This window comes from Chiloscyllium punctatum, chromosome 25 (genome assembly GCF_047496795.1).
Source record: "Chiloscyllium punctatum isolate Juve2018m chromosome 25, sChiPun1.3, whole genome shotgun sequence".
Classification (NCBI taxonomy): domain Eukaryota; kingdom Metazoa; phylum Chordata; class Chondrichthyes; order Orectolobiformes; family Hemiscylliidae; genus Chiloscyllium; species Chiloscyllium punctatum.
In genome coordinates this window covers 15,475,713-15,547,801 of record NC_092763.1, presented here as the reverse complement: position 1 = coordinate 15,547,801, position 72,089 = coordinate 15,475,713, and the positions used below count along the sequence as shown (strand labels likewise).

General features: G+C 42.1%; 1 protein-coding gene across 3 annotated transcripts; it reads right to left on the bottom strand.

Moving 5' to 3' along the window:
- Nucleotides 1-32,971: 32,971 nt before the first annotated feature.
- On the bottom strand, nt 32,972-61,747 carry LOC140495713 (probable G-protein coupled receptor 174). Of its 3 annotated transcripts, none has more exons than XM_072594733.1 (3): nt 61,453-61,747; nt 42,849-42,967; nt 32,972-35,136 (listed from the first exon to the last, which is right to left on the bottom strand). In XM_072594733.1, exon 3 carries the CDS (start codon nt 34,493-34,495, stop codon nt 33,536-33,538), a length of 960 nt encoding a protein of 319 aa, XP_072450834.1. In that variant the 5' UTR covers nt 34,496-35,136; nt 42,849-42,967; nt 61,453-61,747; the 3' UTR covers nt 32,972-33,535. The 3 variants fall into 3 exon arrangements, with proteins under 3 accessions (XP_072450834.1, XP_072450835.1, XP_072450836.1); XM_072594734.1 differs by lacking the exon at nt 61,453-61,747 and adding an exon at nt 60,834-61,056; XM_072594735.1 differs by lacking the exon at nt 61,453-61,747 and adding an exon at nt 60,838-61,056.
- Between the last annotated feature and the right edge of the window lie 10,342 nt (nt 61,748-72,089).

Genomic DNA, 72,089 nt, shown 5'->3' with positions numbered 1-72,089 from the left:
AACAGAACCAGTCCCTGAAACCTTTGATAGAAATTTGTTTGGTATTTAGCCAATCTGCGCAATTTAACATCATATGACAATGATGTGTTCCACCACGGGTAAAAGGGTACTGCTACCTTTGTCTGCTTCTCAAATCGTGCTTCCTGCAGTCTATATGTGCAATAATTTACATGAAGTTGTCATCCCAGAGCATTGCTGTACAAATATAATAGAAGCAAAAGGAAGATAATTGTCCTTTCATCATGAGATGGGATGACATTTGGCTGCTTTGATACTGTTAAGGGCCCTAAGTAAAATACTTTTTGACAATTCCAAAGGACTGTAGACCATAAGAGAAATGCAAGTTTTGTGTAATTCATGCATTTAACTGCTGCCAATATCAAAAACAGGGTGAAGAATAGAGGTCAGAAACATAAATATAAAAAGCACATTCCTGATGTTGACTCCTGCTGGATATTTAGATCTCTATTAGAGCAGATGAGTGAAACAATGTCTTCAAAAATTGTGAGGTTTCTTAAAATCTGACCTTATGTACAAGGGGGAAAACATTCTAACCATGTTACAATAATCTTCAAATTAAAGACACCACATTTGAAAGCCTAACTTTTGACAAGTCAGGTATTGTGTGTGCACTGCAAGGTACAAACGGCAAAAGCTGATAGAAATATGTTACATATATCAACTACTGCTTGATTAGGAAAGTTATGCCACCAATCCACATTCTGCTCTTTTAAAAGTAAGGATTAAACAAGTTAGACATTCCTTGATGTGACACTGTAATGAAACAGAAATCAAAGACTTCATGGAAATCTTCTTTTCCATTGGGTCTCAGAGCCAATTTGGTTAACAGTGGTAAAAGATTAATCACTCTTATACATTAGAGTCATGGAATCACAGACACAGAAACAGTTCGGCCCAACTCATCATATCCTAAATAAGTCTAGTCCCATTTGCCAGTATTTGGTCCATATCCCTCTAAACCCTTCCTGGTCATATAGTCAGCCGGATGCCTTTTGAAATGTTGTAATTGTACCAGCCTCCACCACTTCTTCTGGAAGTTCATTCTATACATACACCAGCCTCTGTGTGAAGAGGTTGTGCCTTAGGTCCCTTTTAATTTTTCCTCTCTCATTCTATGCCCTCTAGTTTTGGATTCCCTACCCCAAGGAAAGGACTTTGTCAATTTGCCATGCCCCTCATGATTTTATACCTCTATAAGGTCACCTCTCAGCGTCAAGGGAACACAGCCCAGGCCCATTCAGCCCTCCAGCACCTGGCATCATCCTTGTAAATCTTTTCTGAACCCTTTCAATTTTCACCACATTCTTCCAATAAGAGGGAGACCAGAATTGCACACAGTATTCCAAAAGTGGCCTAGCCAATGTCCCGTATAGCCACAACATGACCTCCCAACTCCTGTGCTCAATGCACTGACCAATAACGGCAAACATACCAAAAACCTTCTTCAATGTCCTATCTACCTATGACTACATTTTCAAGGAACAATGAACTTTCACTCCAAAATCTCTTTATTCAGCTGCACTCCCCAGGATCTTACCATGGAGTGTATAAATCCTGCTCTGATTTGCCTTTCCAAAATGCAGCACCTCACATTTATCTAAATTAAGCTCCATCTGCCACTCCATGGCTCTTTGGCCCATCAAATCAAGATTCTGTTGTACTTCTTTGCTGTCCACAACACCTTCAATTTAGGTGTCATCTGCAAACTTACTAAGTAAAGGCACTTGTTTAACAAGCTGAAGTTTTTGTATCGTAGCAATAGGCATAGGTTACATTGGCTTATTAGGTAAAATAATTAAGACTATCAGCAGATAATAATGGCACATCTTTCTCCATCAGAATCCCAAGTTAGGTGCTTCTTTTTCCTCACTAAGACAGCAATAACATCATCAGATTGAGTGGAGCTTAATGCAGGCTCAGAACCAACATGGACTCTGTCAGAAATATTACCTTATATAACATCTCCCCAAGCATTTCACCAAAGGTTAACATTTGTATATTCAGATTTGCATTTATCACAAGCCTCTGATTCACAATTTCAAACAGTCTGGCGGTCTCATTACTCTTCCAGATAGCGTTCACTTTGGACTTGGAAAATTATTAGGTCTTTAACTTGTGGACTGTTGATTGTGATTTTGATCTTGACCTTGATTGGTCTGTAAAGCATTTCTCCACCAGATGATCTTTTATTTCTTGGATTTCCTTTGCAGAGGGTGCTGTGCCTTCTAAACCTAATAGTTGCTCCATTATCCTACCTAGAGAGAATGAATCTCTGGTCTGATCATCCATGGAAATAAGGACTTCATCTTTTGTAGTATCCCGGATATCTGATCTGGGCAATTTCTTCTTAAGTAATAGCAAAATGCTGTGGATACTAAAAACCTGTACTAAAGATAGGATATGCTGGAGAAACTCAACAGATCTAGCAGCATGTGTAGAGAGAGAAAAGAAGCTAACTTTGCAAATCTCAGCAGAAGCCATATCAAGCTCAAAATGTTAACTCAATTTCTTCTTAACCATGTTCTGAATCTGTTGATCTTGGTCTCATTTCCATGGAATAATATATAGCTCATCTTGCAGCTTCCAGGTTAATATTCTTATGGTGATGGCCACATGGCCATCATCCACATTATTTTGCTACTTCATACCAAGGATAATGTTAATACTTTTCAGAAACTATTCTTCTTTGTGAGTTTTTAAAGGTTTTCTAATTTCAGATAAATAATGTGTCCCATTATGTTGGTAATGGTAAATATTGCATATTACCAAACACCACAGAAGACAGAATGTACATGTATTTAGAAAGGCAAGGACTAATTAGGGATAGTCAACATGGCTTTGTGCGTGGGAAATCATTTCTCACAAATTTGCTTGAGTTTTTTGAGGAAGTAACAAAGAGGATTGATGAGGGCAAAGCGGTGGATGTGATCTATATGGACTTCAGTAAGGTGTTCAACAAGGTTCCCCATGGGAGACTGGTTAGCAAGGTTAGATCTCACGGAATACAGGGAGAACTAGCCATTTGGAGACAGAACTGGCTCAAAGGTAGAAGACAGAGGGTGGTGGTAGAGGGTTGTTTTACAGACTGGAGGCCTGTGACCAGTGGAGTGCCACAAGGATCGGTGCTGGGCCCTCTACTTTTTGTAATTTACATAAATGATTTGGATGCGAGCATAAGAGGTACAGTTAATAAGTTTGCAGATGACACCAAAATTAGAGGTATAGTGAGCAGCGTAGTGGACAGCGAAGAGGGTTACCTCAGATTCCAACAGGGCCAATGGGCTGAGAAGTGGCAGATGGAGTTTAATTCAGATAAATACGAGGTGCTGCATTTTGGAAAAGCAAATCTTAGCAGGACTTATACACTTAATGGTAAGGTCCTAGGGAGTGTTGCTAAACAAAGAGACCTTGGAGTGCAGGTTCATATCTCCTTGAAAGGGGAGTTGCAGGTAGATAGGATAGTGAAGAAGGCGTTTGGTATGCTTTCCTTTATTGGTCAGAGTATTGAGTACAGGAGTTGGGAGGTCATGTTGCGGCTGTACAGGACATTGGTTAGGCCAGTGTTCGAATATTGCATGCAATTCTGGTCTCCTCCCTATCGGAAAGCTGTTGTGAAACTTGAAAAGGTTCAGAAAAGATTTCCAAGGATGTTGCCAGGGTTGGAGGATTTGTGCTATAGGGAGAGTCTGATCAGGCTGGGGCTGTTTTCCCTGGAGCGTCGGAGGTTGAGGTGTGACCTTATAGAGGTTTACAAAATTATGAGGGGCTTGGATAGGGTAAATAGGTAAAGTCTTTTCCCTGGGGCTGGGGAGTCCAGAACTAGAGGGCATAGGTTTAGGGTGAGAGGGGAAAGATATAAAAGAGACCTAAGGGGCAACTTTTTCAAACCGAGGGTGGTACGTGTATAGAATGAGCTGCCAGAGGATGTGGTGGAGGCTGGTACAATTGCAGCATTTAAGAGGCATTTGGATGTATATATGAATAGGAAGGGTTTGGATGCATGTGGGTCGGGTGCTGGCAGGTGGGAGTAGATTGGGTTGGGATATCCAGTCAGCATGGACGGGTTGGACTGAAGGGTCTATTTTCATCTGTACATCTCTATGACTCTATGACTCTATGCCTTTCTCATGACAAATGTGGGCTAGCATTTTACATTACACACCACTCATAAAAAATGAGTGCTAGTTCCTGAATGTAGACAGGAGCACTTCCTGATCAAGTTCTGTGCACTCCTGTTTCCTGTAAAACTGTGATAGTTTTGTTTCTACTGGCTATGACTTAGTGAAATTTTCTCAAGTAGCTTTCAGAATTTAACTAGGACTCATGCAATTTAGTTCCACTACTTTCCGGCAAGTTGAGTTTATCGGGAGTTGAGTAGCAAAGGCATTGGAGTTGAGTTTGGACTGTTGTTGCACATTGACAGCTCCCAGGCAGCAGAGGAAATCACACCTTTCAGCTTGAGGGTGTGAAGTCATTTCCCTTCACTGTGTTCTGCCACCTTATGTGGTGACCTTCACTTTGTGCCTTGAGGAGTGGTTTTGCCACAATAGGGTTTTCATTATTCCTATATTGTTCCAGAAGCTATTCAGTCCTGGGATCCGAGCAGAGGTTGGAAGTTTTTCGAATGACGTTTCTGAAAAGGTTTTGTTGTTGCTTTTGAGAAGTCCTAGATATCCACAAAGGCATAAAAAAAAGTCTTCTGAGCAAAGAGCTGACGAAGTGCACCCATTGACCTAGGATCCCTCCCCCAGAACAAAACAACTCACCCATTTGAAATGCTGTAGCCTCTACTGGAACACATTTCACAATATACAAACTGACAGCAGCCCACCCCTCAGTAGCACACTTCTTGGTTGATAGTAAACTCTCATTCTGTGACTGTGGCCATCCTAGTTAGACCATCACCGACACACTGAACATCTGCCCTGAGGCAACCATTGCCACTGGCATCACAACCTGTAACAAGGTCCATCCAGGTGGACCTCATACAATATGAGTTCCCTGATTGGGAATGCTAACCTAGTCCAATCAGGGAGCCCTGGCTGACAGATATAAACAGGAGAAGGTGAGGACTGCATATTCCTGATGAAGAGCTTATGCCTGAAACATTCTGCTGCTTCTCGGATGCTGCCTGAGTTGTTGTGCTTTTCCAGTGCCACACTTTCTGACAAATGTAAACAGGAGTGTCAGAGGTCCTATTTACTCTGAGAGCCGGTTCTGTCAGAGTTGCATCAGTTTCTTAAATAAATAAATAAAGGGTAACTTGGTACTTTTCCAGTGCCACACTTTTCAACTCTGACTCTCCCACATCTGCAGTGCTCACTTTCTCCTTTGTAACAGAAGTAGGAAAGGACCAAGATGAAGTGACCAATCACACAGACAGGGGAGTAAGTTTTGGAAACGGGAGTAGCCATTAAACCCTTGACCCTGTTCCATCATTCAATTGCACACCTTAGTTCCTTATCCATTGATATGCTTGTGTAACAAAAATCAAGATCTGAGTTTGAAATCTTGAATGAACCGAGCTAGGTCTTTGGACAAAGTGTTCCAGAACTCTGCCACCTCTTGTGCGAAGGATTGCTTCAAACACTCACCCCTGAATGGCTTGTTTCTAATTTTAAGACCTGTCCTTCGGTTTGAACTCTTCTGTCAGGGGAAATATCTAACCCCATTAATTCATTAAGATCCTCACCACAGTTACCTTAGTGAAAAATACAGCAGATAAATTTGCTGCCACCATCTCCTTTAAGGTTGGGACGCATGAGGCCTGATTGGTCTAATCTCGAAGAGGAAAACTACTGTGTAGGGTAACGAGAAGAGCAGGAAGTGAGGACTGCAGGTGCTGGAGATCAAAGTTGAAAAGTGTGTTGCTGGAAAAGCACAGCAGGTCAGGCAGCCTCCAAGGACCAGGAGAATCGATGTTTCAGGCATTAGCCCTCCTTCAGCCCTTCATCCTGATGAAGAGCTTATGCCTGAAGTGTTGATTTTCCTGCTCCTCGAATACTGTCTGACCTGCTGTGCTTTTCCAGTGCCACACTTTTCACGTCTAATGAGAAGAGGCTTTTAGATAAAACACAATGTAATTCTTTGCACGATCAAAAGCAAGTTATATAGCTATAATAGAAATTGCTTCTCAGACTACAAATGAGACCCAAATGGCAGGTTGTTCTCCTTCATGACTCAAAGCTGTTTTCCCGTCCATCGTCATGTTAGGCAGTATTGTTCGTTATTCATTCAGGGGACATGAGTTTTGCTGGCTGGGCCCTGATCCCTAACTGCCCCTTGAAAGGCAGTGGTGAGGTGGCTCATGTGGTCCAGGTACACACCCAAAATGCTGTCATGGAGAGAGTTCAAAGATTTTGACACTGAGACACTTGCAGAATGGCAACCTTCCAGGTCAGATGTACAGCTGGGAGGGAAGTGTACAGTTGGTGGTGCTCTACCTTACCTGCTAACTTTGGTTATGGATTTTGAATATACTTTCCAAAGAGTTTTGGTGAATTTCTGCAGTGCATCTTCTCAGTGGTCCACACTGCTGATACTGAATGTCAATGGTGGAGGGAGTGAATACCTGTGATGTAATGACAATCAATAGGGTTGCTTTGTCCTGGATGGTGTCAAGTTCTTCAGTGTTGTTGGAGTTACACACATTCAGGCAAGTGGAGTCTATGATAAGGTTAGGGTTAGGGTGCAAGAGTTGGACAGACTTTGGGGAGCCAGGAGGTGAGTTATCTGCTGCAGTATTCCTATTGTCTGACCCGTTCTTGTAGCCACTGTGTTTATATGGCCAGTCTGAATCCGTTCCTGATCAATGGTAACTCTCATGGGGGATTCATTGATGTTAACACTGTTGAATGTCAAGACAGCAATAGTTAGACTGTCTCTTGTCAGCCCAAGCATAGATATAGATGTAGAATAGGTCTTATTGCTTTTGGACATGGTCTTTTCGGTATGTGAGGAGTTGTAAAGGTGATGAACCTTTTTCAATCATCAGTGAACATCACACTTCAGACCTTATGATAGATGGAAGGTCATTGATAAAGCAGCTGATGTTAGTTGAGACTAGGATACTGTCCACAATAACTCCAGCAGAAATGACCTGGGACTGAGATGATTCACCTCAAACCACCCCAAGCACAACCACAGCATTAACCATTTCAGAGTTTGTCACATTACGCAACCAGATTCTAGATGAGAGTGGTGCTGGAAAAACACAGCAGGTCAGGCAGCATCCGAGGAGCAGGAAAATCGATGTTTCGGGCAAAAGCCCTTCATCAGGAATAGAGTTCTATTCCTGATGAAGGGCTTTTGCTCGAAATGTTGATTTTCCTGCTTCTCGGATGCTGCCTGAACTGCTGTGCTTTTCCAGCACCACTCTAATCCAGAATCTGGTTTCCAGCATCTGCAGTTCTTATTTTTACCTACATTACACAACAAATTCATTGATGAGATTACCTCTAAACCTTTATACTCAATCTTATAAAGTTGCCCTTTATGCCCAATATGACACTGATGAATCCATAAAATGCTCCTTACAAATCCTATATATTTTTCCTGAGAGGCAGGGCCTGGAATTGAGAGCAGTATTTCAGATTACTGGAACCAAAAAAGGTTTTCAACTGGAATGAAATATAGATAGATCAGGAGCATTGAGGCAGAATAGCTGGAGGGAATTTGTGATTGTAGAGAGTGGATACACATTAAAATTTATGACTTGGCCTCTAATTTGTTAACAAATGCTTGGGTTAGTCAATGCCATTTATTATATGTTGTATTTATGGACTAACATTTTGCTTGAATTTCTTCAAGTGCCATGTTTTACTTGCAAGATAGTTTAAACAGAGTGCTTAGCATTTTGGCAACATGTTAGAACTCACAGAATAACATCGCCTTCCACATGGCAATGCTTCCCTTTGAAACCGGTCTCGTTCCCTGAAGATGGCTAATTCTATCATGAAATGATAGAAGGGCAGAATGGCCTACTCCTGCATCTATTGTCTATTGTCTAATAGGGAGGGACGATAGGACAAATGGTTTCAAATAAAATCAACTGACAACAATTCACTCTTCCCTCCCCCACAGGCAAAATTCTCTCTTCATTACGTACTTCAGTCTCTTCCTGTAATCAGTCCATGTCCTTTCATAACATCCCTGATGTACTGGAATTTTTTTTCTGCTCAGTAAATTCTAAATAAAGTAAAAATTGCCAATCTTCTTTTGCTGGACACTTGCCTGTTTAATCTATCATTTTTCTGTGCTGAACCAAAAAAAAACGTCTTTGTCCCTCACGTTTTGTAGACTTCCTAATTCAAACATAAAGATTTGAAGAAGGGTCACTGGCCTCGAAATGTTAACTCTGTTTTCTCTGAACAGATGCTGCCAGACGTGCTGAGCTTCTCCAGCAATTTCTGCTTTTGTTTGTTTCTTGTTTACTGCAAATTATAAAGGATGATCATTGAGGAACACTACAGTGATTGAAGTTTCTCATAATTTCTATACACTTAAGCTTTTTACAGTATTTGTTTAATATTGTTCAATTAAATGGCATGTAATACAAAACACTGCAGACTAACTAACTGTCTGAAGTTTATAGAATCCATCTGCGCAGTCATATATAAAATATGTCTATTAGGTCCAAGAATCTTAGTACATTCCTCAAAGTACTTAGCAGCTGTTGAAACAATATACTTAGACAGTTCAAAGCCTGAACTTCAAATGTATGAAAAAAGTTGATGTTATTGGAGATGTTTCATTTTATTGACAGGCCACAGTCCAGTAATTGATATCCTCAAGTATTCTCAGACACTTTACTGATAAATTATAATTGTACATATAATGCAGCATGTACACCAGTACTAACTTCAAAACAGTAGAACCATGCCACCCATATGTTATTTTGATGAGTGGTTTATTATTTTGGGCTTTACAATCATTCTTCAATAAATATGTGCAGATGTTCAGTCACTGGCATTTCTGCCAATTATAGAGATCTAACAATCTCATGATACTGGCCAAACTTCTCACAGATTTAAGGGAAATGGTAGCAACGACTTGAGGATATATGGCTATTTCAGTAATTTAGCCTCCCAGAGCCATGTTACACCACTTCAATAATTAACATAGTACAACTGGACTGACGTTTGAGCTTATTTGAATGTCCAGCATAAAAGGAGATTATTTCACATTAACTGCTTAAGCAGTTTGAATTATTTTTTGTTTAACAAAGCATTAGTATGCTATATGCATCTATTTTTCTCACAGTCTAATCGCCATCCTGCAATGTTGTCATAGTAACAAAAGTAAGTGTACTTAATTATGTTCACTATTATCAGGATTCAAACACTTTATGGCTAGGCTGGGCAGAGGGGACATGAGCTGCTGCTGTATTAATCCACCTTTAAATAGTTCAATTGTAAAATGTATCTATAGTGTTCCTGCTCGCAGTAGAAGGAAGTCCTGTTTGGATATCAGTTTTCATATTCAAAACCCTGTACTGTAAAGGGCGATAAAAAGGCAAGAGAAGTTTTACTTGAACATTACTTTCACTTTCTCAGATGCACAATCATCACACAACAGTATCCCCCAAACTGTAAAGGAGCAATATGAACAAATAATGTATCTTGATGGTGTTAGTTAATTCGTAAGTAATCGTCGGGAATATAAGAGACTTACTTGACTTTGAAAGGATCATAGTACAGCTTCACTGGCACATTGCCAGGATTTCAAGAGTTAAGTTTGAAAAACAGAAAAAGAGCTTGCATTCCTTTGAATATTGAAGCTTAAGGTGTGACTTAACTGAGCTATTTTTTGGGAATTGTAAGGCAATTGTTAGGATAGACGTAGCATTTTCTTCTCCCTAGTGGAGGAGTCTCGGACAAGAGATCATAACATCAACATCAATTAGACCATCCCAGAGAGAAGTTTGGAAGCAGACAAAGGACAACAGAACTGGTCTAACAGGTCTTTGTTAACCATGGACCATGGAGGTGAGGAAGGCAAATGGAACTATGTTACAGATCGGCCATGATCCAATTGAATGACGGAACAGGCTTGAGGGGCTGAATGACCTCCTGCTATTCCTGTATTCCCAAGTCTCCCTTTGAATCATCCATGGAATCTTGGATGCCTACCTAAACAGGGACCTTGATTTCAAACATTATCTGAAAGATGGCGCTTCTAATAATGCAGTACTGTTTGTGCTGCACATAAGGCTTACATTATGGCCTCAGATCCACAGTGGGTCTTAAACCCATTACTTTCTGAACCCCAAGTAATAACACAGTTATGTCTTATTGGTGGTACAGAGGAACTTGTACTTTGGTGGTTAGGGTTAGATTTTCAGATTTTGCTTGACGAAGTATTTGCCAAGGAAGTCCATCCACAGAATGTACCTAAAAATCCAATGATGTTTGAGGGGCCAAGTAAAGAGCATTTCTCAGAAAAGTATAACCAGACAGGAAAACCACAGCATGTGTTCCATGGAGAAAACGCAGTGAGGAAAGGAAAGCAAAATTTACTTTTGATTGGGTGCAGATTCGATGTGTTCAGTAACAGTGATTAAGGTATTTTGGCCACCAAATAAAGCAATGGATCCATGCTGTTTCTGAAAGCAAAATTGACAGTGATGGAAACCTCTCAGGTTATAAATATCTGAGGTACTCATGAATCATAAACTGCACCATAAATGTCAGCGTTTTGGAAACCACTATTATGTCAAGTGTATTTTGACTTTATGACACTTTCTGCTGGCTATGTTTGAAAACTGAGAATATCTCTTGTTACTTTACATCTAATTTTAAATTTATAGAAAGAAGTGGACTGTTTTGCACAGATAAGGGCAGATCTAATCTTATAGGGGTCTGAGTGGCGTGAGATTTGCGGCAGGATATATTGATGTATATCTCATTGTTGTGGACACCCCACTCCACCTTTTACACTTCTGGTAAGTGGCAAGGTGAGTACTCACTAAGCAATTAAGAGAGATTATTGATTGTTAAATGCCTTGTTGATGGCCTAAGTTAGCTAATTAACATTCAGCTTTCTGTCTGAGCAAACTCATCAAATAAACTACACGTTGAGAAAGCTTGACATGGAAGCCAGAGCAGGTACCTGGTGAATTCAGGACATCTCTTGCTCTAAAAGCTCTCTACACTGGACACCTTGCTCCATGGGCAACAGCCAAATGCACACCATATCCTTGAACACTGGCACCCAATCTGTGCCAGCCTTAAGACATATTTCTGATCCACTTACAACACACTTCTGTACTTCAATGGTGCACCTCAGGCTATCCCGGTTACTCTCACTGTAACATTGCGGCAAGGACACTGTGTGCTCAGGGACATGCACTCAGCTCATGGACTGGACAAGGTTCCATCTCCACTTGCTCTCAAAATGTATGCTCACTCAGCCTACCTGGATGCTCACAGCAACCCTGCCTTTCAATGCCTTTTTGTGAACTGCCCCTTTAGTTCCATGCAAGTGTCATAATGCATTCTGTCTTGCTTTGCTGTTTAACTCAGAAGGAACCTTTAATGCTTGTGAACTAGCCTCAGCTGAGTCAAGGTGAGTAGGGAGGTCCCAGCACAGTAAGTCAAGGGAAGCCTCTGATACCAGTCCAGAGGCTTGGGACATGGCCGATCAACTGCTGCGGTGTCAGAGCCAGGATCTTTTCCAGGTAAAGGAGAAGGTCTTGAGTCTTTCTGCTCTGTTGCAGACTGGAGTGAGAAAGAGGAGAAGGTGAAGATTGCAAATGCTGGAGATCAGAGTCAAGAGTGTGGTGCTGGAAAAGCACCTGATGAAGGGCATATGCCCGAAATGTCGATTCTCCTGCTCCTCAGATCCTGCCTGACCTGCTGTGCTTTTCCAGCACCCCACTCTAGACTCTAGAGTGAGAAAGAGGCAAGTATTACAGGAGATGAAAGTGGGTGGCACAGCTATCACTGTCGGTGCCAGGGGGATGGGAGGTGCTCCAAGCGAGTGAGGAGGCAGTAGAAAGGTCATACGAGGTTAATGGTGTCAGGGATTGAGAGGGGTGACAGTGAGTGAGGGACGATATTCGAGGTAATAGTGAGAATGATCGAGCATGGTGGGAGAAAGGTACAGTATTAAATATGCAGTGAGTGTGAGGGAGGAGATGATGGCACTTATGCTGGCACAGTGCTTAAACTGCAGACCCTCAGGATAGGTTATCACGGTCTGGTGTTGTGGTCTCTACTGCTGCTACAGAAGGAAGGGCAAGAATCACTTGGACACCACCCCAGCCAACTGGAATTCCAGGTTCCTGTCCACACAGGGGGCTGCTGATTTTTTTTCTTGTCTGCCACATCCAGGGAAAATAGGAACCATGTGAGTCAGCTCCAGGCTGGCAGTGATTGTTCGGGTGCACAGTGGGCTTTTGAATTGGCAAGGGAGCAAGGGATGGTGCTGGTGAACCCGCTAAATTATTCTGGGGATAGCACATGGTAAGGTGGGTTTAGCATCAGTTATAAATGAAAGCAGACTAAGTAGTTAATGAGGTAAAAACAATGACTGCAGATGCTGAAAATCAAATACTGGATTAGTGGTGCTGGAAGAGCACAGCAGTTCAGGCAGCATCCAACGAGCAGCTCGTTGGATGCTACCTGAACTGCTGTGCTCTTCCAGCACCACTAATCCAGTAAGTAGTTAATGAGGAGAGTTTGGAAAGATTTGGTGGATATCCCTTCAAAATCCTAGACAGACTCAGACCTAGCCAAAAAAAAAGTATGATTCAGCCCATTGATTCTGAATGTAAGCCTGCAACAGGTTTAAATTTATGCTAACTCTCCATGAGGTTCATGGAGTCAATCACTCCCTTCAAAATCATGAGGGTTCTGGATGGAGTCAAAAGGATAAACAGTTCCCCCTCCTGAAAGGATTGAGAGTCCAGTGTAAAAGAAAAGGATGTTGAGCTAAACTAACTATTCCAGGATGTAGAGTTTTGATTTAGTTTTATTTGATTTATTACTGTCACTGTACCGAGATACAGTGAAAAGTATTGTCTTCTGTGCTTTACAGGCAAATCGTATGATCCAAGTGCATCAGGGTAACAGAACCAAGTGCAGGATACAGGGTACAGTGTTATGCTGCCAAAATGGTGCAGAAAGAGATCAACTTTAACATTAAATAGGTCCATTCAAAAGTCTGAAAACAGAGTTTACTGCGGATGCAAAATCTAGATACAGTTCTGCCAACCTCGAACATCTTTATTCAATTTCTAAGCTATGGAATATTTAGATATATTCACTGCATCCAAAAGGTAATTGGACTGTTATCTGAGGAGGAAGAATGTTAAGGACACAGAGAATAGACAGGACAGTAGCATTAAGTGAATGTTCATTTGGAAAACAGATGCTGATATAATGGGCCAAATGGCCTCGTTCTGTGCTATAACATTTATTTGATTCTGTAATTCATTTACTTCAGCCATTATTTTGTTTTAATAGATAGTTGTCTTTGTTGAAAGCAATGATTGTATAAACTAAAGCAGGAACAATAGTTTTTCTTGTGATTTGTACCAGATGATTAGATTCTCCTGCATTTAACTTGCACAAAGGGCTAAAACCTTTCTTCAGTCATTTTCAGGTTCGGACTAGTCAGCTCAAAGCACAAGATGGAGTTCTGATGCTCATCTGAAATTGGACTACAAACTGATTTAAACATAACTTTTCGATATTACACTTCAGCTGCAAGTACTTGACGCAATTCACGAGTTTGGGAGATCCCAGTTTGTTTGACTCAATGAAAGCAGCGTACTTTGTGCTACTTTGTAGATTTAAATCTGCAATTTGATCCCACATGGATCCTGACTACCTTGGGATTCCTGGGCATTGTGTACACTGCATATTTATGGTTGCTCCATCCTGATCCTGCTTTGAATCTGCCACATCTCCATCTTTGCCTTAACAAAAAATAACTCTCACTCTCTCTCTCAGTATGCCCTGCAAACCTTTTATTTACGTTCTAATATGGAGAATACTGATTATAACTCTTCAGTTAACTGTTTCCATTCCTCTCCTCTTAAAGAGTCTTGATAATTTGATTGTTGATGTCAGAGTAACATCATCTCATATATCTTTATAATTGACATTTTAATTTCTCTTTATGCTGCACAGCGCTCAGCTAGGTGTACACTCCTGCTGAGTTTAAGTAAATAATTTGGACTCAAATGAGAAATGAACACCACTTCTTAACAGCAAACTACAAAAGTTAGAAAGTCAAATGCCATCATAATCACTCCCACACTCTGCCTCCACGGCCTGGTTTCTGCTCATCAAGTAGAAAAAGTTATGGACAGAACCGCCATGTTTGATAGGCAATCTTCAAAATCTCCATGCAATTTGAATTCCTAATAATTTGAATTCCGAATAGCTTTGCTGTTGGAGTCTAAAGTACAAAATGTCGATGCAAAGGGAGTGGCAACTTGAATAAAGAAATAGTGAAACTGAACTATTTTGATCACTGGTGACTCAGTAAGATATTACCCTTTGTTATGTCAATATTGTTTCAATTCCTTGTCATTAAGCAATAAAATAGCTGGAGCCATGTAAAAAATGTTTCCCACTGGGCAGTTACTTTATTAACACATTGAACTCTGCAAAGATTCATCAATACAAAGTTAGAAGTAGGGATGTTCATTAATTACAGCACAATGTTCAGTTCCATTTACAACCCTACAGATAATAAGGTAGCTATGCTGACATGCAGTGAATTTACAATATTCAAATTTAGACTGATTTAGTGGCTAGTAATATTTACAATGGCTCTCTCCAACAAAAGAGAAATGATCCACCGTCTGTAGCCATTCACCGGCATTACCATCACTGACTTTTCCACTATCAACATCCTAATGACTATTGCCTTGAAATTTGACTGGAACAGGCGAGAGGCAGGGCATTCTGCTGCAAGTATCTCGCCTTCTGACTTGCCCCAATCTATAAGGTGCAAGTCAGAAGTGTAATTAAACAGTCTCTACTTGCCTACTTGAGTGCAGATCTAATAACATTCAAGGAGCTCAACACTATCCAGGCCAAAGCAACCTATTTGATCATTTAAGCTACTGGATGAAGTTCTCTCCAACATTGGCTACACTGTGTACAACTTTCCAAGATGCACAGCTGCAATTCCATAAGTCTCCTTCAACAGGACCATCCAAACCTGTGACCACTACCATCGAGAAGAACAAGGGCAGTGTGTTTTGGAGAAGGTTCATGCGAAAGGTTGGGCTTGTGCTTATTCGAGTTTAGAAGAATGAGAGGAGACCTTATTGAAATTTAAGATTCTTAGGAGACTTGACAGGGTAGATGTGGAAAGACTATTTCCCCTTGTGGGCAAGTTGAGGACCAAGTCAGAAAAAGGGGTCACCCATTTAGGACAGAGATGAGGAGGATTTTGTCTTCTCTCAGAGTGTAGCGTATCTGTGGAATTCTTTACCGTCAAAACTTGTTGGTAAGTATATTCAATCTTGAGATAAACATATTTTTAATTGGTAAAGGAATCAAGGGTTATAGTGATAGGGCAGGAAAGTGGAGTTGAGAATTTTCAGATCAGCCACGATCTCATTTAATGACAGGGCAGTCTCAATGCGCAAAATGGCCTGCATTTGCTCCTACATCTTAGAGTCTTATGACTTTATGGATACAGAGGAATGGCATCACTTGCAAATTTCCCTCCAAGGCATACCTCATCCTGACTTGGAAATAATATCACCATTCTTTCATCATCACCGGGTCAAATGTTTGCTGTCCCAAACAGCTATACACTGCATAGGACATAGTGGTTGAAGAAGATAGCTTTCCACTATCTTTCCAAGGGCAGTTAGAGATGGGAAACAAGTACTAATCTTGTCAGGGATGACCACATCCCATAAATGAATTATAAATAGTTCTGACTGAGGAGGGACCTTGCAGAAACCAATAATGCAAAACAGGGGAACTGTGGTAGTATTTCAGCTTTAATTTGCTTGTAAGACTAAATGAGGTAAAATAAAATTGTTTCCCTGAAAGTTTAATTTGATAGTAGTTGAAAGAACTAGTTGTTGCCATTAAGGTTAGAATATATGGATCTTTTCAAATCTTCAGCATTGACAAAAATTAACAGTGGGCCAAATTTTGTGATTTAAAAAGTTAAGATTAACAGCACCTATTGCTTTTAAAATGTAAATGAGCCAGGAACTTCCATCAATGCCATATATTAAACAGGGATAAGTGGATTGATTAACTCAGTTGACCGAATGGCTAAGTTGTGATGTGGAGTGGTGTTAACAGTATGCGTTCAATTGCCATAACAGCTGAGGTCACCATGAATGTCAAACCTCTCCTGACGCCTGAGATGTGACAATCCTCAGATTAAACTCACCACCAGTCGTCCATCTTTAATGAGAGAATAGCCCCGCAGACCTCTGGGAAAATGGTGCCTTTATTTATTTACTACTTAACATGGAAATCAAGAATTTTCTTTCTATGTTCCTTGCTCCCCAATTTTCTCGTACAGTTATCTCACTGTGAAACTAGCATTGAAACATGTGAAAAGATGGGAGACTGAAATAATTCTGTGGCAGAAATCAATAAGCACATTGGGACAAGTCAAGGTATGTCCATTCTGGCATAGTTACTTTTTGTCTTAATCAACATAATGAATTTTAATGATGGCCAATCAATGTTTCTGGTTGAAAAAAAAAAATTTTTCTAAGTATGGAGTCACATTCTTTCAGATTTCAATTGGTTTTAAATATTTTAAGAAAAACAGTTTCATTTCTTTCAAATTCTTCCATCTCCCTTTTAATCCTACTTCTCCTTCTTGGTCTGTATTTTCATTTCGACAGATTGTTTGAGATTATATTCATTGTGAGGGTTCACTATTGAAACCTGGGATGAGAGAGGTGTCCCAGTTGGCAGTGATTAGGCAAAATGTGCCTATATTCTTTGGCGTTCAAATGAAATAGAGATGATTTTAATGAAACATCTGATGTGGATAGAAGGTTGGACAAGGTAGACGCAGACAGGCTGTTTCTCCTGGCTGGAGACTCCAGAACCTATGTTTTTCATTTTACAGGGTGTTGGTGTTTCTGGTTAGGTAAGCCTTTGTTGTTGAGCCTTAGTTACCTTCAGAAGGTGGTGCAGAGGTGCCTTCTTGAACCGCTTCTGTCCTTGTGATGGGACTACATATGGAGCCATCTGCTATTAGCTGATTAATCAAAATCCACCATTACAACCAGATTAGACCTGATTCATTTGGTTGTGGTATCACTTAGCCCTGCATCATACACAGCTTCCACTGTTTGACACACATGTAGTATTGTGTTGTATCTTCAGCAGCACCCATTGCCCTGTAATCACCTTGTTTATCCTGTTTCTGGACATCATTCTGTGGTCCGTCCTGTCTGGTCATGAAGTTAGGCATCATGCTGGCACAGTTCACTTGGGGCTGCACAGAGACTCAAACAGGCAGGTTTGGGTGCAACACAATGACATTTATACAAATGTGAGTAAGCATGTATGGATTGTCATCTATACCATGAAAGTGCCCTCAATAGATTTTCTTCTTCCCCTCCCTCCCTTTACATCTCAGTGTAATCACTGGCTTTGTAGCAGGGATAGAGGGACTCTGCTTAGAATGGAAGTCATTGGCCCTGGAGGTTTAGTTGGGCATTGCCAGGGGTGACTGTGTTTGGGCTACCCAGACATGCTGAGGGTCTTAGAATCATAGAATCCTTACAGTGTGGAAACAGGCCCTTTGGCCCAACAAATTCACACTGACCCTCCGAAGCATCACCCACCCAGACACATTCACCCTACCCTATATTTACCCTGACTAATGCACCTTACCTGCACATCCTTGAACACTATGGGCAATTTAGCATGGCCAATTCACCTAACCTGCACATCTTTGCACTGTGGGAGGAAACCGGAGCACCCAGAGGAAACCCACACAGACACTGGGGGAATGTCACCCAGTCAGTCGCCCGAGGCTGGAATCAAATCCGGACCCCTGGTGCTGTGAAGCTGCAGTGCTAACCCCTGAGCCACTGTGCTGCCTTGGTCTTCTTGCCCAAGGCTAGTGAACCCTCCTCAGCAGTGTCGAAAAGAGTAGGCAGGGTGGAGCTAGAGAGCCTGGCCACCTCTGGAGCTCCTGGGAGTGATTTTGTGATTTTGTGATTTTGTCTGTGTGTGGTTCCTTCTCTGTGTGGGAGTCTCCCAGCGCGATCTTGTCACTTTGTGAGGAAGGGGCACCTGGAGTGCCCAGTTGGTTCCTTTCCCCCCAACCTCCACCCTGCCACCATGTGTTCGGTCCTGAGAACCGGTGGACGAGGCAGTGGAGTGTCGATGTGTGCTCTTCTCCAGCAGCCGCTCAGGATGCTGTGCCAGCCTCTCCCTGGCTGCTGCCAACCTGTCTATGGAGGCAGACAGCTGGTTACATGGCTCACTGCACTGCAGCAGCCTCTGGGCAATCAGAACCATTGTGCCCCATATCCCTGTCTGCCGCTCCTGTACTTCCCTGTGCATATGGTCCAAGTCCCTAATTACTGAGCCCACAGGGTCCTCTCCTGCCCGGGGCTGAGTGAGTGCTTGATCTCTGATGGTCTTCCGAGTGCGAGCGGGCTTGGTTCTTCCTGGACCAGCGGTGGAGTTGTCCCAGTGAGGTGCTGCCCACATTGTGCTCCCACACTTTGGAAAGCTGACGGTCCCTCTGGGGTATCTGAACTGGGATGAAGGTGTGGACAAATAATGAGAGTAGTGGAGCATGGGTCTTGGTGGGAGGCCGGTGCAGTAGCAGGGATGGAGCATGTAGGAGCAAAGAGAAGTGTGGCACGTACCCTGGCATAGTGGAGAAGGGCATTAATGTTCTTGTGACACTGCTGGGAATTCCACTGCACTGTTGTGTTGGCAACAATCTACATGGCAACCTCAGACCATGCTGCCTCGGTCTGGTGTCATGACCTCCTTTTTAACACCACTTTTAACACCACAAATTCAACTTCATCCAACATAAGCAACCTGAACTAAATGATTAAGATTGCACTGGTATGACTCTTACAATATTAAAGGTTTAAAAGATGGTACTCTTTTTTACTCCATTATATCCTCATGCTTTATACTGCATTGCTCCAAGGTTCCGAAGTCCTCCACCTCCAGATACTGGAGGGATTGATTGCTCAGTAAACCAGATGCATACACTGAAATGGTAAGTTTTGTGAATTACTAAAGGTTCTGTAGTTGAGGATCATTTGGGTTCAGTTTCAACTCACATTTATATCTTAATGTGTGATTCTCTCCAGCTCTCAGTAACTGCGACATGGGGCACTTGCAGAACAGCACAGAGTTTTGCTCTGTCTCAAGAAAGGGCACTATACAACCTCAATATTGATTAGGAGAAAGTGAGGACTGCAGATTCTGGAGCACCAGAGTTGAAAAATGTGGTGCTGGAAAAACACAGCAGGCCAAGCAGCATCCGAGGAGCAGGAGAATCGACGTTTCGGGCATGAGCCCTTCTTCAGGAATGCTGTGCTGAGCACTTCTTCATTCCTGAAGAAGGGCTCATGCCCGAAACGTCGATTCTCCTGCTCCTTGGATGCTGCCTGACCTGCTGCGCTTTTCCAGCAACACATTTTCAGCATTGAATATAAATGAAATTGAAAAAGCGATGGAACAAGTAAAAGGCAGTGTCAAGGTGGGCATAACGATCCCAACAAGGTTTTAAAGGCTCAAACAAGCAAGTTAAATAATTAGTGGCATGTGCTGAGGATCTGGAGAGTAATAGTCCAATTAATTAAAAATATAAGGTTCTGGCGGCGCTTGATAAGGTAGGTACAGAGGTTGTTTGTCCTTATGGGGGACACATTTAAGGCAGAGGAAAAATTTCTTCTCTTGGAGGGTAGTGAATCTATGGAATGTGTTTCCACGTAAAAAAATGTTGAGGCTAGGTCATTAATTATGTTCAAGACTGAGATATACAGATTTCTAATCCGTAAACATATCAGGCATTATGGGGAAAAGGAAGAAAGTAGCGTTGAGGATTATCAGAACAGCAATGATCTCATTGAAAGGGTGAACAGACTCAGTGGCTTATATGTCAAGATTAGAGTGGTGCTGGAAGAGCACAGCAGGCCGGGCAGCATCCAAGGAGTGGGAAAAATCAATGTTTCAGGCAAAAGCCCTTCATCAGGAATAGTCCTGCTCCTCGGATGCTGCCTGGCCTGCTGTGCTTTTCCAGCACCACTCTAATCTTGACTCTAATCTCCAGCATCTGCAGTCCTGCCTCAATGGCTTATGTGGCCTACTTCTGCCTCAATGCTTTATTGTTTTATAGTTTAAATAGGTGAAAGAAAAGGAAACCTCACGTGTGGTCCTGACTCTACAGCTCTCAATTAGGTCACGGGCAGTGCCAGCTACATGTTATTCGGTCTTCGTGTAGACAACATAACTCCGCTCCTGCCAATGCAGACTTCAACTTTGAAAAGTTATTTCATGATAGACTCTACCAGGGAGGAGTCTGCAAACATATTGCTGGTGGCACCAGAGTGGAAACAGACAATTCTTAAAGCAATCGCTTTGATATGAAACCCCATGTAAAGATGGATTTGCATGTTGTATTGTGATTGGGATGTTTCTGAATAATTATTCATTATAGCTATCAGTCTTTTGCATATATCTGCATGATTGGGTCCACCTTGACAACCTGCTATTAGAGCTTGACCCTCTTTATTCATTAACCACTTGGAAAAGTGAGGTATGGGCAGATTTACATATCAGAGCTGCGTCTATCATTGAATAAGATTACAATGATATGGTTGTGGCCTCAGCTCCACTATCCTGTCTAACACCACCCCCCCCCCCCCCATTATCTTTCAATCGCTCATCAAGCAAAAATCTATCCATCTGGTCCTTGAATAATTTGAGTGATCCAGCCCCTATTGTATTCTGGAGCAGAGAATTTCCTAGACCCCCAATGACCTTATACGAGAAAAAAGATCTCTGACTCCATCTCATAAAAGGAAACCTTGTATTCCTAAACTGTTGGTTTATTGACAATCTCTGGTGCAGGTGGTATCCTTTCAGGTAGCCATTCTTTCTTCTGAGGATTGGAGGGCAATTCCAAGCGGAAGACCCATCACTGACTGCCATGGTTCTGGGATAAGAAAAGGTGATAACATTCGTTGAGAGCTTAGATATCAGATGAATAAAAGGTAAAGAAAATGGGCTTCCAAATGACTTGTTGTTACTTGTGACTCATTAAACCTATCTCTGTGTGTTCCGCAGCATCCCTGGATATCCAGTGGTGGGGTCATCTTGATGAAGTATTGTCAGCTCAAACCATAGGAATGCAGGGAAGCAGAGACAGTCTCACAGTCCTCCTATTGGCCTTCAGCACAGGAAGATAAAGCAGTGGGTCATTTCAAGCAGAAATCTCCTCCATTGACGAAAGGGGTGAAGAGTCGTCAATAATTCCTTTTATCCTGCCTCAACATTCTGTAAGAAGGCATGGGTGAGACGAATGGGCCAGCCTTGTCTCAGCGGGAGCAGCATTGTCTCCGAGTCAGAAGGGTAGAGGATGTTCAAGACACATATCACATATCTTGAACTCAAAGATTAGGAGAAAGTGAGGACTGCAGATGCTGGAGATCAGAGATGAGAATGTGGTGCTGGAAATGCACAGAATGTCTGTCAGCATCCGTGGAGCAGGAGAATCGACGTTTCGGGCTTAAGCCTTTCATCTCAAGATTTAGCCTGATGTACTAGCACAGTATTGACGGAATACTGCATTGCCAGGTGTGCAGCCTTTTCAATAAGACGTTAAAACTGTTCAGAGAAGTTCCCCAGACAACTACTTGAAGCAGAGCAGTGATATTCTGTGTGATGTCCTGGCCAATGTTTATCCCATCGCCAGCACCATTAAAACACATCACTCGAAACTTTCGCCAGTGATACCACACCCTACCCCTCTCCAGAAGTAGAGGTTAAACTTGGGTGACATGACAGGTTCTTATTCCCATCACCTATCAGCACCTGCTGGAATTTTACTAGAAGAGGGGTTAGATGGTCTACTCACCCTGGGGCAATCAAGGTAAAATCTGACACCCTGACTGCAGGCTGGTTAAGGGAGGGGGTGGGCTCCCTGGTTAGCAGCCAGCTGTTAAACCAGGGTTTCCTGAGCATGGGCCCTAACTTTTCACCAGTTGTGGAGGGCCACCTCCTCTGCTGAAAACTCTGACCATTGTCAGAACATTATCTCAGTCGGGGCATGAAAATCGACTGTTGAGTTTTTCTCCGACACAACGGTGGCTGGAACTACTGAAAACAAAAAGTGCTGGAGATGACAGCGGGTCAGGCAGTGTACGTGGAGAAACAGCAAGCTAATGTTTTGCGTCGAGATGATTCTTCATCAGAGCTGACTAAAACTACTTCTTTGTAAAATGCTGCGAGGTGGTAAGGTTATGAGAGGTCCTACAGGGATTAAATCCTACACTGAATGGACGACCAAAGGGAGATGGAAAAAAAAAATTCGGATCGTGCTGTAGCCAAGTTATCTCCAAAAGCATCCAATTCTGATTTTGATTGAAGCTTAACAGGAGGCTAAGGAGAGATAATGCAGTCACAGGAAGTGGGTTGATCATTTGAAGGTTGTAACCAAGCTGTGTGCCTTTGTTCCAAGAAGCACATTCTGTTTTTTTCACATCCAGACAGCTTGTAATGTTCTATGAGTGACAGAGGCCATTGGGATGGGGTGAGAGTGCAGGGGCCACATGTGAAGGAAGATCACGGGAGCCACCTTGATTGTGGGAAATGGTCTGATATTCACAATAGGAAAACTCCAGTCGTGGCCATGTAGTTGGGCCTTGGGAGTCTTGGCAACTTAAGAGGAGGTGAGAAGGACTGAAAATTTAACCTGAAAGACTTTATGGCACCCCTTGTGGGCCAGGATTTGCTGAGAGTGCCTCAGTGCAGGCCCAACAAACTACACAGTGTTTCCCACTCCTGAAGTGGCTGTCTGTTACACCATTTAGCACTACGCCATAGTCAACTTTCCCCATTGTCCCTCCCCTGACCCAACTACATGGCCACGACTAGAGTTTTCCTATTGTGAATATCAGACCATTTCCCACAATCAAGGTGGCGCCCGTGATCTTCCTTCACATGTGGCCCCTGCACTCTCACCCCATCCCAATGGCCTCTGTCACTCATAGAACATTACAGCGCAGAACAGGCCCTTTGGCCCTTGATGTTGTGTCAACCTGTGAACTAATCAAAGCCCATCACCCAACACTATCCCATCATCATCCATATGATTATCCAACGACTCCCTCAATATACCAGCTTTCATTGATTTTGGCACCAAGATAGATTTAGAGCAGACCTGCAGCCAAATATCCTGATTACAAAAAAAAACACCCTAAGTTACCACCCTCTCTCCCCAAACCCACCCCAGTCCAAATAGAACTCACCCGCAAACTAAAACCCAGTCCACAGTCCATTTAAACTTTGTTTATGTTACAGATGTAAAATCAGCCCCAACAATTGCTCAAAGTTGGGATGTGTGTCAGTTCATGATCATAGGGGAGGTGACCTGTTACACATTAGGACATTTCAGTCATCATTGAAACATACTAGACCAAGCTGGCTTTAAAGTAGCCAGAGGTGCTGTATTGAGCTAACACCCGACTTAGAATCTTGTTCCTTGTGTCAGTCAGCCAGTGCTTTAATAACATTATAAATATTATCGATATGATTTATCTGACAGTTGACCATTCAAAACCATATCTTCTACTCTAGTATCTTTAACTGGAAAAAGTAGAAAAAAATAAACCTCAGGATGAATGTGGTTCCAGCATTTCAGTGTGCTTAACAAGTGTAGAGTTTAAACCAATTTGTCATTGTGCAGTGAAAGAATTCTTATCAGCAGGCAGCAGCCACAAGCTACATAAACAGAGACACAAACTATTGTTTGACCAACTTAGCTCAATGTTGTTATGCCAATTAAGTTGCACTGCAAGTTAAACACTCTCAAAATAGCCACTTTGAATCTGTGATTTAGTAGATTATTTTGTGTTGTTATGATCACGATGAAAATACACTATCCCATTTTAACTTCCGTCAGCTGATTGTTATCCCTGTGTTTTTTCATGGACTAAAATAGTTTTTAAAAAGGTGGAGAACATGGACCTAAATAGCTGACCATAGATTGAGGCAAGTTTCAGGAGATGCTTGTAGAGTAAACCAAACCGAATTTAAGATTTTTATTCAAAATATGTCAAAGCCAGGCAGTTGAATCAATGTTAAGAAATTTGCACCTTGTCTTTAATTCCCACATGTATGGTAATTTCAATTATTGAGAGAGATGAATGCCTGGCAGTTAAGCAGCTTGGAAAAACAATTAAGCTAGACTCTGGAATACACACAAAACTATATTTCAATAGCTGCTTTTTGGGCAGCAGAGCAGAAAGAAGCAAAAATGATTTTGTGGCAAAACACCTGAAGTCTCTTTCTATCCTCCTGTTTACATGTCAGCATTTTGGAAAACAAGGCTAATGGAAGAGTAACTTGGGAAATAATCTCTCACCAAGAATTTGAAAATATCTTTAAACTTCAGTACACTAAGGATACAAGCCAACTATTAAACAATCGTGTTCTCAAGTTAGCATGTCTAAAACTCTAAGGATTGTTTACATGTGTAACCTGTATCTCCTGTCTCTGCCACAGTCTTATTTTAATTACTAGTATTTGGGTGGATAGTTAGTGTTTTTTCCTGTGTATGTATACAGGGAGTGGGAACTGAGTGTGTGTTTGTATGTAGGGAGAGGTAACAGCCTGTGCGTGTGTGTATGCAGGGGGTGGGAACTGAGTGTGTGTTTGTATGTAGGGAGAGGTAACAGCCTGTGCGTGTGTGTATGCAGGGGGTGGGAACTGAGTGTGTGTTTGTATGTAGGGAGAGGTAACAGCCTGTGCGTGTGTGTATGCAGGGGGTGGGAACTGAGTGTGTGTTTGTATGTAGGGAGAGGTAACAGCCTGTGCGTGTGTGTATGCAGGGGGTGGGAACTGAGTGTGTGTTTGTATGTAGGGAGAGGTAACAGCCTGTGCGTGTGTGTATGCAGGGGGTGGGAACTGAGTGTGTGTTTGTATGTAGGGAGAGGTAACAGCCTGTGCGTGTGTGTATGCAGGGGGTGGGAACTGAGTGTGTGCATGCACGGAGAGGGAACTGCTTGTGTGCGTATGCATACAGGGACTGGCAACTGTGTGTGTGTATACAGGGAGAGGGTACTGCATGTGTGTGTATGTTTGATGTCCAGCTTTTTATTATTTTTCCTCAGGGTTTGCAAAGTTCCTTGCTCTTACCTTGAGAAAACCTTGATCATTGGCTCCTTTATTTTCCAGTGAGCTAAATTTTCGTTAAAGTGTAAGAGCCTGTTCCTAAAAGGGAATTTTTAAATTTAGTTATCACCAGCTGAGAGGGGTTGAAAAAGAGTGGAGCAAATTGTGCATCAACCTAAGCATAACCATGCACAGAATGGTTCTAGAGTAATGGTAGGGAAGAGGTTAGGATACTATGATTTCTGCCTTAGTGGTCCAGTGGCATTCTGCATTATGAAATTACAATGAATGCACTGCACAGGAAGAGGCCATTCAGCCCACTTACTCTCTGCCAGCTCCTGTCATTCATTGTTTCAAAACAACAACACATTTAGAAAGGAAGTGGCAAGACTGCAAAATCTTTAAGGCTCTGACAAACAAAGCTCAAGTTGAACAGCCCTCCAAACACGTTCTTGTAAACCACAAGTCTGAGTTGCACAAAACATGAGCCCACATGCTCCACCTGGCTCCAACAGTGTTGCGACAGCTCTTCATCATTCAGTCTATCAGATAGTTCAAGGGCTGATTTAATTGAAAATAAAATGAAAGAACTATGGATGCTGCAAATCAGAAATAAAAACAGGAATTGCTGGAAAACCTCAGCAGGTTTGGTAGCATCTGTGGAGAGAAGTCGGAGATAATGTTTCGAGTTTGATGACCTTTCTTCAGATCTGAGCCTGAATTAGATCTGAAGAAGGATCACTGGATCCAAAACATTAACTCTGATTTCATTCCACAGATGCTGCCAGACCTGCTGAGATTTTCCATGAATTTCCGTTTATAGAATCCCTCCAGTGTGGAAACAGGCCATTTGGCTCAACAGGTTCACACCAATCCTCCAAAGGTCATCGCATCCACACCCTATCCCAGTAATCCTGCATTTCCCATGGCTAACACACCCAATCCCTGGACACTATGGGTGATTTCGCATGGCTGATCCACCTAACCTGCACATCTTTGGACAGTGGGAGGAAACCAGAGCACTCAGAGGAAACCCATGCTGACATGAGGAGAAAGTGTAAACTCCACAAAGCCAATTGCCCGAGGATGGAATTGAACCCAGGTCCTTGGTGTTGTGAGGTTCCGCTCAGATTTAATTGAAGCTTGATGGTTTTCCAAACATACCCAAAACATTTGCTTTGGAACAGTTGCTTTAGATGTACAATGTTTAACATTGCAAGAGGACTTCAGCAAAAGCAAACACATTTGATAAAATGTGCAAAAGCAGAAGTTAGAAATCTGAATCAAAATAAAATGTGTAGCAGAAACACTCAATGGGTCAGATAGCATTTTGGAGAGAGAACTTGAGTCAAAGGGTAGAATTTTATTGAAATAAACATACTTCTGGAGAGGAAGGAGGTGGAAAGCCAGCTGTTCCAGGATCCAGTTATTCGGAGATGCAAGATTCACTTTGGTTATTTAACTCAACCAAGATTTCAAAGCTACTTGGATGCTGCCTGAACTGCTGTGCTCTTCCAGCACCACTAATCCAGAATCTGGTTTCCAGCATCTGCAGTCATTGTTTTTACCACCAATATATTAACGTCCCCACTTTGGGTTTCCTGATCAATAACAGTTTGGATGTGTTGAGAATCTGCATCCTGTCATAGGAAGGACTCAAGCTAAAGGGACCCTGGTAGTGATGGGAAAGACAATGCTGCCTTTGTTCCTGTGGTCTCAACAACCAGTGGAATGAAACGGAGATGTGGGCATGTTTCCTCTCCCTCCATCACCCATCTCTCAGGCCTCTTACTCTTCCCTTTAGGTTCTGTTGCAGGCTGTGAGGGACTGCAGTGAAATACTACTTCCCCCAGATGAATAAGGCCAACTTTTCAAACCAAATGGGTGAGGTTGGAAGTGAGCAGCAGCAGAAGTGTGATCCCTCCAGTCTGGATTCAGTGCTGTAAGCTGTACAGCGATCTCAAGAGGACAGGAAGTGTGAGAGGCATCTCACTACCCAGCACCAGCCTTCACAATCTAACTCCCCCAGCATTTTCCTGCATAAGGTTCTTCAGAATATATCTTGCAGCTCCACTCCTTCCTGTCTTTGCAAGCACATTCCCATCAATCAGCTCTCACACTCTCCCTGTTCTCATCACCATCTCACACTAGTCCCTCACACCGCAAACAGTCAGGCTACCCTCTCCACAGCGATTCTGCCTCCCAGGTTCCTAACTCGCTGCTTTGTCACTTTGCAATCGACAACGCACGGCTCTAGAGAAAGGCAAGGAACTGGTAAATTGGTGGGCTTGAGCCTCAGTCAGAGCCAGCCAAGGTGGTCAGAGGCAGTGAAGGTAGCTGCAGACATCAGCAATGACCTGCCAGGTTAGCCTGAACCTCGATGCAATGGCACTCAAACTTATCAAGAGGGCTGATCCTCTGCCTGCATTGGAGCTGGATCCCCTTTGTGTTGGGGGGAGGGGGCTATGTGTCTGAGGAGATAGCAGCCAGTGCTGCTGCTAGTATTATGTTTGCTTTGTCTGATAGTAGACTGGCTGTTCTTCCTGTGCCTCACCAGAGCTCCACACTGGAGCTAGATAAGCTGTTCCAATGCTACAGTGAACACTAACATCTGGGAAGTGCAGCTCAAAGTCAGTACAGTCCATCATGGGTGAAAAGACTCCTAGAGAGTTGGAAATACCTGGTGAACCAGTGAAGTTAGACTCTTTCCCACATGCAGGCCCTGTGCTCCTGACAGTTTTTAAAGATCTTGGAAAATCCCTCTTGGCTGGGCTGCTGAATCCAGAATTCAGGTTTAATGATTGAATTAACTGATTAGCCACAGATTTAATAACCAACACAACATCTCTGGGGTGGGGAGGGCTGTACTGCTCTTCACGAATCATTGGAACTTAGTAAGGAGTGGAATTTTGGAGGTTTCTGGATTAGTGGTGCTGGAAAAGCCCAGCAGTTCAGGCAGCATCCGAGGAGCAGGAAAATCGATGCTTTGGGCAAAAGCCCTTCATCACTGTACTCCTGATGAAGGGCTTTTGCCCGAAACATCGATTTTCCTGCTCCTCGGATGCTGCCTGAACTGCTGTGCTTTTCCAGCACCACTAATCCAGAATCTGGTTTCTAGCATCTGCAGTCATTGTTTTTACCAACTTTGGAGGTTTTCCAACCCGCCAGCATTTTCCAAGGATTTAACCCATGTTGACAATGAACACAACCCCTTCTACCCAATCACCACCACCATGGCAGTTAAATTCTGTTCAATGTTTGGGGTCAAGGACTTTTGGTTAGATTGATTAGTCACTGAGATTACACTTTGCCCCTCCACATCTTTTTGGTGCAGGAATTTGAGAAATTAGCTATCCGACCTGTCCAACCATTCATTTGGATCAGGGCTGGTATGCATCCCTACTCCATTTATTCACCTCAGCTCCATATTTCTTGATAACTTTACCCCAAAATACTTTAGGAATGAGGAAGGTGAGACACTTTCCTAATTCCTGAAGAAGGGCTCATGCTCGAAACGTCGATTCTCCTGTTCCTTTGATGCTGCCTAACCTGCTGCGCTTTTGCAGCAACACATTTTCAGCTCTGATCTCCAGCATCTGCAGTCCTCACTTTCTCCCAAAATACTTTATTCTGAGTCCTGAAAGCTCCAATTGTCCACATTGTCACTGACCTTTGTCGGAGAGAGCAATACAGATTTTCACTTTTGAGTAAGAGAAAAAGCATTCCGATTTCATTCAGAAATGGTCCAACTCTCATTTTAAAATGATGCCTCCTTGATCTCGATTTCCAGTTCTGCTCTATCTGCTTTATTGAATCCTTTCGGAATCTTAAACAGTAGGATTCAGATCACCTTTCACTTCCCGAAATTTCAGACTCAAAAATGTCTGTGCTATCCTGAATAAAATACTTAAAACATGACCTGAAATTATGAAGTGTGGAACCTACCTGTGACTGTGAAGCACAAAGTGAGACCAAATTCTTGTTGGTTTGAGTGAAAGATGGTGGATAATGTACGAAGTAATATTCAACAGGTTCAATCAGCATTTCAGGCAATTATTGCTATTCCTGGCTATTTCCAGACAGACCCTCCATAATACACTTTTTATGGAAGCTTTCATCTTATACTTGCAAATTGTTCTGAAAAGTGTATCAATTTAAAGGGAAAACTGATATTTATACTGCATGGCAGGAAGGTGTTGGTTTGTTATCAGATGGACTCCTGGTTTCAGGCATTCCCATAGAGAAGCACACACTAATGCTGATTGACAGTGAACTGTCAAGCTTTGTTTAGATTTTAAACCAAATAAGTTGGCTCCATTCAGAGCACTGCCATAGGAAATGAATCAGAAAGTGACTGTTATCTATATTGAGAGTTGAAACAACCTCAGTGCATGTACATGTTCTTTCTCTCTGCGAAGAACAGGGCTCAGTGCACTTGGTACACAAGTGCATCATGCTGTGACCAATTTTAAATCAGTTGCACACACAGGCTTATCCAGCAAATGCCGTCCAATTGCAGAATCACATCTAATGTTGGACACTGCTTTGTGCGCTTTTGCAAGCTGGTCAGGTATAGTCACAAGCAACAAACAGGACATTTGGTATAAACAGCCAAAGGAATATGCTGTTGATACAATCTACCAAACTTTGGAATTTATAGTCTAGAAACACGGAATCTCACTGGCACCAAAGTTCACATCTCATATTTGTTTGATGATAGGTGCATTCTCCAATCAGAATCCACTATCAGCATTCTCTTCTCATGCAGTATAAATGTTGATTTTTCCCTTGAGTTGGCATTCTTGCAAACTGTCCTGATGAATGCAAGATGAAAAGCTTTGACAAAATGGGTATTTTCTAGGTAACAATCAAATAGACAATTATTTCTAATACATTACTATCAAAACTGCACAGGAGGCTTGTGCTGTTACACTATTTACCCTTTGGATCCCGTTTCTAATTTTTCACCTCCTCAAAGAAGAAAGCAACCACGTGCTTCAATGTACTGTCTTCATGCAGGCCAAATAGGTCTCACGATGAATGTAGGCTATTTTCGCAGCCAACTGATACACCAGGAATTTCAGCAAATGAGATGAATGGATAATTGATCTGTATTTTAGCAGTGTCGTTTGCTGGATAAGAATTGATCAGTAGGACATGAGGAGAACTCCCTGCTCTATTTTGACAGTGACTTTTTACACACTAAACAGGCAGGTGCTTGATGTATCCTGATAAAAGAATGCAAAACCTCCAATCATAAACCATGCTTCAGTGCTGCACCATACTGTTATAGACTGTGTGATTAAATCCTGATGTGAGATATGAACCCACGATCTCCTGTCCTGAGATAAAGCGAACAACTAATGGAACCACGCTGATCAAAGCTAAGTTATAAACTCAAATTGATTAAAAACTGCCACAACTTGATCATGTTATTGATTACGACATGAGATCACAATGTTGTAATTAGAGCCATTTTGTTAAATTTGTTTCCAGAAAGTATTTTTTATGCAAGTGTTTGATGGAAGGATATAAAATGCAGACTATGTCTCTCCAAGAGACACAGCTTGGGGGACTTCATTTTCCACTGTCAGTGTGGGCAGGGTCATATTGAATCCATATTGAGTGGAGTGAATCTCCCCAACCCTACCGCCACTTTACCATTGACTGGGTGGCATTGAGTTGCCTGGTAGCCTGTGAGTCAAATGAGAACTGCAAGTGGTCAAATCACATGACAGCACGAGAAACCCACAGCAAGTGGCCAGCCTGGCAAGATTGTGCTGAGTGGGGAGCAGAACACCCTCTTCCAAACTGGGCTCATGGAAGGACCGCTCCTGCACAGGTATAGCCCCCTCCAGATTTCTCTGCCCCCATGGCCTTTGAGACCAGACACCCACCTCCTAAAGCATTTACAACATTCCAATCCTCCTGTTGCCTCAGGTGCAGTACCAGCAGTGACCACTGCTCCTCCTGGTGCTGCTGGTACAGGAGAATGCTACCTTTCTGTATGACAAACTGCTCTTTGAAGTGGGCCTTCACGTCCATGGAGGGGCAGAAATCCTGCCTCCAGCCAGTTACCAGCCAATAGGGCAGAGGTTAGGAATAATGCGACAAGTACTTCACCTCCCAAAGCCTGTCCACCAACTACAAGGTTCTGGATTAGTGGTGCTGGAAGAGCACAGCAGTTCAGGCAGCATCCAAGTAGCTTCGAAATCGATGTTTCGGGCAAAAGCCCTTCATTTGCCCGAAACGTCGATTTCGAAGCTACTTGGATGCTGCCTGAACTGCTGTGCTCTTCCAGCACCACTAATCCAGAATCTGGTTTCCAGCATCTGCAATCATTGTTTTTACCTTGTTTTCACCATTTACAAGGCACAAGTCATGAGTTTGATGGAATACTCCCCACTTGCCTGGATGGATACAGCTCCAACAATACTCAAGAAGCTGGATACCATCAAGGGTAAAGCAGCCCACTTGATTGGCACCATATCCACAAGGATCCACTCCCTCTACACTGAAGCTCAGTAGCAGCAGTGTGTACCATCCACAACAAGCACTGCAGAAATTCACCAAAAATGCTTAGACTAAACCAATGACCACTTCCATCGAGAAGGACGAGAGCAACAGATACATGGGAATACCACCACCTTCAAGTTCCCCTCAAAAGTACTCACTATCCTGACTTGGAAATATATCACTGTTCTTCCATTGTCACTGGGTTAGAATCCTGGAATTCCCTCTGTAATGGCATTGTGGGTCAACTTACAGCAGGTGGACTGCAGCAGTTCAAGAAGGCAGCTCACCACCACCTTCTCAAGGGCAACTAGGGACAGGCAATAAATGCTGGCCAGCCCAGCAATGTCAACATTCCACGAGTGAATAAAAGAGAGTTACTGAACAGTTGAGGGACAGCCTTTTGCCTCTTAGGCAAGTTCTCTATGACATTTTAGCCAGGGGTGGTGGGTGCTATCAGGGTGCCTTGTCTAATTCAGCCTGTATATGTCTTACTTCAGAAGTTGAGCTATTTAGTTTTGTGAGCTCGAGTTAAAGAGAGATCATCAACACTGCAGAGTCAGCACTGTGGATCACGCATCTCAATGCTAAGTAAACAGTGTTAAACAGTTCTAAATATTTTGCAGAATGTGAGACTGGTCATTTAATTATGATGTAAATGATCAATCCTTCAATCTAGTTCCTCAAAATATTCATGAGGTCTTCAGTGAACACAGCTTCTGAGAAATTTGGGCTTTTAACAGCCTGTCTTTAGAAGAAACCTAAACTTTTGGGTTTGAGTTTTTTTTTCTTTTGGTTGTGATGACTCATTAATAAGCAATGTCAGATACTACAGCTGGAAAACGCTCAATAGGGAGTAGCAGCTTTTCTCCTGATACTGAACATATTACCAGTAAAGGCCCATCATTTTAATGGAGTCCTCATTCTCAGCTCTACGATTCTGAAACTGATCCTGGTTTCAATATTTGCGTACTCACATCAGAGCACTGTATTTATATTAGCGTGCATAACAATAATTTCTGGAGCCTAACCATTGCTTTATGAGAGAATGCATTGCATCATAATGGAAAAAAAAAGAGTTTGAAAGATGCAAAGACGAAAATAGATTTCTTTTAAAAAAAAACCAAGATTTTATTTTAGTTACCTGGGCTCAATTAATTGGCTGGAATATTTACTTGTTTTGAATGACTTCTTAACCCAGTTTACTTTGTCATCAGTCAAATTAACATCAAACTTTAATGTGTGTTTCCCCTATGGTTTGACATTAATACAGCAGACTTACAATGACCATCATGGTTGAAGTAGGAAGTGGAAATCTCACTACGGAACTGAAATGTCACTCTGCAAATCTATTTAAGGCACATCACTGGGCAACAGAGGGATCACTACATGTGATCTGCCGACTCTTTGAGCCCACTTGGCTTTCCTCTGAAAAATTCTCAAAATAGAACACTCCACGTAAGTATTTTTAAACTCTTCACCATTGTAAAGATTCACATTTTTGTAGCAAAAAAAAACCAACATATACAAGTACATCATATAAATAGGCTAAATAACATTGAAAAATAAAAATTACATCATGGCAGTCAGGCTGACACTCGCTGACCTTTCTGTGTCGCTTATGTTCAGTTTTGCAAAGCAGCTGAATATTGAACATGTTACCCTTAGCACTTCCTTCAACCATATTCCTTGGAGTTGAGCTGAATATCGTTTTCACAGATTTCTTGCCGTGACAGTCTTCTCCTGAATTCTTCTGTTGTGAAATAGTATATGACTGGATCCAGGCAGCAGTTCAGGCTGGCGAGACAGAGCGCAATGGGGTGAAAGGTCAGTATGATCTTCCTGGTGAAGCAGTCTTCAATACGACCAGTTATCGCCAGAAAATGCAAAGGGAAGGTAATGTGATATGGTGCAAAGCAGACCAGGAAGACCATGCTGCATGTCAGCACCATCTTCAAAGCTTTCTTCTTTTCCCCACTATCTTGTAAAACTGGGTTCTTCTCTCGCAAGGTCATGATGGTTTTCCAAGAGCAGATCAATGTGATGGCTAGAGGTAGCACAAAGCCTGTTAGTTCAGCCAGAGTTACCATGACAACAGAGGTAGCGATGCCAATTTCAGTTATCGGTAGGTCTGCAAAGCAGCGAGTGAAGTTGCTAGAGCTGTTTTTTGTGTCGTGCCTCACTAAAGGGAAGGGCAGGCAAGCGGCACCCACCAGGAGCCACCCTACAATACTCACATAGACGTCGTACCTGCGCTTACAATCATTATATTTGAAAGGTTGGATCAGGAAGAGGCACCGTCGGATACTGATGCAGACCAGGAAGAAGATGCTTGCATACATGTTCACGTACTTAAGGTAGAAACAAAACATGCACAAAAAGCTGCCAAAAGGCCAGGCCTGGTGCAAGTAGTAGAAAATCCGGAGTGGTAAAGACAAGACCTGTGCCACGTCAGCAATGGCCAAGTTAATCATGAAAATCACTGCCCGCTTTGTCTCCTTAACATAAGCATGGAACACCCATAGCGCCAGGACATTAGCTATTAAGCCCGGTACAAATATGACAGCATACATGATGGCATACAGGAAGTTAGTTGTACTCCGATCATCGCTACAGCTGGATGAATCGTTCGACATTTTTCAATTACCTTTGTTTTTGAGAATGAATCAGGCTGAGTCTGGGTGTAGAGGCTATAAACGTGAAAAAAATGGTTCCTTGGATTGGGAAGAGAAGAGAGTCAAGAGAGGAAATTCATAAGGGAATACCAATTCACAGATCTTTGAATACAGCAATATCAACTCTTCAAATTGCTTTGTCTTTCTGAATCAATAAACTTGATTTGAAGCTGAAAATAATCCAATACTAACTCAGGCTGTAGACATTATTTGGATGTGGGATTTGAAAACCCAAAGAGAAAATGAACGTACAGAATTTAATGAGTCCTTGCCATTGGCTTGGTGTGCATGTCTAAGAGTATCCTTCAATGTACCCCCACTGTCGCTTAATGGTGTTTTTCTCGCACCCATTTTCCTCCTTGGTTAGCTCTTGGTGACATTTCAGACAACTGCTCTGTGTTTTATCTCTTGTGATATTGTTGCTGGCGAAGCTCACTTCTGCTTTATGCAGCGAGAACTGTGTTGGGTAATGTCGAGAATCGTTTCCTCTGCCCCACTCCCATGTGCAGCTCAGTTGATGGTTTAGATAAGAGAGAGTTATTCAACACATTTCAAAGTCTCTTCTCAGCTTTTCTGTCAAGGGTTTATCCGAAGCTAGCTTTCTGGAAAAGTAACAGATTTAAAACAGAGATTAAGCTCAAGCCAAGTGATCGTTGCTTGCCTGAACAGAAATTACACTAAACATTGTTGTTGCATTTATGGGCTTGTTGAGTGTATGTATACACATAGATTACTGCAACACCAGGAAAGGCTTCAGAATCTGAAAACATCATTACTTAAATGATCATATAGGCTTTATTCAGCTTCAAGATTCACAATGAATCTCCATTTCTCGGTGTGCTAATTGTCCTACACTAAATAAAAAGAGCGTATATTTCTCTAATACCTTTCATCACAGTAGACTGTCACTTAAACAGGTTACACTCAATGATGAAGTTTTGAAGTATAAAGAAAGATTTACTGGAAAGCATCTGTGAACTGCAAGCCCAGTTAATGTTTCAGGTTTGTACTTTTTTACCTGCAAGATCATAGATTTATCAACTGTAAACAAACGTAAGAGCCTCAGGAGGGTTCGGAAGGCAGCAGTGATGGAAGGGAAGAAGAGAGGAAAGAGTGATAGGACAGTGAAATAACTCCATAGAGGCAGATATCCTGTCACCAAGTCACCCTGTCACCCTTTATTTACACATATATAGTACTAAATAATGTCCATCTTCCTCAGAACCAAATATCAGAGGTTCGGTTCACTGGCTATGAGAAAGCTAGCCCTTGTCAATTAATATGTATGTGTAAATAAAAGGTGACTTGGTGACGGGATATTGGCCTCTGGAGTTATTTCTGTGGTGACTTGAGACATCAAAAGAGTCCTACTAAGCCTGAACTGAGTAAGAGAGCTCTTAGGCTGGTGTCCAGGAGAATGCACACCCTGGAAAGCTTCCCTACATCTGGCTTGGAACAGTCAATTTGCTTAGCAACATCCAAATCAGAACCAAAATAAATGTCTGGTTAAATGGTCCCCGGTTCTAATGCAACTAGTCAGGTTGTATGACTGATTGCAGAACCAGTCTATGACGAAATTCGCTCTGGACTCCAATCATCGGTTTGCATAACATCACCTCAGCTAGACTGAGAACCTGTACCAGGGAACCTTCACAGACTGGCTCCATATTTTTCGATTAGAAAATGGCTGCCAGAGTGAAATCATAATTAAATACCTGGAAGTTTTTCAGGAAGGTCTAGGCTCTATCAAAGAAGCTAAGGCCACCTTGTACGTTAACCAAGAAGCAATTCCATATCCTGCAAGGCCCACCCAGTGCTATTTGCCTTATGGGAAAAAGTAGAGGCAGAAGGGCAGCATGGTGGCTCAGTGGTTAGCACTGCTGCCTCACAGCCTCAGCCTGGGTTCGATTCCAGCCTCGGGCGACTGGCCGTGTGGAGTTTGCACATTCTCCCTGTGTCTGCATGGGTTTCCTCCGGCTACTCCAGTTTTCTCTCACAGTCCAAAGATGTGTAGGCTAGGTGAATTGGCTGTGCTAAATTGCCCATAGTGTTCAGGGATGTGTAGGTTAGGTGCATTAGTCATTGGTAAATGCAGGGTAGGGGGAATAGGCCTGAGTGGGTTACCATTGGGAGGATCGGTGTGGACTTGTTGGGCTGAAGGGCCTGTTTCCACACTGTAGGGATTCTATGATCTATGAAATCAGGAGGCTGGCAGGTGAAGGAATCATCAAAACAGTACAGTTTAAGGGTCATACTGATTATGAAGCCCAATCAGTTGGTTCGCCTTTGTGGGAATTTTAAACATATCGTAAACCATTCCTCACAACTGGATAAACACCCAAACTACCTAGACTCTCTTCGTAAGTAAATCTTTCCAGTCTATTTTTCCTATTGGGTGGTGACCAGTCATCACATGTCTGGATCAGATCTCGCTTGGGATCATAGTGTGCCAATACATTAGACAATGATAGCTGCTTCTTCACTTCCCGAAAGGGAAATCTACACACAAGGCTAATAGGGAGAGGGGTGCTGTCCTTCACAAAGCTGGACATGAGCCTTGCATACTTGCAACTACAGTTAGATAAGGATTCCCAGATGTATGTTACAATTAATACCAGAAGGGATTGTACCAACTTATGAGACTGCCATTTGGGGTATCATCAGCTTTTGACATTTTTCAGTTGACAATGGAGAACATTTTACAAAGTCTACCCAAGTTCACCATTTGTCTGGATGATGTGCTTATAAAAGGGAAGACACATAATGAACTTGACTTGGTCCTCAGATGTTTTTCCAAGATGGGCACATGCTTTGGAAGGGAAAAATGTGTGTTCCAAACACCCCAAGTGACCCAAATTGGCCATAGGTTTGACAAGACTGGGTTACACCCATTGGATGGTAAAGTGAGGGCGATCAAACGTACCCTGGCTTCACACGTCTGTACCAGAGCTTAGGTCTTTCCTTGGATTGGTGAATTATTGTGGAAAGTTCATCCGTGACTTGCCTGCATTCTGGTACCCTTACACCTGCTATTGATAAAGGGCCAGCTTTGGAAAACGTCTTCTCGCCTTTCGGGAAGTGAAGAAGCAGCTATCATTGTCTAACGTATTGGCACACTATGATCCCAAGCGAGATCTGATCCAGACATGTGATGACTGGTCACCACGCAATAGGAAGAATAGACTGGAAAGATTTACTTACAAAGACAGTCTAGGTAGTCTGGGGATCCTTAAAGCAGAGAAGGCTACAGAGGGACCTCTATGGGGTGTAAAAAGTTATGAAGGGCAAATATAGGGTAGATAGGGAGAAATGTTTTCCCCTTGTACAGGCGTCAATAATCACGAGGTGTGGATTTAAGCTAGGAACAGGAGGTTTCGAGGATAAATCTTTTCACTGAGAAGATAGTGGGTCTCTGAAATTCAATTCCTAACAGGCAGGAATGTTTAAGATGAAACCAGGAAATATTAGAGGCTTATAAGAAAGGTATGTCAATAACCGTGGGTGATGGGATGTAGGTTTGCTTGCTGAGCTTGAAGGTTCACTTCTAGACTTTTCGTCACCCTACTAGGTAACATCTTCAGTGGGCCTCAGCAAAGCACTGCTGAAAATCCCTGCTTTCTATTTATATATTTGGGTTTCTTTGGGTTGGTGATGTCATTTTCCTGTGGTGACGTCACTTCCTGTTCCTTTTTTCAGGAGGTGGTAGATGGGGTCTAACTCGATGTGTTTGTTGATAAAGTTCGGTTGGAATGCCATGCTTCTAGGAATTCGCGTGCATGTCTTTGTTTGGCTTGTCCTAGGATGGATGTGTTGTCCTCATTGAAGTGGTGTCCTTCCTCATCCGTATGTGAGGATACTAGTGAGTGGGTCATGTCACTTTGTGGCTGGTTGATGCTCATGTATCCTGGTGGCTAGTTTTCTGCCTGTTTGTCCAATGTAGTATTTGTTACAGTCCTTGCATTGTATTTTGTAAATGACATTAGTTTTACTTTTTGTCTGTATAAGGTCTTTCAAGTTCATTAGCTGCTGCTTTAATGTGTTGGTGGGTTTGTGGGCTACCATGATGCCAAAGGGTCTGAGTAGTCTGGCAGTCATTTCTGCAATGTCTTTAATGTAGTCTCAAAACTCGCTAATCGTGGGTGATTTTAACATGCACACAGATTGGAAGAATCAAATTGGCAAGGGTAGCCTGGAGACAGAGTTCATTGAATGTATTAGAAATTATATCTTGCAGCAGTGTGTTGTGGAACCAACCATTCAGGGAGCAGACTACTCTGGATTTGGTACTGTCTATTGAGGAGAGATTAATTGATGGCATCATAGTCAAGGATCCTCAAGGGAATAGTGACCATAATATGATAGTATTCAAAATTCAGTTTGAGGGTGGGAGGGTGCAGTCCCACAGTAGTATTTTGGAATTAAACAAAGGAAATTATGTAGGCATGAGGAAAGATTTGGCCCCAGTAGATTGGGCAGGAGGGCTGAAAGGTAAGACAGCAGATGAGCAGTGGCAGTTGTTTAAGGAGCTACTTAACTCCTCACAACTAAAATATATCCCAGTGAAGAAGAAAGATGGTAAGGGGGAGTAAAACAAATATCCAGGCTCAACAAGGAGGTCAAGAACAATATAAAGTCAAAAACTAAGGTAAATCATATTGCAAAGGCCAGTGGCAGGCTGGAAGATTGGGAAACTTTCAAAGGTAAACAAAAGGATAATAAAAAATTAATAATAAAGCTAGGGTAAATTACGAAAAAACTGACAAAATATCAAAAAGGATAGCAAAAGCTTCTATAGATATATACAAAGGAAGCAAGTCACAAAGGTAAATATTAGTTCCTAGGAAGATGAAACTGGAGAGTTAATAGTGAGGAACACTGAGATGGCAGAGATGCTAAATCAATACTTTGCCTCAGTTTTCACAGTGGAGGACAACAATACCATTCCTATTAGAAAGGGTAGAACTTCGAACAATCAACATCGATAGAGAAAAGGTACTCTGCAGACTATTAGGATTGAGGGCAGACATCCTAGGGTATTAAAGAAAGTGGCAGGCAGCAGAAAAAGTAGATCTATTGGTTACAATATTGCAAAACTCCCTCGATATGGGAAAGGTTCTGGTGGATTGGAAAAACGCTAATGTAAAGCCCTTATTCAAGAAGGGAGGGAGGCAATATGTGGGAAATTACAAACATGATAGTTTAACATTTGTTGTTGGGAAAGTGTTAGAATCAATTATCAAGGAAGCAATATCAGGACATTTAGAAAGTCGAAATGCTATCCATCTGAGTCAGCATGGTTTTATGAAGGGCAAATCATGTTTAATTAATTTGCTACGTCTCTGAAGATGTAGCAAGCAAATTGGGTAATGGGGAAGCTGTAAATGTAATATATCTGGACTTCTGGAAGGCATTTGACAAGGTGCAGCGCAAAAGGTTAATTCACAAGGTTGTTTCATATGTGATTAGGGTTAATTTATTAGCTTGAGTAACTGGCTGGCTGATGGACAGAAGAGTTGGGATAAATGGTTTCTTTTCTGGATGGCAAGAAGTATCTAATGGGGTGCCACAGGGTTCGGTCCTTGAATTCCAGCTATTTACAACCGACATTATAGACTTGGATACAGAAATAGAAGGCTTTATGGTCAAATTTGTGGATGACATAAAAATAGGTGGGATGGTAAATTTCAATGACGAAATAAGAACCTTACAATTGGATAAAGACAAGTTAGCAGATGGAGTTTAACATGGGTAAGTGTAAGGACGAAAAAAACTTGGTCGAAATAAATGGGAAGGTGACCTAACATCTGAAAGGGGAGAGACTTTGGGGTGCTCCAGTCCAGAGGGATCTGGTGTCCTCATTCATGAGTCACGGAAAACTAGCATGCAGGTACAGCAGATAATAAAGCAAGTGAATGGAAGGTTGGCTTTCAAAGCTAAAGGAATAGAATGTAAAAGGTAAGGATGTATTTTTGCAACTATACAAGGCATTGGTGAGACTGTAGCTTGAGTATTGTGCACAGTTTTGGTCCCCTTATTTGAGGAAAGATGTAGTGGCATTGGAGGCAGTTCAAAGCAGGTTCACTAGATTGATCCCAGAGATGAGGGGTTTGTTGTTTGAAGAAAGTTTGAACAATTTAGGCCGATGGTCTCTGGAATTTAGAAGAATCAGGTGAGATCAATTGAGGTATTCAAGATGATAAGAGGTGTGAATAAAATAGACATGGATGTGTCCTACTGTGGGGTATTCTAGGATGAGAGGTCATAGTCTTAGGATAACTCTGAAGATGGACAAGGGAGATCCAGTGGATGTAGTGTACCTGGACTTTCAGAAAGCCTTTGATAAAGTCCCACATAGGAGGTTAGTGAGAAAAATTAAGGCACATGGTATTGGGGGCAAAGTACTGACTTGGATTGAAAATTGGTAGTGATAAACGGCTCCATTTCGGAATGGCAGATGGTGACCAGTGGAGTACCGCAGGGATCAGTGCTGGGACCACAGCTTTTTACAATATATATTAATGATATAGAAGATGGTATTAATAGTAACATTAGCAAGTTTGCTGATGATACAAAGCTGGGTGGGATGGTGAAATGTGAGGAGGATGTTAGGAGATTACAGGGTGACCTGGACAGGTTAGGTGAATGGTCAGATGAATGGCAGATGCAATTTAATGTGGATAAATGTATGGTTCTCCACTTTGGTGGCAAGAACAGGAAGGCAGATTACTACCTAAATGGAGTCAAGTTAGGTAAAGGGGGAGTACAGAGAGATCTGGGTGTTCTTGTACACCAGTCAATGAAGGTAAGCATGCAGGTACCGAAGGTAGTGAAGAAAGCTAGTAGCATGCTGGACTTCATAACAAGAGGGATTGAGTATAGAAGCAAAGAGGTTCTTCTACAGCTGTACAGGGCCCTGGTGAGACCACACCTGGAGTATTGTGTGCAGTTCTGGTCTCCAAATCTGAGGAAAGACAATTCTGGCTATTGAGGGAGTGCAGCGTAGGTTCACGAGGTCAATTCCTGGAATGGCGGGATCACCTTACACTGAAAGACTGGAGCGACTAGGCTTGTATACCCTTGAGTTTAGAAGACTGAGAGGGGATCTGATTGAGACGTATAAGATTCTTTAAGGATTGGACACTCTGGAGTCTGGAAACATGTTTCCGCTGATGGGTGAGTGCCGAACCAGAGGACACAGCTTAAAAATAAGGGGTAGGCCATTTAGGACAGAGATGCGGAGAAACTTCTTCACCCAGAGAGTGGTGGGTGTGTGGAATGCTCTGCCCCAGAAGGCAGTGGAGGCTTAGTCTCTGGATTTGTTTAACAAAGAGTTGGATAGAGCTCTCAAGGATAGTGGAATCAAGGTTATGAAGAGAAGGCAGGAACAGGATACTGATTGAAGATGATCAGCCATGATCATAATGAATGGTGGTGCAGGCTCGAAGGGCAGAATGGCCTACTCCTGCACCGATTGTCTATTGTCTATTGATAGGGGGTAGCAAATTTAAAACAGAGTTGAGGAGAGACTATTTCTTCCAAAGAGTTGTGAATCTGTGTGGTGGATGCTAGGACAGTGAATAAATTAAGGAGGAGTTAGACAGATTTTTAATTGGTAATGGGTTAAACGATTAAGGGGGAAAGGCATGAAAATTGGGTTGAGGAGCACATCAGCCATGATTGGATGGTGCAGACTCAATGCAACGGAATAGTCTAATTCTGCCCCTATATCTAATGGACTAATGAACATTTGGACTGCAGCTGCAAACAAGGCTACAGGCCACATGCTGGAAAATTGGATTAGAATAGATAGATGCTTGATGACTGGTGCAGACACAATGGGCTGAAGGACCTTTTTTCATGCGATAAGACTCTACATGTGGTTGCAGGCTCTCAGCATTGTGGCATATTCTTGACCGAAAGGGCAATTGGGGATGGACAGCAAATGGCGGGCTTTCCAGAGACATTCACAAAATAAATGCTGGCTCTTTGACTATCACACCAGCATCTAAAATTGAGCACTCTTGATTTTATACACTTTCCATTTTTGGTGGAGAGGGCTGGGGAAATTCCCTTCTACTATAATGGGTTACTGAGGTTCAGACATCATTTACATTTGATATGAGTAATTTGCAAGGAACTAATTTTGGCCAATTCACCAACATTTCCTTTCTCAAATTCAAGACAAAACTGTTATGGCAGTTATGATCCATATGTTAAAAAAAACAAGAATGATATCACTGCATGTTTATTTTCATTAACTATAGAAACATTGGTGAATCACAGTCAGGAAATTCCAATTATCAATAAAACTTACTTAGTATTGATTTGGTTTTGTTGACCCTGACGTTCATTGTTGACTCATGTTACTTCTTAGTCATCAAGACCATGGATTTAATTTTACAGTGTTCTTCCGTGCTATCACCTCTAGGATATCTATGGGAATGTCAGAAAAGAGAAATGTGTTAGTTAAATATGAGCAAAACTGTGTCATTCAGCTACAGTCCTATCATTTCACTTTATACTGCTTTGCTTTCTTTACTTTTCAACTTAATACTGAGAAGGACTGTAATGTTTAACAGTTAACTTTATTTCCTTTTTTTATACTAATCTAAGAGTGATTGTAATGGTTAACTTTTAACTTTGTTCCGTATTCCTTTCTACCTTATTCTTAAGATTTTGTATCTAGGTACTTGTACCTAAGATGGCGCTGTGTGTGGCAAAATTGAAAACTTTTCACAGTACCCCTGTGCTTTTGTACTTGAAGACGTGACAATAAAGTCTAAGTCTAAACCTAAATTTGTCACCAGGGCAGTCACATTTTCATTGTATTTGATGGCAAGCATATATCTAGGGATGAATCTGCATGGCATCTTATTTTACAACAATTGCCTTCTTGCACACAGATAACATGGTTAAGGCATTTATAGTAACAGTCCATTTGGCTGATCCATCTGAGTGATTCTGCTCAACTTGTTCCTCTGATGCTAATCACCTCTTCCCAACTTGCACTGACTCCCTCTAACTCCTTCCCATCTTTTCTTACATCAATTCTCTTCTTAAATGAATCAATGCTACCTGCTTCAGCCAAACCATGCAGGGCCAGGGAGAAATGTCACTGACCTTGGCTCATCATTTCCACCCCTCACACCAACCTTGAAGCTCTCCCTTCAACCTTTGTTATTAGGAACATTGAAATTGAGAGTTGGAGTAGGCAATTCAGCCTACTGGAGTATTCGGCCAGTATTGGAATAGTGGTCAACCCCTTGCAGTTCTCTTGAGAGATATCCATTGATTTTGAGGCTACTATTTCATTTTTATTAACTCATTTATTAATCAATGCAGGTATATAAGAACACCTTGTGTTTGCATGTTGGTACATAGGGTATTTGGATTCACACAGAAGCAGAATTAGAAGAATTTGTTCATACCCTCAATAATCACCAACAGGCCATTAAGTTTAAAGTTACAGCACAAAATGAAAGCATTAATTTCTTGTAGCCCACAGTATGCATAATGGCACAAGACTAAGCAACAAAGGTGTTTTTTCAAAGTACTGGACATACTTCTACAGACAAAAATACATCACGCTCAGCACATCTCCTGCAGACTGGTGAGGTCACAGTTCATATGTCTCTATCATATATGTCCAACACTTGAAAAAGGTTTAGCCAAGCAATTACTACTCTGTTCACTGTATCCCAGATTTAAATTGAAGAATTGACACTATGAGCATTACAATAGTATCTGATAGAACTCCCTACCATTCATTTTGCAGCTATTGGAAATATACATCCTTATCGAGACATGCCATATTCATAACATTATTAATTTCCAACTTTTCCAACACCTAGTTAGCTGCGTATTCCTTTGGTGACAGAGTTAAAATTATTCACTCTCTTTTACAGTCTTCCTCTCCTTATGCCCTACCCTTGCAACCCCCTTTCACTCCCCTGTCCCCTTGCCACTTCCTCCCCTCTCCTACATCCCCTCTTGGTTCCATTCCTTGCCTTGTAGCCTCCCTTTCCCTCAGCCCTTAGAAACCTCCCTCTCTATCCATAGTCTTGCAGCCTCCCTTTCTAACTGTGTAATCTCATTTTCTACATATTAGCAACCTCCCTCTCTCACCCACCTTGAATCCACACCCTCTCTCTCTCTCTCAACTGCCCCCATCCTTGCAACATTCCCCATCCCTCTCTCTTAACCCTTACCCCCTGCAGTCTCCCTGTCTCATTCCCCCCCACCCTGACCACTACAGCTATCTTCCTCTCTTGCTTCCCCACACCAACTCCTGCAGGTCCTCCCCACCCCACCCCCCCATTTTCTCTTGCCCTTTCCAGATTCTGACAGTCCTCCCCCCTCACCTCCTGCACCAATCCCTGCAGATCCACTCTATTTCTCAAGTGTCCCACCCAATCCCTACAGCTTCCCCCATCCAATTTGTCCAGCTGACTGCTGCAGTCTTCCCCACATCTTTCAATTGCCACCCCCCCCCCCCCTCCATCCACTGCAATAGCCTCCCTCTCTGTTTGTCAGTTACCCCTACGCTCCACTGCAGCTTGCCCTTCCCCACATCTCATCCCAGCCTGTCAAACTGAGCCACTCTCACCCACTTATCCGGCCTTTTTTTAGTCATGAACCTATTAGCAACAAATACTTCTGTCCACTTCACTGATGTATCCTCATTATTGTATTTTGCCCTGATATTTGCAGGCAAGTTCCCCCTCCCCTCCCATGTGTTTGGAGTGCTGCTACATGACCAATAAGCCCATTCCCCACAATCCCAGAGAACACACCCATGTGATGAACACACGTGCACCCCTCTATCCTGAGCCCTGACAACACCTGTCCTGCTTTTTAACTGCTCTTGCCATTAAATAAATGCCTTCTGAAATAATTTATTCAACCTGTTAGTAGTTATCTTACATTTTATCTAAATGCTTCTGGGCAGAATTATAAGTTAAAACAGTTTCTCTAAATCCACCTTGTCAGACCAGTCACAATTTCAAAAGCCTTCATTAGGCTCATTAGGTATATACAAGGCTGAGATTGACAGACTTTTAATCAGTAACAGAATTAATGGTGAAAAGGCAAGAAAGTGGAGTTGAGGACTATCAGATCAGCCAGTATCTCATTGAACAGCAGAGCAAACTCAATGGACTGAATAGCCTACTTCTGCACCTGCATCTTATTTCAGAAAAAATAAAACTGGATTTTTCAATCTTCATATGTACATTATCAGATAAATTCATTATATTTAACATATATATTAACAGATAAATTCATTATATTAAGTATGTATATTAGCAGATAAAGTCATTATAATTAAGATGTATATTTGTAGACCTGTTCAATAAGCAGTAGCAAAGTGACAAAAATTATAACCTTACCCTGCTCTCATAAAAGACTATTTTTCTCTTCCCCTAGTTTGCAACTGTCATAAATTCTGCTGTTAAAAGCAGTCAGATGATTTTACGTCATTACACATGAGCTCTATCTATAAATTAGTGGGGAAATGCATGGCAAATTATTCCACAGGAAATCAATGCAGGTACCAAGCAAGCGAACTGTGATGCGTAAGTGCAAACGCAGTGTTTATTTGTTTATCCAATTCACGCACATCCTATGGGAAAATGTCAGTGACAAAAGGAGGTTAGGAGAGATGGAAATTATAACAAACAGACTAATATTCAATAACTTATATCTGTGTTGCTTGCCTCTTCTACACTAAATGAGAAAAATAGATTTTTGTAGTAATGTGCACCATGTTATAGTGCTAAGACTCCAACCATTTCATGACTTAAATCAAAGTTGGTTTGCTTGTTTGCTTTTTTTTAAAAAAATGAACTGGAGGCTTCCCACCCTTCAAGGAACTGAGTCTATTATGCAAAATTCTGTTGTCTCTTAATGGCTATTCTCGTAGATTCAGCACTATATGATTTTTACAGGGGTCAGCCTGTGCTTTCAGATAAATAAAACTGCACGCATCACAACTTGAGCCAAAATGTGACTAGTCCCATTGTCTAAATGGCTGCACCCACAACTATGTCACAACATTACTGCCAGCATTTCACTTAAAATACACATACTGCAATTTACAAACCAATCCTTGCAAAAAGCAGAACTTTGGCCTTAAGCATTTTGCAAAGACAGGATGTTCATATTTTGCATTTTACCATTAAAACTAGAGATCCATTATACTTTTCAGAATGCGACAAGGTATTTTCTGCACCATTTCTTTTCGAGTTATCAAATATAAATCATTGAACATCAACTACCATCCTGTATTATATCTGTACAGTTATCAATTCCACACATTGATAACACTATAAAAAGACATACTTGCATTTTGACTCTACAAATGTAGTTGATGATATGTGCAGAGATACAGACTTAACCATCAAAACTTAAGAATTCGGACTTTAACGATGCAAAAGATAGCTTAGCTTTAAGATATACGCCTGCATTCTTAGTTCAAATCTTTATTTAGAAGTAAGAATTCCTAAGTAATTCAACAGATGAACATTCAAATTAGGAGCAGGAGTGGCCATTTAATTCCTTGAGCTAGCTTCGCGATTTAATTAGATCGTGGCAGATCTGAATACAGTCTCAACCCACTTTCCTATCCTATCCCCAATAGCCTTTGACTCCCTTGTTAGACAAGAATCAGTTTACTTCTGCCTTAAACACACTTGGCGACCCTGTCTCCATTGCTCTCAAAGGCAGAGACAGTTCCAAAGACTCACAAATCTTAGAGAGAAAATAACTCTCTTTGTCTCAGTTTTAACTGAGTATCTCCTTACTTTGACACTATATCCCATGGTTCTAGTTTCTCATTTTGCACTGCGAGTGCCTTCAGGATGTTAAATGTTTCAATAAGATCACCTCTCATGCTTTTAAACTTCAATGGATGCAAGCCCAGCCCAAACAAAGCTAGCCTCCCACCATCCTACTGCAGGCATCCATTGACTAAACATTATAGAACATAGAACATAACAGCGCAGTACAGGCCCTTTGGCCCTCGATGTTGCGCCACCCTGTCATACGAATCTGAAGCCCATCCCACCTACATTATTCCATGTACGTCCATTTGCCTGTCCAATGACGACTTAAATGCACTTAAACTTGGCAAATCTACTACCGATGCAGGCAAAGCATTCCATACCCTTACTGCTCTGAGTAAAGAAACTACCTCTGACATCTGTCTTATACCTATCTCCCCTCACTTTAAAGTTGTGTCCCCTCGTGTTTGCCATCCCCATACTTGGATAAAGGCTCTCCCTGTCCACCCTATCTAACCTTCTGATTATCTTGTATGTCTCTATTAGGTCACCTCTCAACCTTCTTCTCTCTATCGAGAACAGCCTCAAGGCCCTCAGCCTTTCCTCGGAAGACATTCCTTCCATACCATCCTAGTAAATCTCCTCTGCACTCTTTCCAAAGCTTCCACATCCTTCTTATAATGCGGTGACCAGAACTGTACACAATACTCCAAGTGTGGCAGTACCAGAGCTTTGTACAGCTGCAGCATAACCTCCTGGTTCCGGAACTCAATCCCTCTATTAATAAAGGCCAAAACACTGTATGCCTTCTTAACAACCCTGTCAATCTGAGTAGAAACTTTCAGGGATCTGTGTACATGGACACCGAGATCTCACTGCTCATCTGCACTCCCAAGAATCCTACCATTAGCCCAGTACTTTGCATTCCGATTACTTCGCCCAAGCGTATCACCCCACACTTGTCCACATTAAACTCCATTTGCCACCTGTCAGCCCAGCTCTGCATCCTATCTAAGTCTCTCTGCAACCTACTACATCCTTCGTCACTATCCACAACTCCACCGACCTTAGTGTCATCTGCAAATTTACTAACCCACCCTTCTACGCCCTCATCCAGGTCATTTATAAAAATGACGAACAGCAGTGGACCCAACACCGACCCTTGTGGTACGCCGCTGTAACTGGACACCAAGATGAACATGTTCCACCAACTACAACCCTCTGTTTTCTTTCAGAAAGCCAATTACTGATCCAAACTTCTATGTCTCCCACAATCCCATTTCTCCGCATTTTGTATAATAGCCTACTGTGGGGTACCTTATCAAACACCTTGCTGAAATCCATATACACCACATCAACCAGTTTACTCTCATCTACTTGTTAGGTCACTTTGTCAAAAATCTCAATAAGATTCGTTAGGCACGACCTACCCTTCACAAAACCATGCTGACTGTCCCTGATCAGATTATTCTTTTCTAGATGGTTATAAATCCTATCTCTTATAACCTTTTCCAACACTTTACCAACAACTGAAGTGAGACTCACTGGTCTGTAATTACCAGGGTTGTCTCTACTACCCTTTTTGAACAGGGGAACCACATTTGCTATCCTCTAGTCCTCAGGCACTATTCCTGTAGACAATGATGATTTGAAGATCAATGCCAAAGGCTCTGCAATCTCTTCCCTTGCTTCCTAGAGGATCCTAGGATAGATCCCATCCGGCCCAGGGGACTTGTCTATTTTCACACTCTGCAGTATTTCTAATACCTCTTCCTTGTGAACCTCAGTCTCTTCCAGTCTAGATGCAAGTATCTCTGTATCTTCCTCGCCAACATTTTAATTTTCTATAGTAAACATTCTCTGAACTACGCTTAATGCATTTACATTGTTCCTTAAATAAGGAGACCAAAACTGCGCACAGGACTCCAGATTTGATCTCAACAAGCAAAACTTTTATTTTTTCATACAAAAACAGAAATTGCTGAAGAAACTCAGCAGGTCTGACAGTATCTATAATAAGAACATATATTAATATAAGATTAGGGAGAAGAAAGATCACTGGACTTGAAACATTAAGTCAGCTTTCTCTCCACAGATGCTGCCAGACCTGCTGAGTCTCTCCAGCAATTTCCGTTTTTGTTTCAGACATTCAGCATCCACAGCACTTTGCTTTATTTCCTTTTTCTCAATATTACATTTCCCGTGCACTAAATGGCAACATTTTATTTGCCTGACATGTTGTAATCACTTGTTGTACTTAAATATCTGCAAATTAGAAATCGGAGGTATGATGATGAACGCAAAATTGTTGTTTTAAAAATGAAATACGTTGCTTGGAATAATTGGAATGACAGGATCTTATAGCACAGAAGGAACCGGTGGCAGCTCTTTGTGCAGAATTTCCCCAATTAATCCTATTCATCCACCTTTTCTCCATGACACCGCAAAATTTTGTTCTTCAAGTAATTATCCAATTCCCTTTGTAAGTCATGACTGAATCTGCTCCCACCACTGCAGATCATCTCACTTCATAAACAAAAATCTCATCTCTCCTCTGATTCGAGGCAGCTTCATGGTAAAAAGTTAGAAAGTTTGTAAGCAACAGGTAATCTCCACATATCCAATTAGCACTGAATCTGGTTCCAGAATTGATTTAGGTTATTTCCCTTCTGTTTGACAAGATTCCATGACCCAGTCATTAAAAAAAAGTCTTGTCACCTTTCACTTACATCTTGCCCACAAGCTCATTTTGCAAGTTAATATATTGAAAACTGGATTTAAAATCTCCAGAATAACAAATGATGTCTGTGCTACCCTGTACCCTGTAGATCCTACTCTCCACCTCCAGACTTGTAACATCTGTCTAACTTCAATTGTCTTTTATATAAGACATTGCTCCTTACAACTGAGCTTTCTCTCCTTCTGATCTTTATGTTTTCTCTTTGCTATAAACATTTAGCTGCAGCTTCAGTTTCTGTTTGTATTATCATGTTTTTGAAAGGATCAGAATTGTTTTTCTCTACGATTTAATTGAATTGAATTTTTTTTTATGACCATAATTATGGGAACATGGGGGTGGGGTGGAGTAGGAGGTGTCACAATCATGTTTTTTAAGCCTGGACCAAAATTAAATTGCTAGACTAGAAACAGTTAGGCAACTGAACCCTCATAGAATTATCGAAAGCAGGAAACAGAAGGAAGTCATTCAGGATGTTAAGACAGTGCTGCGTCTTTTAATAAACAGTATATGTTCCACTCTGCTACAATCTTATCCCCATATCCCATTTGTTTTCTTTTAGTGTTTATCCAATTCATTTATAAATGCTATTGTTGAATCTTTTCCCGCCACTCTATAATGGAGCAGATACCGAACCTAACTTACTCTTTGCATAAAAAGAGGTTCACATCGCCATCAGTCCTTTTGCCAATCAGCTTAAATTGATGCTTACTAATTCTTCATGATTTTTAACATCTCCATTAAATTTCCTCTTCACCTTCTCTGCCGTGAGGAAAATAACCCCAACCTCTCCTACACTTCCACGCAACTGGAATCCTGAACTTTTGGAACAATTTCTTTTCTGCAGCCCTTCTAAAGCTTTCAGGTTTTTCCTTAAGTGTGACATCCAGAATTAGACATAATCCCAGAAGGAAAATCCTTGCAAGTAAAGCTCACAAGTCACTCATACTGCCCTAACTCATCTTATTACTTGAAACTGGAGTCACAGTATGAGGAGTCCATTCATTTCAAAGTTTAGTCATTTCCCTCTTTGGGCTTTGCCATGTAGGCTGGAGATCCTGAGACAGGAAGGAGGTGCTGCTGCTGCTTTGCCAGGCCAGTGACCCGGAGAATCCAATATAATGCTGGCTGGCCAACTAACTGGCAGCAGACGGAATGGTCAGCCAGTCATGGAGGGCAGAGAAGCAGAGGATGAAGCATCATGGGATGGTACAAGAGGTTCTGGCGCTTCTTTGACAGGGTAGCCAGCATTCTTTCAATGTGGTGTCATAGCTGCTGATGCAGGAAATCTGCTGCCTTCAAACAACGCTGTTTCTGTAGGAGGCCCTGCTCCTGACTACAGCAAACCAGCTGAGGGCCTGAGGAATGAAACTGTTTGGAGGAAGATCTCAGGTGGCCCCCACAAGTTTCCCTGCTGGCTTTACTTGAGCCTGCTCAGGAAAGATGACATGTCTTCTTCCTCAGCTTTCTGTGTTTTGCACTTAAATCCTTGTGGCTCTCCAGGACATTAGGAGTCCCTTGACTTACAAGTTGGGAGGGGCTGTACAACTTGGATTTCCCCATGCTGGAGACTCCTGGTTTTACTGGGGGCAAATGGGGAGGAGTTGACAACAGTGCAGCAGAAAGGCTAACACTTTATTGAAATGAGAAAAGCAAGTGGCAAGTGGTGCCTGCAGCGTTCAGAGGCTCTGCTCCATCCATCACATCACTCCTGAGTTCCTTAGTGAGGTGTTGGCTGGCAAACAGTTTTCTCCGTATCTACAATATCAAAGGAAGCATCACTTTTCTCTACAAGGTCATAGTTCAGCAGCCTAACCCGCTGTAGTGCCAGGTTGCATCATAAACCACGATATGCAAGGGGCCTACTGGACATCTCCAGCCCAGTTGATTAAGACATCTAAATCACAATATTAAGAGATAAGTGGCCTTCTCAGTACTCATGTCCCATGCCAAGCGTTGAACCTGTCATCAACACCATGTGGGATCCTCACAGTAGGAAGCAGACACCTTTTTACTGGGTCACCCTTGTTTCCCAGTGTCCAGCCTTAACCATGTGCAGCTGTGGGGTTTGACAAGGCTGGCACTTAGAATGACAGCTGCTTTCAGAAACCGCGTACACATTAGCAATAGCTGCAGATGAAGACTGCTGGCTAGTCCAGGGGATTGGAAATTTCCACAGAATGTAGCAGCTCACATTGAGAAGCTGCGGCAATCCAGCAACGGCCCTCTCAGATTTTTGTTCTAATAATAATTGCCTGACTATCTCAAAGAGGGCATCAGTCACTGCCTTCATCCACCAATATAGTGGACTGGGAGATCTCACACAGGCTTCCAGTAGGTTATTGGATGATCAAATGGTGTAGTAGTTTAGCAATGCAGTAACTGTTAGCACCTCCAACATGGCACACAGATTTGTAATGGCCACCCAGAACTGTGCAATCCTCAGTGACCCTGCAGCTTTAGTATTTGAAGACAGCTTATCCTCTGATGGTAGATGGGGTGGCACTGCTGCCTCACATCACCAGGGACCTGGGTTCATGTCTAGCCTTAGGTGACTGTGTGCAGTTCGCATGTTCTTCCTGTGTCTGTGTGGGTTTCCTCCAGGTGCTCTGGCTTCCTCCCACAGTCTGAAGATGTGCAGTTTAGGTGGATTAGCCATGCTAAATTGCCCCAGAGTGCTCAACGATGTGTTGGTTATGTGGGTTAGCCATGGGAAATGTGGAGAGGGGGTGGGACTGGGTGGGATGCTCTTTGCAGGGTCGGTGTGGACTCAATGGGCCAAATGGCCTCTCTCTGCACTGTAAGGATTCTATGATGTGGTATTCTAGGAGGACGCTGTTGGCAGTGCCCTCTGCACCCTTCTGCTTCATCCCTACTCCAGTTGGCTTTGAGACTGCTGCCTTCCTGCTGCCTGTGGCTGCAGCATTCTCTCACTCACTCACCACCTTGCCATCGGCTCCTCCTATGGCAATGGCCTTGGCAAGTGGGCACTCTCAGTCGACAGAAGTTATTACCAAGCAGCTTCTTTACTCTACCAAAGCTTCACCCCCTTCCTTGCCATTTGAAGCAGTTCCCAGATGGTGACACACCCCACACCAACCCTGTGCTGGCACCTTAGCCCCCCCACCCCTGGCACTGAAGTCCCATGCCTAAACTGCTCTATCCTCCCATCCAAGGCAAGCTGGCTAACACGATGACCACCAGCAATTGCTGGCTGCCTTCAGGTATCTGGCACAGCTTTGGTTCTGAACTCTGCACTTCTGGCAAAATTCAAAATAAACCCTTAAAATTGGCTTCAATTGGCAAATTCATTAGCTCAAGTCACTGTTTGGATTATCATGGCATACCATCCTCCTATCAGGTATTTGTGAATCTAACTTCGATGCCTTCCTTGTTAAAGGGCTCAGAAAACACCAACAGATATACCATGTGGTCCAAACAAATTAATGTTTAACATAACCTCCCGATTTTTGTATTCAATGCCTCAACTTGTCGTGTCCAGGATTCATATGAATCATAGAATCCCTACCGTCTGGAAGCAGGCTATTCAGCCCATTGAGTTCACACCGACTCTCCAAAGAGTACCCCAAAAAGCAATCTCTGTAACCTTGCATTTCCCATGGCTAACTCACACAGCCTGCACATTCCTGGACACTATGGGCAATTTAGCATGGCCAATCCAGCTAACCTGCACATCTTTGGACTGTAGGGGAAACCCATGTAGACACGGGGAGAATGTGCAATCTCCACACAGACGGTCGCCAGAAGGTGGAATTGAACCCAGGTCCCTGGTGCTGTGAGACAGCAGTGCTAACCATTGTGCTGCCCATATGCTTTGTTAACCTGTGTTGTCACTGTCAAAAAACTGGATATAAATATGTCCAGTTTCTTCCACTCCCTTTAAAAGTGCACCATTTAGCCCAGATTGTCTCTTCTTACTCTTTCTATCAAAGCATGTCTCCACTCAGATTCCAGCCTCGGGTGACTGTCTGTGTGGAGTTTGCACATTCTCCCCGTGTTTGCGTGGGTTTCCTCTGGGTGCTCTGGTTTCCTCCCACAATCCAAAGATGTGCAGATTAGGTAAATTGGCCATACTAAATTGTCCATAGTGTTCAGGGATGTGTAGGTTAGGTGCATCAGTCAGGGACAGTAATAGGGTAGGGAAATGGGTTTGGGTGGGATACTCTTCAGAGGGTTAGTGTGAACCTGTTGGGCTGAAGGGCCTGTTTCCACACTGTAGAGATTCTATGATGATCCTAGCACTGAAGTAAAGGCAAACAGGGCGAGAGATCTTAAATTGAAAGATAGAGTGCGAGAGAAACTCAGCAAGTCTGGCAGTATCTGCGAAACGAGAAACAGAGTTAACATTCTGGGTCTAACTTTGAAACCTGGAACCCAGTTTTGAAGCAGAGTCACACAGGATTCAAAACAGGAACTCTGTTTCTCTGTCCACAGATGCTGCCATAAAAGCGGAGCACGTTCTGTCCTAGTACTGAAACTTGGGGAACTCCACTGTATATACCCCTCCAGACCAAAAGCAGCCAGTCACCTCAACTCTGTTTTCTATCCTGCAGCCAGTTCTGTAACCAAACTGCTAATTACACCTTCGCATCTTGGGTTTCAATTTTACTAAGAAGCCTAATATATATCCGGGATCCATCTTGAATCAAGATATAATCTTAGTAAGCTTTGGCTCCCATACAATTTTTGCTATCTCTTAATTGTCTCCTTCATTTTGCCTAAACCAAGCAGCTTGAAAAGAGTTCATTGCAACGGATTCACAGGAACAACTACACTGGGTCTGAACCACTGAGGTAAAAACAATGACTGCAGATGCTGGAAAGCAAATACTGGATTCGTGGTGCTGGAAGAGCACAGCAGTTCAGGCAGCATCCAACGAGCAGCGAAATCAATGTTTCGGGCAAAAGCCCTTCATCAGGAATAAAGGCAGTGAGCCTGAAGCATGGAGAGATAAGCTAGAGGAGGGTGGGGGTGGGGAGAGAGTAGCATAGAGTACAATGGGTGAGTGGGGGAGGAGATGAAGGTGATAGGTCAAGGAGGAGAGGGTGGAGTGGATAGGTGGAAAAGGAGATAGGCAGGTCGGACAAGTCCGGACAAGTCAAGGAGACAGTGCTGAGCTGGAAGTTTGAAACTAGGATGAGGTGGGGGAAGGGGAAATGAGGAAGCTGTTGAAGTCCACATTGATGCCCTGGGGTTGAAGTGTTCCGAGGCGGAAGATGAGGCGTTCTTCCTCCAGGCATCTGGTGGTGAGGGAGCGGCGGTGAAGGAGGCCCAGGACCTCCATGTCCTAGTTCAGACAGTTAACTCGACTTTGGAACTATCAAAGATGGAGCTCCATGCAGTGGAGACAACTTAATGTTAAAGTTTTGTAAACATTGCCACCTTACCAAGTTTTCAGCATTATCAATAGGAAAGACCACTAGTTGAGGAATTAATTGAGACACCCGAAACAACCTTCCAATGGTTCTGCTTAACCTGTCCCATTGATAGCAAAATGCTGAAAACAGTTCCACTCTGAGATACGTGGTGTGTCTAAAAATCAGCCTGATTGAATTTGAATTTATTGTCACATGTACCGAGGCACAGCGAAAAGTTTTGTCTTGCGAGCAATGCAGGCAGATCACAGAGTTAAGTAGCATAGATAAGTAACTAGAAGGTAAACAGCAGCAAAAACAAAAACAAAAACACAGGTCCAGGCGAATGTTAAGAGTTTGTGAGTCCATTCAGTATTCTAACAACAGTAGGGTAGAGACTGCTTTGAAACCACTGGTACATGTGTTCAGGCTTCTGTACCTTCTCCCTGGTGGTAGAGGTTGTAGAAAAACATTGCCAGGGTGGGATGGATCTTTGAGAATGCTGGTGGCCTTTCCTTGACAGCGGGCCTGGTAGATGGATTCTATAGATGGGAGGTTGGCCTTTGTGATTGTCCGGGCTGAGTTCACCACTCTCTGTAACCGTCTCTGATCTTGAATGGTACAGTTGCCATACCAGGTAGTGAAACATCCAGACAGAATGCTCTCGATTGTGTACCTATAAAAGTTGGCAAGGGTATTCGCCGTCATGCCAAAATGCCCAAGCTTTCTAGACATCCACTCAGTCTATTGAAGCAGTGGCAGGATCTCTGTCAGCACTGGTCAGGGTCCCAGCTGAAAATCAGGCCATTGCAATATCTAGGGTGGGTGGCGAACACCTATAAAGTGTAACTGAGACACCCATTCTGCTGACAGGCTGGAAATTTGATCAAGTGCCTTGCCAACCTGAGGGAGGAAAACTCAAGATGTCATTTCCCCCCCCTTTAGGAAGTGATGCAGGAATTCCAGCCAGAATTGATGACCACTGTTGTCTTGACAATTTGAAACCTTCAGCCATAAACCCACTGAGTGGGGATGCTGGGTGGTCAGGGGATCTCCCAGACAGTCAAGAAATGTAAGCTGTTAAAGGAAGAGGGTGAGCTGGAGACCTCACCCACTTCTTTTGGTATTTCGAAAGTGGTTAAAATCAATACTGCACTTACAAATTCACACACCAATTTTACTCTCCCCTCTGCCCACAAAAACTTTGGAATTTCAGCTTATGCTTTGAAGCAGGAACCATTCTAGTTTCACAGAAGATTGTGCATAAATGCACCCTTAATTATAAAAAGGAAGACCGATAGATATAATACTGCCCAGAGAACCTATTTAAGGAGTATGGTGAACCATTTGTTTCAGGCTGTGATTACAAAAGGAACATTAGTCAAACTGTGCTTGAATGTTGGTGCCAATGTTATCATAACCAGGTCCTGACTTCACTGATGTCTTCTTGGGGCTGCGAAATTTAGGTTATACAACCTTGGTAAACATATATTTTCTTGATCAATAATAAGACTACGATGAAGGTAGACTATGGAATGAAGACTTTAAAAATATGATACTCTAAAACTTGATTTTTGTTGACATGGTTTCAAATTTATTGGTTGAATTTCCCCACCCACCTTTAATGTGCAAATTCATTTTCTTTATATATTTGACACAACCTTTGATGTGGAAAATAAGCCATAGATTAATACCTTTACAAATATCATTCTGTAACTGATCAATTATAAAGAAAAATTGCATGATCAGCACCTCTGGCTGGGTCTTCTCTCAATTCACTCAGTTCCTGAAATAGAAGGGTCTAATTTTTTTCGCTTTCCTTCCTTTGACAGCATGCCTATGATCTGAAAGTCAATGGTATGTGAATCTGCATAGTGACATAACTTTCCAGCTTATTGTATCCAATGATATACAGTGTGTTTATGAAGCTATGAAATCCTATGCATGCTCAATATGGCTCGATTTAAACTCCCTTTCAACTGTTATTGTTGTTTTCCATTACCATTAACAGTTGAAGTCCAGCTGATTTGTTTGTGTTTACTGTCATTCCGCAGGGATAAGTAAGCATGTCCACTATCTGCCAAATGTTGAACCCTGTTTTAGCTTAGCTCTAAAGCACTTTTTTTTTTAGTTTTGAATATCCAGTGAGAATTTATTAATTTGATAATGACCCTGTTCTCTCCATGGTTTAAGACTGTTCTACTCAATACAAACTTTATGTACATTAAATCTGTGCCAGTCTGACTGGAATACTAATATACTTTATTTCCTTTTATTCAGTCAGCTGATGAAGAACTGTCAATGCAGTTCCAAAAGTTATTTTATTAAGGCAGCAGTAATGAGTCATTTGCATTCATTAGATTATTAGATATCTGCATCGTGTAATTTTTTTTGTCCATAATGGATATTCTGATTGAAAATAAAGATTATGTTTGTAATTAATAAACTGTCCCCTGATAATTCTATTTACACGGATCTTGCTCTTTGAAGCTAGTTTAAGTTATTTTCTCCAGTTCATACTCACATATCAAATGAGTAAAATGCTGTACTGACAATGGTCAATATTAATCTCAGTATTGTGGCATGAAGAACATGTAGCTTAGAATAATCATAACAGAAAGGAGTTCAAAGGGCTAAATGTTAAAGAGAATTCTGCAAAATAAAACAACCAAAAACAGTCTTTCCATCTTTGAACCCCATGCATGATTAAAAGATGCGCATCCAAGAAACCAAACATTTTCCCACGCAGTGTTAGTGAAATTTTAGCGTTGTAGCATTGCCAACCCTTTTCTGAATTGATCTGTTTTGATTTGGCAGAATTACTTTTACATCTGTGTGGTAATTAGAAAAAAGATTACAATTAGGTAAAGTCTAACATGAATCCATTTCTTAACTACACAAGCGCTTGGTATTGCAGAACTTCAACTCAGAAGCATATCCCTTACTAATATTCAGTCTGTTGCTTGCTTTGTTGTGCAATTTATAATCTCTTTGAAACAGTTTGACGGAGTTCTGCTCAGACACTTGCTCAACCTTAAATGAACATTATTTCAGCATTATTGACTTACTGAACTGTACTTTCTTTTACATGGTGAAGTTTATCTAAAGGCAGTTTTGAGAGATAATGGACTGCTATTTAGTCAGCTCTATTAACAAAATTTGAACCAAGGTGTCTCATTCTCTACTTCAGTTCTGAAAGATTAAATGGTTTTGACGAAAGGTACTTCTATTTCTGTTTATCAGCATGTCAGTCTGAATGCTCAATGTACAGGTATATGTGGATTTCTGAAAAAAATCTGTACAGCATAGTGACAGGAATAGGTCATTCAAACTTTTGAAAGTGATCAATCATTCAATTAGGTTGTGGCTAATTTCTACCTCAGCCCCATTTAACTGCCTTATCACCAGATTCCTCAATACCCTTACTTATTGCTATTTTTTAATCAACCAGTTTAGCAATGTTATTACATACTTCCAGAGCAGGTGGGACTTGAACCCATGCATCCCAGCACAGAGGCAGGGTGCAGCATAGGTGGTTGAGGGATGGCCTTATAGAGATTTATAAAATCATGAGGGTATGGATAAGGTGAATGGTAGATGTCTTTTCCCTAGGGTGGGGGAGTTTAAAACTAGGGGGCATATTTTTAAGGTGAGAAGAGAAAAAAAAATGAGGGGCCATTTTTGTTTACAGAGAGTGGTTCATGAGGGTAATAAACTTCAAGAGAAAATGGTGGATGCGGGTACAGTTATAATGTTTAGAAGACATTTGGATAAGGTCACAGATAAGAAAGGTTTGGAAGGACATGGGCCAAGCCCAGGCAGGTGGAACTTGTTTAGTTTGGGATTACGGTCAGTGTGGACTGATTGGACCAAAGGGTCTGTTCCATGCAACATGACTCTATGACACTACCCCTTGCCACAACAGCCCTCTCTAAACAACATAGCTTTACTTACACACAGTCTATCACACAGAAATCAGCCACTCCCCATCAGGGAATGGCAGGCTGATCTTCCCCACAGTGGTAAGCAGGGATACTAACGACCATGCTAAAGAGGAGTTTCCTAACTCCCTTGCTTAGTTGATCCTTTTTAACACAACTTGGCTCAGATCATACATCAATCTTTGAAAGAATACCGAAGAGAATACATGACTGCTCAACCTGTCCTCACAACTAACTCCTCAACCCCTGGTGTCATTCTGCTGAACCTGTTCTGCCAAGGCCAGTATATCCTTCAACCTGAAGGCAATATTCCAGATGCAACCTGACCAAAGATTGAGGCCAAGCTTTGAATTCAGTCGGGGGTGGGGAATTATTCAAGGGGATTCAAGGATCACCCTCTTAACTTCAAAATAGTTGTACTGTCCAACAAAAGGAACTCAAGCCATTTAGATTAGATTCCCTACAGTGTAGAAACAAGCCCTTCGTCCCAATAAGTCCACACCGACCCTCCGAAGAGTAACCCCCCCAGACCCATTTCCCTCTGACTAATGCTCCTAACACTATGGGCAATTTAGCATGGCCAACTCACCTGACCTGCACCTCTTCAGACTGTGGGAGGAAACCGGAGCACCCAGGGGAAACCCATGCAGACACAGGGAGAATGTGCGACCACCACACAGACAGTCGCCCAAGGCTGGAATTGAACCTGGACCCCTAGTGAGGCAGCAGTGCTAACCACAGCCACCGTGCACATTTACTACAGGATGTGTTTCAGTGCCACAAAGCTAAGATGCACTGTACAGTACATAGAAAAATTAATCTATTCCACTTAATGATTTCAGGAACTTTTTAAATAACAGTATGATGTTGCCGTGTTCAATAACCCTGGTCTCTATACAGGATGCCCCTCAAACCTGCCCTCAGCCAGCCGGGCTATTCAATTGCAATCGAACCAGGCTAAATATAAATTTTAGGTAAATTTTGAACGATAACTCAATGATCTCAACATCACTTCTTCGTTATATCCTACTATGCGAAAGGCAACATTTGATTTGAATCAATATGATGGAATAAACTGGATATTTCACACACGGCATACTGAATTTCTTTTACCCTTGGCATTAGGCATTAACCATTCAAAGTTTGCTCTTGATAAACCTGGAGTGACTCCCAAACTTCGCGATTCAGGAGCTCGGTTGGTAATTAGTTACTTATTGGAGTGGGTACTATTGGACGGGTTTCACTGCAAAGCGTGGACCCCATAGTTTAACTGTCTGCGGCAGTAACCTTCCTGAGGTAAACAATTAGATTTTCAAATCCACACCGAGGCAAATCCAGGAAGGAGCAAAATTGCATCACTTAATTAAACGCGTTACAATGCCTAAACTGGCCTCCTTCATCCAAGTTTTGCTAAGATAATTCCAAATCTCGAGGCTTCCTCAATGTTTAAAAATAAAAGGCACTTACCGACCTGAGCTACAGAGAGAGAGAGAGAGAGGTTCACAAACGCCTGACATGCAGTTTGCAGTAAACGCTGTGGGATTTCAATTCGACACCAGCAACAAGGGTGGCTGTGGTTCTGTGAGGTGCAGAGCCGAGTGAGTTGTGTGAAGCCTGTACATTTCACATTTCCTTTTTTTTTGATGTTGTTGGTGTTCCACTCGGCTCACACACAGAACAGCGGTTTTCATGTATAAATGAAGCGAAGAAACGGCGGGACTTTCATTCCACACCAGGGGAGCTGACAGTTTCACTCGCTGCTAAAGTCCTCGGCGGAAAGGGGATTTTAAAAAAGAATTCTCTCTTTTTGACACGAGATGTCTTCAATGTCTTTTTTTTTGCACAGGCTCCTCCGCCCTTTTTTGTGTTAGTTTCAATGTGCAATAGAGGTGCGGTTGGATGGAGCTAGATTGAAAATAAGAGACAGAAGGGAAGGGGGAAAAAAAATCCCCAGCATTTTTTTTCTAACACATTTCCCTAATTCAGAGTAAGGGGGGGGGGGGGAAGGTGAGTGTTGCAGAAATAAACAGGAGTTGGATCAAATAAAATGTGCATCTTGCCCATCAATGTGCACACCAAAACTTACCAGTTTATGAGTGAGGCTTGTTCATCAGAGCCACTGCTTCAATATGTAACGGTATCCCATCTCCTGTTATTCCCGGTCACTAGTCTCTTGTCTGTCTGTCTGTCTCTCTCTCTCTCGGTGCTGTCAGTCAGCAGACGGTCAAACCCTTGGAGCACCTTTTGCCCTCCTCAACCCTCTGAAGAAATGCGTTCGACTGACAGGTTGGAGCTGGGGCTGGATAGTTTCACTTTAAAAACGGCGCAAGGTTTGTTTTTTTTGCGCGGGCGGAGAGAGAGAGAGAGAGAGAGAAACAGAGTTGGAGCTGTTCGTGTTAAAACTCCGTGGGATGTTGAATAATGCATGAGTAATTCCGAGAATCTGCAAAGGGTTTTTTTTCTCTCTCTCTCTTCGCCTTTTCCATTTAATACGATTCTCAACGAAATATTGCAGCTGACAACATTTAGGAACAGCGGGGAGGAAGGGAGGGAAACTATCTGCATTGATTAAAGTTGACATAATAGCAGAATAAAAGGATTTAATTGACAATAAGACAGATACAGAATCCATATGGATTGAGTTAAAAGAAGGCATCCTTCTTCCTGACATGTACAGTAGTGGACCAACTTAAGGCACAACTACCGCAGATAAGTAGCAGTAATAGTTATGAGACAGGGCTCTTGTGGTGCAGTGGTAACGACCCTTTCTCTGAGTCAGGAGTTCCAGATTCAAGTCCCACCTGCTGTAGAAGTGTGTCATAACATCTCTGAATTGAGCTATTAGAAAATATCCAAATAGTTAGGACAGATTTGAACTACCCCACCCCACGAATGCTCAGCAAAAAAAGGAATTGAGTTTCAGGAAATAGAATGTTAAATGAAGACCTGCAGATGCTGGAAATCTGAAACAAAAAATAGAATTTGTTAGAGAAATTCAGACGGTCTGTAGGCATCCTGGAGAACGAAACGTTGAATTGACCTTTTGACCTGCAACATTAACTTTGCTTTCTTCCCACAGGTGCTGCCAGACCTCCTGAGTTTCTCCAGTTTGTCTCAGATCTTAAGCATCTGCAGTTCCTTGTTTTAACTTTTGAGTTTTAATACTGGGGGTGAGGGCTACCTTTCTAATTAAGTAAGATGCCCACAGCGGATGGGGGCCAAATGCTGGCAAAAGGGACTAGATCAGTTCAGGAAAACTGGTCAACATGGACGATTTGGATTGATGCGTCCGTTTACGTGCTGTATAACTCCACGACCTCATACATAAATGGACCACTGCTGCAATTTCTACTGGTTAATGAGCCAGAACAGATAGGGGAAGCAATAGTAAGGGAGCATGTTAGTAATAGCAATCACAATATACAGGTCAATCTTCTATTACATGCATTTCATTAATGCAAATTTGCTGTAATACAATTGATAATTCGGGACACTGTTTCTAAAGTGTGAACTTTTAAAATATGTGTTGGCTGTAATGCAATTGTGTCACCAATGCTTTAAGTGCTGTTTCTAAAGCACGATTTTTCTATGATAGGGGGATTACACTGGAACACAACCATCGTGTTGTAAAAGAACTACCTGTAGTAAGACTCAAGGTTAGATTGATGATTATCACAAATAGGACAAAGACTAGGGTGAGAAATTGGAGAAGATCGATTTATGTGTTTTGATCTAAAGAAGGTCACCGGAGAAAATCTTTTTAAAAAAAGCAAAGAGCGAGAAAAATGGTAGAAAATCTTTAAAAGTAAATAGTTTCAAATGTAATATGTTCCACAAGAGAATCAAAAATACGTGTTGCAATGTTCAGTATTAAAAATCACACAACACCAGGTTATAGTCCAACAGGTTTATTTTGAAGCACTAGCTTTTGGAGCACTGCTCCTTCATTAGGTGGTTGTGGCTGAATAAATATTGCTATTGTTAAGTGTAGGTAAAAGCATACCTGATCTACTGGATGCTGAAAGGTTGGGAACCAAAGTGAGTATGAAGAATCTAGGTGGAAAATGCAAAGTTCAGTAAGTTATGAAAATAATACCCAAATAATGCATAAATAAATATGAAAATCATCTCTTGTCACAGAATTAATGAAAGGTAAAGATAGAAAAGTAGGCCACCAAATGGATGAGGAATTTAAGCTTACAAGAAATGACAGAGAAATAGCAAAAAGTTGGATCTTTACTTCACTTCAGTTTTTGCTCAAGAAGGTTATGGAATTCACAACACGCGATGGATCCACCATGTTACCTCCGACTGTACACTGTCATCACCAAGAAGTGAAACTATGTGACAGTGGAGGTTGCCAGAAGTGGTTCTGAGTGACAGCAGGTTTTAAGTTTGAAACGGGACATCAGCAGTTGAACCTGCACATGGTAGCTCAGTGGTTAGCACTGCTGCTTCACAGCACCAGGGTTCAATTCCAGCCTTGGGTGACTGCCTGCATTTTCTTCGTGTGTCTGCATGGGTTTCCTCTGGGTGCTCAGGTTTCCTCACACTGCCCAAAGATGTGCAAGTTAGGTAGATGGCCATAGTGTCCAGGGATGTGTAGGTTAGGTGGATTAGCCATGGGAAATGAAGAATTACAGTGATAGGGTGGTGGGAGGGGGGGCGGGGGTGAGTCTGGGTGTGATGCTCCTTGGAGAGTTGATGTGGAGCTGTTGGGCCGAATGGCCTGTTTTCACACTGTAGAGATTCTATGAGAGGGTGAGCATCGTGGGAGTGTTAGCAGAATTGAGATTGAGAGGGAGGAATATAATTAACAAGTTAGCACAACTAAAACATGATAAAACCCCAAGTCTAGACATACTGAAGATAACCAGACAGAAAGCAACATAGGTGCTGGGTTGCATACAGACAAGTCAATTGAAGAGTGCTTAGTGCCAAAAGACTTGTGGACAGCTAATATTTTGTATATACGCAAGGTAGATAGAATAAAACCTGGCAATTATAGGTCAGTTGGCTTAATATCAGTAAAACTGGAAATTATCAATGAAGAAATAATGGAAGAGACATAAAACAAAATATTAAGCCAAACAAAGAGAAGTGCTAACTGTGCCTGGAACTAATTTCTAGGGGTATAGATTTTAATAGTTGTGAAATTACGTTAAACTCAAATAGACTTCTGGTCAGAGTTCAGAAGATAACATGCACATTTCTGGTTCACAGGCTATATAAAAGGACATTGAAACAGTATAGAAGTTGCAAAAAAGATTCACAAGGCCAGCACAAGAACTGGGAGATTTTGGCTAATGGGAGAAATTGAATAAGCTGTGGTTTTTCTTTTCAAAAGGTTTAAATGTGATTTGATGCAGGTCTTTAAAATCCTTAATAGGTTGGACAGGATAGATGTGGAAAGAAAATTTCTCCTTACAAAAGACCATAAAATTAGTGCCACAAATAAATAAAAAATTCACAAATAAAATCCAATACGTAAATAAAGAGAACTTCTTTGTTCAGAGAATAGAACAGCAAAGTGGTTGCGACTTGGATGCTTTCAAAAAGCAAGTAAATGAGTGCGTGAGAGAAAAATGAATAGAAAAATATACTGAAACATTCCGATGATATCGATGGAATGGGCAGAGACTCATTTAGAACAAAAGGACAGAAAGAATGAGCAACTGTCAAGGAAACAGTAATATCTGTGTAGGTCATTAGAACTGCTCACTGCAAGAAATAGTTTGCACATAACAAATGGCTCAATCGCTTGGAAAAGGAGAGAATGATACCAAGCAGAAAGATGATAAATGGTACAGTAGCTAACCAAGTAAGAGAGCAAATAACGATAGGCTTGAAGGATGCTTTTTGAAGGCTGTTAGAGAATTGTGACTCAAGTATCAAAAGGGTTGAGGCTGTGCTCCCACTGGTGAGTTGAAAGGGAGGGTGAGCTCAGAGGGGTACACAGTGTATGCACTTGAAATGCAATGGGTTCCCACAGTTGCAAAGGCATGTCCATGACAATTATTAGTTTTCAATTTGTCTTCTGGAGACACACATTGGAGTATTTATAGTATTCAGCTGTGGAAAAATGAACCATTTGGAAGTTAATTGCCTTGACAAAATACCTTGATTTTCTGAAGATGATTGCACAAACATGAGCTAATGGAAGCTACTTTTGGAATATACAATATATTTTGGAACTTCTGATGACAAAGAGGAAGTCATCTAACCAAGCGAGCTTAGTGAATGTTTATCTAAGAGTTCGGAGATCTCCAGCAGCTGTGAGAAAAAAAACTGCTGTTTTGTCTCTCTCTACCTCCATCTAAGATAACACCCTGTTTGTTGAGTTTGATTGGGTCTACATCCTTGCATGCAGAGAACTGTTAAAGGAAGCATTTCCACTACTGCAGTTCTAGAAGAAGTAGAAGACATCAACCTTAAACTGCAACTTAAGGACCAAAGGCACAACCACTCCAGCCAAACAATGACAACCACTGAATTTTTTCTTAATTTATCGATTGAATTTAGTTTGGCTCCAGTTACTCTCCTTTAGTCTCAAATCTGTGACCTTGCATGTTTGTTTGAGTGTTTATAAATTCCCTTAAGTTCAGGTCCTTCAGCCATTGTTACCTCAGGGAGATTGCTTGTGTCTTCCCCAGTGAACACAGATCTGAAGTACCAGTTCAATTCTTCTGCCATTTCTTTGTTCCCTGTACATTGTGGAAAGCAGGCCATTTTTTTACCTTTTAAGTTGTTAAATACCTTTACCTCTGAGGGTTTCAGCAAAATAAGTGAACCCATTACTTGTTTAACTCAAGAAATCCTGCCTGACTAATTCTTTATCATGAAACAAATGGGAGCACAATGAATTGGCAAAAAACACCCTTTCAGTATTCAAACTCTCTGTTAAAATCAAACAACTGGGAAAATAAGTGAACTATTACGCCTCTCCTTCGCTGGTTGTAACACAGTGACCAACAAAGGGATATGGTAAGGTGATGAGGAGCAATATTTCCTATAAAATGTTGATATTGTGTGGCACCAAGTTTTCAATGCATGGTACCTTTAAATCGGTCAGTGCAGCCATGCAAGTGTGATACTTAAGACAGAGGAAGACCTGTGCAGTAACATTGTGAATGGCATACAGCCACACATGCAGCTTAGCCCGTACATTTTTATAGATGTACCGCGCAAAACATTCTACCTGGATGCTCCACAGTGTGGTATGGCAACTACACTTCCCAAGAATGAAAGAAACTGCCGAGCTGTGAGCACAGTTCAGTCCATCCCGCAAACCAGCCTCCCATCCACTGACTTCACCTATACTTCCCACTGCATCGGGAAAACAACCAACATAATTCAAAACTCCTCTCATCCCAGTTATACTCTTTTCCATCAGGCAGAAGATATAAATGCTTCTATACACATACAAACAAATTCAAGAACAGCTTCTTCCCCGCTGCTATCAGACTTTTGAATGGACCTCTTCAATGTTAATGTTGATCTCTCTCTTCACCTTTTCAGTCGCTGTAGCATTGGATCCTGCACTTGGTTCTGTTATCCGAATGCACTTGTATAGTATGATCAGCCTGTGAAGCAAATAAGACACTTTTCACAATACCTCGGTACATGTGATGGTAATAAATCAAATCAAACATTGATGAAAAGGAATTAGCATAAGATAACAGTAACAGTATTGATATTAGCAAAGATAAGTGGGAAAACGGAGGACTGGGAAGCTTTTAAAGAACAACAGAGGATTACTAAGAAGGAAATACACAGAGAAAAAATGAGGTACGAAGGTAAACTGGCCAATATTATAAAGGAGGATAGTAAAAGCTTTTTTAGGTATGTGAAAGGCAAAAAAAATGGTTAAGACTAAAATTGGGCCCTTGAAGACAGAAACGGGAATATATTACAGGGAACAAAGAAATGGCAGAAGAATTGAATTGGTACTTCAGATCTGTGTTCACTGGGGAAGACACAAACAATCTCCCTGAGGTAACAGTGGCTGAAGGACTTGAACTTAAGGGAATTTATATTCACCAGGAATTGGTGTTGGAGAGACTTAGGTCTGAAGGTTGATAAGTCCCCGGGGCCTGATGGTCTACATCCCAGGGTACTGAAGGAGGTGGCTCGAGAAATCGTGGATGCGTTGGTGATTATTTTCTAGAGTTCGATAGATTTGGGATCATTTCCTGCGGATTGGAGGGTGGCTAATGTTGTATCACTTTTTAAGAAAGGTGGGAGAGAGAAAACAGGAAATTATAGACCAGTTAGTCTGACCTCAGTGGTGGGAAAGATGCTGGAGTCTATTATAAAGGATGAAATTACAACACATGTGGATAGTTGTAACAGGATAGGTCAGAGTCAGCATGGATTTATGAAGGGGAAATCATGCTTGACTAATCTTCTGGAATTTTTTGAGGATGTAACTCTGAAGATGGACGAGGGAGATCCAGTGGATGTAGTGTACCTGGACTTTCAGAAAGCTTTTGATAAAGTCCCACATAGGAGGTTAGTGAGCAAAATTAGGGCGCATGGTATTGGGGGCAAAGTACTAACTTGGATTGAAAGTTGGTTGGCTGACAGGAAACAAAGAGTAGTGATAAACAGCTCCACTTTGGAACGGCAGGCAGTGACCAGTAGGGTACTGCAGGGATCAGTACTGGGACCGCAGCTTTTTACAATATATGTTAATGATATAGAAGATGGTATTAGCAATAACATTAGCAAATTTGCTGATGATATTAAGCTGGGTGGCAGGGTGAAATGTGATGAGGAAGTTAGGAGACTACAGGGTAACCTGGACAAGTTAGGTGAGTGGTCAGATGCATGGCAGATGCAGTTTAATGTGGATAAATGTATGGTTATCCACTTTGGTGGCAAGAACAGGAAGGCAGATTACTACCTAAATGGAATCAATTTAGGTAAAGGGGCAGTACAGAGAGATCTGGGTGTTCTTGTACACCAGTCAATGAAGGTAAGCATGCAGGTACAGAAGGTAGTGAAGAAGGCTAATAGCATGCTGGCTTTCATAACACGAGGGATTGAGTATAGAAGCAAAGAGGTTCTTCTGCAGCTGTACAGAGCCCTGGTGAGACCCCACCTAGAGTACTGTGTGCAGTTCTGGTCTCCAAATTTGAGGAGAGACATTCTGGCTATTGAGGGAGTGCAGTGTAGGTTCACGAGGTCAATTCCTGGAATGGCGGGATTACCTTACACTGAAAGACTGTAGTGACTGGGCTTGTATACCCTTGAGTTTAGAAGAATGAGAGGGGATCTGATTGAGACGTATAAGATTATAAAAGGATTGGACACTCAGGAGACAGGAAACATGTTTCCACTGATAGGTGCGTGCCGAATCAGACGTCACAGCTTAAAAATAAGGGGTAGGCCATTTAGGACAGAGATGAGGAGAAACCTCTTCACCCAGAGAGTGGTGGCTGTGTGGAATGCTCTGCCCTAGAGGGCAGTGGAGGCCCAGTCTCTGGATTCATTTAAGAAAGAGTTGGATAGAGCTCTCAAGGATCGTGGAATCAAGGGTTATGGAGATAAGGCAGGAACAGGATACTGATAAAGGATGATCAGCCATGATCATATTGAATGGTGGTGCAGGCTCGAAGGGAAGAATGGCCTACTCCTGCACCTATTGTCTACTGTCTAAATGCAGTCTATGTAGGCCAAATATTGAGAAGAACAGCATTGCTGGTAACAAAAAACATACATAATCTTTTCCTGCATCCTGCATTTTCATTGTCCATGTTTTCAGCCCCATCTAAGCCTTCAGCTCTGGGATTCCCTCTTCACTGCTTTCTTGTTGCTTTTTAAAAGCGTTCAAAACCTGTCTGAAAAGTTTTCTTCTTTGATTTGATGTCCACTTCTGCTGAATGTTTGAATACATTACAGGTGTATTGCTTTTGGTGCCTGCAGGGATTGGAAGAGGAATGAAAGGGTCATCCTGAAGGGTTTTGAGCTTATGATGTTGTATGCTTTTGCCAAATAAACTTGCAGACAGATGTGGATCAACAGCGACTAGATATTGGATAATGCGTGTGGCACTACAGTGGTTCTTGTGAGTAGAAGTGATACTGGAAAAATAGAACTGATGGTAAAAGATAATCCAGCACGCACACATAATATTGGTGAACATCCGGGGAAGCAGTGGGGATAGAATGCATGCAATCTTCTGAAAGTTCCTATGCGGGAGTGAAGAGTAACCATCACAGGAATAGCATTGGCTACATTAACACTGTTTAAGAAGTGATCCAATGGGGACAAAGTTATCAATCAGTGTGGCCAAGATGTAGGGTACAAGAGGGGATGGTGAGTAACCAGAAGGGATATCTTTGGGAATTTCATTAGATGCTCTCAGAATTTTAGCCAGTACAAAATAGTTATGAAAGGAGGAATAGTGGTAGAAGACAGTGATATATTTGTTGATGAGAGTGTATTCATGCACCTTAAAGTATTAAATGTTTGAGAATGATACTGGTTTCTAAAATATAACCTAAATAATATCACTGGGAAATTCTGAATAAATTCTCTCCGACTACAAAGAAAGATGAAACTGGTTGAGACGGGGAATATTGTGTATGTAGTGATTGTAACAAGGTCAGCCAACTGGAATTTGTAGAATAAGAGTTCCCTGACTGGGGCTGTTAATCTGGTCCAATCAGGGAGCCCTGGCTGACAGGTAGAAACAGGAGTGTCAGAGGTTCTGTTCACGCTGACACCTGTCTCTGAGGGAACTGGATAAGGGTCAAGGACTCTCCACATGTAAATAAAGGGTGACTTAGTGACGGGATACCATCCTCTATGGAGTTATTTCAGTAAGTTGAAAGATTAGAGATTTGGAGTCGCCAGTTATGTGTGAGCAATTTTAAAATGATTTGGTATGAAGCAGGAGTTTGGTAATGATACACAGTCTAAGCAGATAGGAAAATTACACAACCTGTGACAGGTTAAGGAGGATCACTGATTCCTGACAATGAACAGATGGTTGATAGACAGTGGGTTGACCTCAGTAGTTTATGAAGGCAGTATCCTGTTCTCTGTCCAGACTGATAGGGATCTCTCCAGGGGTCTCCTTCCATCTCTACTGATCCACCTACCAGTTAGAGAAGCCAGCTGTCCAATAAGCACTGCCACCTGAAGAGGGAAACAGAACCCTGGTCATAGAGTCTTAAAGTTGTACAGAACAGAAATAGACCCTTCAGTCCAACACATCCATGCCGATCAGATATCCTAAGTTCACCTACTCCCATTTTCCAGCACTTGGCCCATATCCTTCCAAAACCTTGCGAATCATATACCCATCCAGATGCCTTTTAAATGCTGTAATTGTACCAGTCTCCATCACTTTCCCTAGCAGCTCATTCCATATACGCACCAGCCTCTGTGTGAAACGTTCGCCCCTTTGGTCCCTTTTAAATCTTTCCTCTCTCATCTTAAACCTATAGTTTTGGATTCCCCAACCGTGGGGAAGAAACCTTGACTGCTCACTTTATCCATGCCCCTCATAATTTTATAAATTTCTATAAGGTCACCCTTCAACCTCCGACATTCCAAGGAAAACAGCCCCAGCCTATTCAGCCTCTCCCTATAGCTGAAGCCCTCCAATTCTGACAACATCCTTATAAATCTTTACTAAACCATTTCAAGTTTAACAACATCTTGACTGTAGCAGGGAGACCAGAATTGAATGCAGTATTCCAAAAGTGGCCTAATGAATGTCTTGTACAGCCAGAAAATGACCTCTGAACTCCTAAACTCCTAAACTCAGTGCACTGACCAATAAAGGAAAGCATACCAAATACCTTTTTCACTACCCCATCTACCTATGACTGCACTTTCAAGGAGCTATGAACCTGCATTTCAAGGTCTCTTTATTCAGCAACATTCCTCAGCACCTTACCATTAATTGTATAAGTCAAGCCCTGACTTTATCTACTAAAACGCAGCACCTCACATTTATCTAGATTAAACTCCATCTGCCACTCCTTGGTCCATCGGCTCATCTGATCAAGGTCTCATTGTACTCTGAGGTGACCTTCCTCACTGTTCACTACACCTCCAATTTTGGTGTCATTTGCAAACTTACTAACCATACTTCCTATATTAACACCAAAATCATTTATACAGATGACAAAAAGCTGTGGACCCAGCACTGATCCTTATGGCACACTGCTGGTCACAGGACTCCAATGTGAAAAGCAATCTCCTACCGACACTGTATCCTACCTTCGATGCAATTTTGCATCCAAATAGCTAGTTCTCCCTGTATTCCATGTGATCTAATCTTCCTAACCAGTCTACCATGAGGAACCTTGTCGAACGCCTTACTGAAGTTCATATAGACAATGTCCACTGCTCTGCCCTCGTCAACCTCTTCCTCACTTTTTCAAAAAACTCAGTCAAGTTCATGAGACATGATTTCCCCTTGTACAAAGCCATGTTGACTATCCCGAATCAGTCCTTGCCTTTCCAAATATATATGGTTTCTCAGCATTTATTGATCAAGCCTATTGTGGGGGCCTTGTGGGAGTTTACTTTGTCAGTCACTCATTTCAATTCTTCTATTCACTCGATGCCATTGAAGTACTCAGACAGCAGAATGGACATTTTAGTTTACTTACGTTCCAACTCGAGGACCAGATTACAAGATGCTGTGAACATTTCCAGGCTCTATTCAATCACTTGCATAAATAATGGGGGTGTTCAAGACAG

Bases quoted from the DNA above. Each gene is read 5' to 3' on its own strand.
- LOC140495713 (XM_072594733.1), bottom strand. From the start codon at position 34,495: ATGTCGAACGATTCATCCAGCTGTAGCGATGATCGGAGTACAACTAAC.